Raw genomic sequence first — 72,089 nt, forward strand, 5'->3', positions numbered from 1 at the left:
TAACATTAAAAAAAAAAAAAAAAGTAGTGAGTTTTTCTGGAAAAAATCATTTTTTATATATTAATATGGATCTTTATGGAAAAAAACGAAAAAACATAAACAACAATGTATTCGTTTTTTTATTTCGATAAAAGCATGGCCTAAAAAAATTAAACAAAAAAATGGTTTTATTATAATCCGGTATATGTGCGTTTATTGTAAAAGTCTACAATCCTTCATTTTGTTGTTAATCGCTTTAAATTACGATGCTTTAGGTTGGTTCATTGATTAATAATGATGTCCGTGGTGCGGTTTAGAGTCAAAACCTCTAAACCGCACCGCAAAGGTACTAAACCGTGTTACACGATGCAGTTTGGTGCAGACGGTTTGTGCGGTTTCGTTGTGGTTTATACGGTTTACGAGTTGTTTAACTAAACAACTCTACGTCGACTTAAATCATAATAAAAGTGATTAACAACTTAACATACAAGGTAGATTTAATAAAAGTGATTAACAACTTAACATACAAGGTAACTAGATGTTGATTATTTTTCTTTAATTATTCCTATGAATTGTTTGATTAATAAAGAAAATACGTAAGCCTCTATGAAGCTTCATATTAAGTTGATCATGACTTGTAACTTCATGAAACAATTTTCATCGAGATAAGTTCCCAATACTTCATGAAATCAATTTTTAATGAGATAAGTTCGCTATATGTCATGTAACTTCATGAAACCAAATTTTTTTATATGGATGAGATTCAAAATATATACCTACAAAATAAAATTCATAAATATGTTTGTTGTAATCTTATTATATTTTAATTACATTTGGAATGTATATACAAATTCTATCAATCTTCATATAAACTTAATCAAAAAAATTAAACATACAATAAAATCACAACACGCTTGTCTATAGTGACAAGTTTTAAGTTGAGCCAAACCACCTTCCTATTAGTTGGCTGGTTTGGAGCCTGTTGTTGTCAATGTGGCTGGTCAATGTTTGTGGCAACTTAAGACGACATCGTCATTGAATTGAGTGATTCGTGTCCTTTATTGCCCTTCTCCAATTATTTGTTTCTTCATCAACACTTATCCACTGCCATCGATTTTATTATCTTCCTAAAATCTTTCTTCTCCTTATTTGTTTTCATTATTTATGCTATTCATCCCATTAACCTCTATATCATTGCGATTTCTATTTTGAAATTTGGGAAGAACCCTAAATCGATTGTACTGCTTCATCTCCAAATCAAAATACAGCAAGACGAGAGATACGAGAGGAATAGAGAGAAAATGGTAGTGAGGGTAGGTCTTTGACCAATTTTTGGTTTGTTAGTTTCTCCGGCAACGAGAAAAAAAACACAGACTCCATAAAGGATCCTTCAATTACTCTCCTCAGATCACGAATTTGCATCGTCTAAGGGACGCTTCACTCGAACTCTACACCCTAAAGAGGCCACCGCTCCTCGATTTACCATGTGCTCCACTTCTGTTAGCTGTCGCCAGCCACCATATTTCACTGAAGCAGTCGCCCGTCTCCATTCGCCTTCGTCGTCGCCACCGCCGCCCATGAAATTCCACTCCTGATAATTTTGAATTCATCATTTGACATAACCCCAACAAAACTCAATTTCGAATTCTTTGATCTCAATTTGATAAGATTTTCCTTTTGTCCATATAAATTAGATCTTATAATGTTGCATACAGAGCCCTCTTTCTCTATGTACACAGATGAAGGTGGGTTGTTTGCTAACAGGAAAGGGGAACTAAAGGTTAACATCGGCAGTGATGAGTTCAGTTTCACAAAAGATATGGGATTAAGCGTTGAGAATAATGAAGACGATCCATTGAGTCGATTTAAGAATTTAGGTATTTTGCAAAACAGAGCACAAGTTGTGTAATGTCCCGAAAATCATGAAATAAAAATTTTTGCTTTTAGATTAATAAATCGTTAATACGTATCTTTCTCATAAAACCAAAGTAACCAAAAATTATCAAAGCGTCAGCAAATCAGAGTAATTCACATAATGTGGAAACGTGTGGTGTTTGCGTTGCAATCATCCCGAGTTATTCCATTTGAAAATCGGAGTACCTGAAACATAAAATGAAAGTTGTAAGCACAACGTTTAGTGAGTTCTCCAATATACCACGTAACGTATAACCAAAAAATAGCATACGACATACATATAGTTGCCATGGGCTACCCCATAGTTTATACCTGGAATGCCATGGGCTTCCCCCATAGTCTGATATATAGGTGCCATGGGCTCCCCCCATGGTCTTAACCTGGAATTCCATTGTCTCCCCCATGGCCTGATATCCAAGTGTCATTGGCTACCCTCATGGTCTTCCATGCAAGCATCATAGAGATAACTAGCATTCTGCATAACAAGTAATGAGTCGGCATTGGTTCCTTTGACCCATGGATATAGTGAGAAGACTCACCTAGACAACGGAACCCACGAGTAAATCTCTGACTGTTGATCTGCTAAAATCCTCGCACTATCAAATAAATAACACCCAATTAACAATTAGGGTCCAAAACAAATCCAGTAATCCATATATAGGGTAAAAAGACCATTGTACCCCTCCCCTGGTTTGGACCAAGGCTAAGGCCCAAATTCCCAATCATAAAGGCCCACAAACCAAAAACTAAAAAACCATCCAAAGCCCACTTATGGCCTAATCTTCCAAATTGACCCCAAACCCTTACATGGTCCTTACCCTAAAGCCCATTAACTTTTCCCCAATCCAAACACTTGATTACAAATGGCCCAACAAGCCCCAAGAAATCCAAGACCAAAAGATAGCCTAAACACACCAAGCCCATTCTGACCGAGCACACGGGGCATACAGGAACGTACGCGGAGCGTACTCGCTTGAAGGGTTGTACGCTAAGCGTACATGCTTGTACGCCTAACGTACTCACCTTCATTCAGCCCAAACTCGATTTTCACTGAATCCATTAAGACAAAGCTTCCAACACACAAATCTGATCTCCTTGAGCTGAAATACCACGTAAAGTTGCTAACTGTACGTTCACACATGGCTAAAAGAAGCTCTTAAGCTTAAAAGCACATGCATGACTACGTAATACACATAAAGCTTGCACCTTTATGCTCAAAAATACCAAAACAAATTCAGATCTGAAAGGATAAACCCATAAGAAATCTAACTCATCTACAAACTCAAAAAGGAGACCACAATCATAATAAACTAGCCATGAAGAGATCTAGTCATACATAAGCCAAGATGAAAACCTGATACCTCGAAAAGCTTCCCCACAAGATGAAGATTCTAGATCCAAAGCTTTCCCACTAAGCAAAACAACTTTAAGCTTCTCTCTTTTCCCTCCCAAGGGCAAAGATGAGCACCAAATCCTTCCAAGAGCTCAAGAACACCACCAAGAGGCTACAAGGTTGATTTAGGGTTTTTAGGGTGTAGAGGCTAGCTTAGAAATGAACCAAAGGGACTAACATTAAGCTTATATAGGGTACAACCCTAAAAATTAGGGTTTCAAACCAACCCTCGTACACCCAGCGTACGAGGTCTCGTACCCTGATCCCACCCTCGCAGTAAGCTACGTGTACCCCTCCTTTCTCATGGCCTAATCCCTTTCGCCTAAGTGTGTGACGCGTACACCCTTGGTATGCCACGCGTACTAGGGTCTTCCCTAAAATTCTAATTCATTCCAAAGGCTATAACGTCCTCGATGCAACTCCGATTCAGACCATCCTTATATCCATGAAAAGGTATCGAGAAGCCCAACACTATTATCAACTCATACTTGACTTAAACTTCCCCGAACACGAAATCCAATTTCCAGAAATGCCCGCTTTCAATTTACCAAAATGCCCCTTAGCACCAAAACCAATTCTGAATGCCCAAACCATCTATATTTCATCACCCACGCCCAAATGGGTGCTAATTCAAAACATGGCGTTATAACTCTCCCCCAGTTAAATTATATTTCGTCCTCGAAGTTAGTCCTTAACCTTCCTAACACACCAAAAAACTTGGGAAACACGACTACAATCCCGAGAATACCACAGCCTTCCCAAGGCAACCGAAACAAACCCTAGTAGCACTCACCAAACCCGAAGAAGAACTAAGTTTAATCCCTTGCAAAAAAAACCACATCTACCTTCCCGAAATCTCAAATTGGTCCGACTCCCTGATAGACCGCCCACACTGAACCACTACCATGACAATTCATCATTGGATTCCAGACAAACCAAAACACTTCCAGCCTTAGAGGTTTCCATGGGGAAACTAAAATCATTGCCCATAAACTGCTTCAGAACACCTATACTTGACAGAAAGCTAAGATAATCCTTCGAGTAGAAGATCCATCCTTTATCTAACAACTATCTGAAACACCATACTCCTACCCGATTACTGAGTCAAAAGACACACACACAGAGTCGCCCCACGCATCTCCCGAAATAAAATCTCGACTGGTAATAAGTTCCTAAACCATCTTGCCACCAATTCCAATGATGAAAATGAATGCTAGACGACCAAATGAAGTCTTATATCATATACGGTCTCCTTCGACCTACCATTCCTGATTCCAAGCATGTTGTGACCCTACCACAGTCTTACGAATGGACCTAACCTGGTTCAAACCCTTTGACCAAACTGCGACCAATCATGGATTTGCCACGCCCTCACTATTACACAGGGATTAGTGAATGTTATGGGTCACCATACAGTTTTACAACACTCCCACACCAACTGATAGCTAGTGAATGCTACGGGCCAGCCTGCAGTCTTACAACATACTACTCTAACTGCCATCTAGTGAATGCTATAGATCACCCTGCAGTCTTACAACACTTCCACTAACTTACATCACCACCACCCAAAGCCTAACCACTCATCTAATAATTCAAATACATATCCAGATACGAATACACACTCATCCAAGCACCCAAACTAAAATCGATTCATGACTTGAATCCCCAACCTGGGTCCACCAAAATACTGCTATCCATCACCAAGAAGACACTAAAAATATGTTTGGAAGTTTTGCGAACTCCCAATTCAAACAATCCTCAACCCGGACGGCCACTCGAGTCGCCTTCTTCCCCGATAGGGACGTGAAACTCTTCCTAGTTTCAAACCTGATTCCGCTCCTGGATATCTGAATGGTTCTCCCCCACTTGATTAGATGAAGCTATTCAAAAACATAAGATTTGAAGGATTCCAAATCCATCTTACTGCTAACAACCTACACTCACCCATACTAATGCTCCAATACAAGCCAAAACCCAAAAACTACACAACCCTTGAAGACCAGATACTCAACTCATAACCCAAGATCCACGGATCTGCACTTGTATTTCATCCCAAACCTTCTGATTTATAACAACACCTCTCTAAATCGAGATATAAAGGTTCCCAACCATCGCTAAGATTACCTGTCTCGCACCTGGCCCAACCACCAGGTTCTTAAGAGTCCAAATAACAAGGATACTCAACCTACAAACCCCTCTGCATCACACACTTGATCCTGCAACTCAAGATCCAAAACCTTGACCTAAGGGTCTCTACCAAGTCCTACCTGTATTTCCGTAAACACACGTGCCTCGCTCATGGGTCCTACTCATCTAGAGCTACACACGCCCGACTCCATCTTAGACTCCAATGGTCCTTAACTTAAAAAGGAGAAATACTCCTCGACAATATTGAATGGCGTGCCCAAGGTACAAATTGATTCCCCTTTACGCTCATGACCACCTCCAATGATAGTCCACCTCAAACTGGTGAATGTCACGATCTCATCGGAGTCTTATAACACCTCTAACCAGCCATGGTTGCCACCCATGGCCTAATCACAACCTAACGATCACAACCTCATGCATCCTGATCTGAAACATGCATCTAAACGGATGTTCGGTTTACACTCCAAATCCCAAAGCTTTCAACCAGGACTCAACTGCAAGCCTGTTATGCACAATAAAGAAGACAATGCCCAACTCCTATGTAACACCCCCCTCTGGCACGTATCACAATATTGTCCGCTTTGGGCCACTCGGCACGAGGACTTCCCAGGGGGTCACCCATCCCGGTACTACTCCCGCCCGAGCACGCTTAACTGCAGAGTTCTTATGGGATCTGCTGCCCTCACGGCTTTAAAACGCGTTGTGATAGGGAAGGTATCCACACCCTTTATAAGGAATGCTTAGTTCTCCTTCCCAGCTGATGTGGGATCAGATCTAACCCACTTTCACCCCCCATTATAGGGTTCGACGTCCCTGTCGAACACATCGACCCGTGCCCTAGCTCTGATACCATTTGTAACATCCCCCTCTGGCACGTATCACAATATTGTCCGCTTTGGGCCACTCGGCACGAGGACTTCCCAGGGGGTCACCCATCCCGGTACTACTCCCGCCCGAGCACGCTTAACTGCAGAGTTCTTATGGGATCTGCTGCCCTCACGGCTTTAAAACGCGTTGTGATAGGGAAGGTATCCACACCCTTTATAAGGAATGCTTAGTTCTCCTTCCCAGCCGATGTGGGATCAGATCTAACCCACTTTCACCCCCCATTATAGGGTTCGATCTGATCCCACATCGGCTGGGAAGGAGAACTAAGCATTCCTTATAAAGGGTGTGGATACCTTCCCTATCACAACGCGTTTTAAAGCCGTGAGGGCAGCAGATCCCATAAGAACTCTGCAGTTAAGCGTGCTCGGGCGGGAGTAGTACCGGGATGGGTGACCCCCTGGGAAGTCCTCGTGCCGAGTGGCCCAAAGCGGACAATATTGTGATACGTGCCAGAGGGGGGTGTTACAAATGGTATCAGAGCTAGGGCACGGGTCGATGTGTTCGACAGGGACGTCGAACCCTATAATGGGGGGTGAAAGTGGGTTAGATCTGATCCCACATCGGCTGGGAATGAGAACTAAGCATTCCTTATAAAGGGTGTGGATACCTTCCCTATCACAACGCATTTTAAAGCCGTGAGGGCAGCAGATCCCATAAGAACTCTGCAGTTAAGCGTGCTCGGGCGGGAGTAGTACCGGGATGGGTGACACCCTGGGAAGTCCTCGTGCCGAGTGGCCCAAAGCGGACAATATTGTGATACGTGCCAGAGGGGGGTGTTACATCCTAAAATCCTGAAAAATGCTCTTGAGATCTTAACTAGTCTGATATTTCAAATCACCTCCCAAGATACCTTAATATTCCTACGTTCTTATGCTCTTGAGGACTCAACTGCAAGCCTGTATGTTATTTATTCTTGTGTGATTCTTTCATGTGTTTATGTGCTTATATGTATACCAAACGGGGCCCGATGCCAGGTAATGCCTGATGAATGTGATGAGGTGAGACCCATCTCATATTTCTGACAGATCTGTTCCGAGCGGGGTTCGATGTCCGGCGAGGCCCACTATATGTTTGATATATATGGTATGTGGTATTTTAGGGAACTCGTTAAGCTTCGTGCTTACGATTTTCAGTTATGTTTCAAGTACTATCGGATCCAAGGGGAAGAGCTCAGGGTGATCGCATCGCACACACCACATTGCTCTGTATTTTATTTGACTCTAATGTATTTGGATGCTTTGATTATACTTTGATTTTGTTATATTTTTATGAACTTGTTTTGAAAGATGGTTTTATTATTCTAAAAATTAAAAAAAATTAAAAAAAAATTGTCTTGATTTTTGGGATATTACAATATACAATAAATATGTTTATAATTTTGAACAATCTTTTAAAAACTATTCGAAACTCATAATAAAATACAAAAATTCAAATTTTACTATAAAAATTACTTTTTAAACTTTCTTTTTGTTTTTAGGGCCAACTGGGAGATTTTTAAGGCCTTGTGTAATTTAACCAGAAAAGACTCTAAAACTTAAAAATCTGAATTTTTAAGCAAAACAGTTTAGATATTTAATTTGTAATTGCAAAATACAAAAACAAGATTTTATTCAAAATAATAGAAAAGTATTGTTTTTAATTGAAAACAATCATCCTTCTAATATTGAAATAAAATTTTCTATAACTTCGTCATTAGTAATTTTATTCAAAATAATAGAAAAAGTATTGTTTTTAATTGAAAACAATTATCCTTCTAATATTGAAATAAAATTTTCTATAACATCGTCATTAGTAATTTTATTCAAAAGTTTCAAATCCAATCCATTAAGTCACTAATGAGTCATTGTCATCAGAGCATCTATTTTTTGAGTAATTTATCTGAATATGATTTTTTTAGTAGCTCCTTGGAATCTGATTTTCAAGAAGCTTATCAGAAAAACAAATAATAAACTTAATAGAAATTGAAATTATAAACCAAAAAAAGAAAACTCATAATCGAATGTGTTTTTACCTTCAAAAATGAGAAATGGATTTCCTCATAACTATGTTGAGTCTGATCCTTCTATTTTTCGAATTTGATTTGTGTGTCCTTTAAAAAAATAGAAACTGAAAACCAAAATGAACCAACAAAAAAATCAAAAAAACCTTTATCTTATAATTTCGAAACCTTTTGAGCTTCTAATATCAAAGAATTATTTAAAACAAAAAATGAACCAGAAATTAAATGTGATTTGGTTTTACCTTTAGCATTTGATTTTCAAGAAGCTTAGCAAAATTTGAATCAAATAATCAAAATTTTAAAACGAAAAGCTTACCAAAAATTGAATATGTTCATTATGATTTTCGAATTTGACTCTCTTCTTTAATCATTTTGATTTATCAAGTTTAATTTGTGTGTCTCTTCAAAAAAATTCGGAAAAATCATATATATATATATATAACAAAATAACGAACGATATTACAAAAAATAATAATAATAATAAATTAAAAAAAAGAAAAACTAGAAAATCCTTTACATTATGATTTCGAAACTTAGAGCTCTAAAATTTGATTTTCATCAAACAAAACGAAAGATTTTATGATTGTAAGAACTCAAATTTATTTTAAAGAAGGTTGTAAAATTGTGTTTGCTTCTTATTTTCAAGAAGAAATAAGAAATAAATCGAACGTAGAAACCTCAAACCTCTATAATTGACTGATTTTATTTAAAGATTAAGATTATTGTTATCTAGGATTGGAGATGATTCAGTAGCCATTACTAATATCCACATAATCAACAAAGAAACCGAAACATTTTTTTTTTAACTTCTTCAAGTGCTGATTTTACCGATTCTGAAGTAATGATGCGATGCATGCGTGCTTTTCTGCAAGCGTTTCTTGAGGATGTTAGTAAACAAAAAATTAACCTAAATTCATTTGGGTCTAAACTCGACCTAGGCTAATATATATGTTTAAAAAAAAATGGGTCTTAGTGGACCCTATTTATGGGTACACTTTACTGTTGTTTAAAAACTTAATTCATAAAATAGTTTAAAAATCATATTTTAACCGGTTATTTTGGTGAATGACGTCTATATTGCCAATACAAGTAACAAACGGCGATCGATATTTCGTATCCGTATATACGCGGCGAAAATATGTTCCTGACGCGTTATATTCTTTCCATTTAAACTCGAATTCTACACACCAACAGTCCAACACCATCGTCTCTACTCTCTATAATGGCTCAAACAAGCTATGCCTACCCTCCGACGCATATGCCGAATCCGGTCGCCGTCGTCGGCCCTCACTTCGTGGCTCCGTATCCGGTAGATCTAACCATCGTCAGGAAACTGCTGTCTCTCTCCGATGGAAACTTCGTCGTCACCGACGTAAACGGCAGCGTTATGTTCAAAGTTAAAAGCAAACATTTAAGTCTTCGTGATCGCCGTGTTTTGCTCGATGCTGCTGGTAATCCGATCCTATCGTTCCAGAAAAAGGTTCTGATCTGTCGTCTCTTTGTTTCCCCTCTATGAACTTTCATGCTCCTTTTATATTCCAGTATTTACTTCAACCCTAAAAGCCAAAATTGGACTTTAATTTCCAACAGGAGCAAGTATAAGTTCTGGAGTATAACTGTATAAGATAATCTAAATACCTTGATTGTTATGGGGTGATTGAACGTTGTGATGCCATCATTGGAAAAGCAGATTTGGGGAACAATTAACCCTATTTAACCCGATAATTTTCTATCTGATGCTTTTACCAATTTAAACTATTATAAATAAAAATAATCGAAATATACTCATCTTTACATGAATTGAGTTGAAAGTGCTACCTCTGTTATTTTTGCCGATGAATTATCATCATTTGTGTTCTTTGAAAATGTTACAAAGTGTAACTAACGAAATCGTTGTTACTTCTATTGTTGGTGTTATGAACAGCTGCTAACTGTTCACAATAGGTGGGTGGTGTTTAGAGGAGATAGCTCAGACGCAAAAGACATCATCTTTACTGCAAAACAATCTTCTTTGATCCAATTCAAGACTTCCATTGATGTGTTCTTGGGGTTTAACGAAAAGGAAAATGTCTGTGACTACAAAGTCAAAGGCAGCTGGTTTGACCGATCATGCACCATTTATGCTGGTGAAACCACCACCATTGTTGCTCAGGTAAACCCTATTTTTCGTCTTGACACAAAATGTTTATGATTCATGAAGATCCTTGAGGAGGATATTGGTAATTAAGTATAAGTATTGGGTTATAAATGTAATATTAAGACTTTAACACATGGTTACAAAAATGGTGAAATGCAGATGCACAAGAAGCACACTGTCCAAAGCATTGCACTTGGGAAAGATACGTTTTCTGTGACTGTGTATCCAAATGTCGACTACGCCTTCATTGTTGCACTTGTTGTTATCCTCCATGAAATCAACGAAGAGAAGAATGATACTGAGTAAATTTGTTCATAGTGTAAATTAATAAACAATCACTCTGTAATTTCATGTTTTTGTATCATATGTATACCTACTTTTGAAAACGGTTAATGATATCCCTAATTTGAATCTAAGAATTCGACTTTGATTCATGGTTTTTGGTTTAATCAAGTATGTTATAACTTATAATTTTATTCAAATGTTTTAGCCCCTAAAGTCTTCAATTTGTAAATTTCCCCACGATTTAAAAATTTAAACTTTGGGTTAATCACTAAAATGACTAAAATGGCGGGTTTTCTATCATCAAATTACCATCTTTTAACATTTATCATAAAATAACAACGCATTTTGTTAAAAGGATTTTGTTACTTGCTAATTATAGGAATTGAATGGGTGATATCAAAATATATAGTACTGCTAATGTGTCATTTTCTCTGGAAAAAAAAATTATCCAAACTTGATTTTTTTTTAAGGATGTTCAAAAATCAAATGATTCAAATATATTTTTTTAAAATGCTAATCATTTGGCTTTTTGCTTATCTTGCTAAACAAGTTACAAATGCGCTTTGTTTATAAATGGCACGAATATGTTCCTGAATAGAAAAAAATATGGATAATGTCATAAAAACCCTCAAGTTTTCATGATTTTATCGGTTTTGTCCAAAGTTGAATTTTATGTTCGTTTTTACCCTAACATTTTCCAAAAAAAATGTTCGGTTTTACCCTTTTACCGGTGATAACAGGTTACCATTATATTAGCTTCACAAAAAAACCCTTAAGTTTATAGTTTTTTACATTGTTACCCTTAAGTTTATATTTATTTTACACTTTTACCCTTTGTATTTTTTTTTCACATTATATGTATTCATGCAGAAAAATTATATTTATACACGAAAAAACTTTAATTAAGTATTGTATTTATATTTTTTTTAATGTTATTTCTTCATATATATATATATATATATATATATATATATATATATATATATATATATATATATATATATATGTGTGTGTGTGTGTGTATGAGTTTTTTCTTAGATAAACCATTTAAGATGTAAAAAAAATGCAAATTAATATGTTTTTAGAACTACAAGTACATATTTTTATGCATTTAAAAATATACATGTCAATAAAAAAAAACTTATTGAATCATAAACATGTTTATATAAGTATATAAATATATTCTTAGAAGTGTAAATATGTATTTTGATATATATGTTCTTTTAAGTATAAATATATTTTTAGAAGTATAGATACATATTTATATATAATAATGTAAAAATATGTATCTAAACTTCTAAAAACTATATCTATAAAATATGTATTCATAATTATAAAAATATTATTTATAATTTTAAATGGTATAACCTTGCAAACACACACAAACAAACATATACATATATATATATATATATATATATATATATATATATATATATATATATATATATATATAACATAAAAAAATTTAAATACAATATTTAACTAAACATTTTTTCGTATATAAATACGATTTTTCTACATGAATACGTATATTATAAAAAAAAATACTAAGGGTAAAAGTGTAAAAAAAAAATTATAAACTTAAGGGTAAAAACGCAAAAAAGGGTAAGCTTAAGGGTTTTTTGTGAATTTAATATAATGGTAACCTGAAAAACCTGTTATCACGGGTAAAACCGAACATTTTTCAAAAATGTTAGGGTAAAAATGGACATAAAATTCAACTTTGGGCAAAACCGACATAACCCTGAAAATTTGAGGGTTTTTATGACATTAACCCAAAAAAATAAAGACAAACTTCAAAAATGGTCCCTATGGTTTCCGAAAATATCAAGTTTAGTCCATAAGTTCAAAAAAACTCACAGATTGTCACACCCCCAAACCAAGGATGGCGGAAACATCCGGGGGTGGAGGACTTCATATATAGTATCATAACTACAATTTCAATAGTAGTTTAAGCAAACACAACCAACATATATATAATTGAAAAAGTTACATCACTTGTATGAATTACACGTTTCAAAATCAATTACAATATGTTGACAAAATATGAAAAGTTTGACGCCTTAACGTCCCATCCTCAAAAGCACTTGATAACCTGATTAGTGTTTTCCTGAGAATACAAGTTGTTTGAAAAGTGTCAACACAAAGGTTGGTGAGTTCATAAGCTTTTATTAATAAACTTAGTAGAAGTCTTTCACATGTAAATTCGCGTTTGTTTCAGAAAAATCCGATATTTTCCTTGAAATCCAAAAAAAAAAAAAAAATGTAGCCTTATAACCAAAGACTAAAATGTATGAGAAAATCATCGTTTCTTAGTAGAGATGTCGTGAGGTTAAAATGATATGGAAAGTAAATTTCTTTTATCAACCTAACACCTACTTCGGTTTTAAGAAACCCCGTAAACTTTATGAATTGTTATCTCCCTAAGTGAGTCACTATAATCATACTGTGACTATGTGAACCTGCCACAACGTTTCTCAGGCGTCGCGAAAATGAAATGACATTTGTCACCCGTAGACCTGCAGGTCCCACTGTAGCTAGCAGCAAGGTGTGGGGTGTCAAACCCAATATAGATCTATATACAAGTATCACGTTCTCCCTCAAGGAGATTCTGATTATAACTACCAGGAATTATATCCCGCACTCGGACGTACGGGGAGAGAGAGAGAGTCTCACAACATAGGTTAACAAGTTTACGTGAAATGTGTGTGAATATAAATCTTTCTTGTATGAATGTACCCTTTTTGTACGAGTGCGTTGAGTGATGTATCATAAACTATACCTATTATAGTTTATCTAAAATGTATGTAATATGTATGAACTCTTTTATGGAAATGTATTAGTGTTATGAATTCATCAAAACTATACTTTTGATTTTTTTATAGTTAGATAATACGTGTTCTAAAATGAATGAATAATATTTAATATGAATGTCTTAGTTTCAGTTCATAATGATAAACTAACATGGAAACACATTCAAATATTAGAACTTATGATTATACACTTTGCTCAACATAATACAAAGTGTTATGATATTTACATGCTGTTGGCTAACTTTAGCCATTCTGCCCTGTTTTTGGAAAAATCATAGAAAAATCATACGAAGTCGAAAACTAGATCCGTAAATTCTGAGAGTTCACAAAATGTGTCTAGTTTACTCATAATTTTTATCACGATTTTTAATGACCTCCAACTTGGGTGAAAAAGTCCAAAATCACAGACTGGTACGGATTGTTGTTTGAGATGATAGGCAGTTTTGTAAAAATCACCATAAATTGTAGAAAAATCGTATGGAGATGTGCAAGTAGCCATTTTAAAGCTAAAAACTTGAACTATTTGCACCGTGTACAGTTTTGAAAACAAAAATGTTTAAGATGCCCAAAACAGTCCGTGAATGGAGTTGAACTTTTCTGATGAAGGCTGTTAGAAAAATTTAGTTATGTTCTTAGTGTTTTAACTTGTATTTCCCCCCTGAAAACTTGAGAAAACATGAAAATGTAGGGGTATGAACTCACCTTAAGTGATTTCAGTAGATGATTGTTGAAGAATGGAAGTGTTTAATTCAAGAACACTTGGAGATGCCTTGAAGGTTTTTGAGAATCTAACATCATAGTTAGGGAGTTTGTGTAAGCAACCAAAGATTTGAGTAGAATGAAGTGAAATAATAATAGGGAGGATGAATTTTTACTTACTAAGTGTGGAAGAACACTTGAAATCAGCCTTGGATCTCGAAAATTTGTGTAGAAGAGTTTGAGAGAAAAAGTGGTGTTTGTTACTTAGTGGAATGAGAGAAATGAGAGTAAATGAGGAGTGTGGTTGTTTGTTCCAGCTCAAAAACGTGGGAGTGAGTGAAATTTGAGTGTAAGGGAACATTGAAGTGACATAGGTAAGGTGGGGAGGTATGGCTGGTCATAAGTTAAGGCAAAGTCAACACTCTACCTTAAATAAATCCCCCATTAGATCTTTATTATTTAAATAATGATTTTTATCAAAATATGTTTAAATTATGAATATTTAGAGTTTATTATGTTAAAATATAATTTCTGGAGAAAATCCCGCTTTAAAATCACGAAAAACGGGCTTAAAATGTTAAAAATATCAAAAATGGGCTAAAAGTGACAAAAATGCGAAATCTGGCCGAGGCTCGGCCTTCTGGTGATGAACCGAGAGGGAGAGAGGCAGAAACCGAGAGGGAAGGAGAAGGAGGGAAGAACCGAGAGGGGGAAGGAGAGAACAGAGGGGGCGCGAAGAGAGACAGAGCGAGAAGAAGGAACAGAAGGCGCGAATAGAGACCGAGCGAGAGAAGGAACAGAAGGCGCGAATAGAGACCGAGCGAGAGAAGGAACAGAAGGCGACAGAGCGACGGAGTAGCGAACAGAGACCGAGAGGAGCAGAGCGTGAGCGACAGAGGCAGAGGCTCGGTCTCTGGTCTCTTAGCCACCAGAGGCTCGGTCTCTGGTCTCTAAGCCACCAGAGGCTCGGTCTCTGGTCTCTTAGCCACCAGAGGCTCGGTCTCTGGTCTCTAAGCCACCAGAGGCTCGGTCTCTGGTCTCTTAGCCACCAGAGGCTCGGTCTCTGGTCTCTAAGCCACCAGAGGCTCGGTCTCTGGTCTCTTAGCCACCAGAGGCTCGGTCTCTGGTCCTAAGAGGCCTCTCACTCCGGTTTCGGTTCCTAAAGCCTATTTTTCTCGTTTTCGCCCCGTTTCAAGCCATTTTTGACCCGGTTAAGGGCCAGAATGACCCGAATGATTCCAAAAAGTTACGGGAAACTTTTGAGAGAGATTTGGGAGAGATTTCTCACACTTGGAGAGATTTGGGAGAGATTTGACATTCTTGGAGAGATTTCTCATACAAAGAGATATTTGAGAGAGGTTTCACATACTTGGAGAGATTTGAGAGAGATTTGACATTCTTGGAGAGATTTCTCATACGGAGAGATATTTGAGAGAGATTTCACATACTTGGAGAGATTTGAGAGAGATTTGACATTCTTGGAGAGATTCCTCATACAAAGAGATATTTGAGAGAGGTTTTACATACTTGGAGAGATTTGAGAGAGATTTGACATTCTTGGAGAGATTTCTCATACGGAGAGATATTTGAGAGAGATTTCACATACTTGGAGAGATTTGAGAGAGATTTGACATTCTTGGAGAGATTCCTCATACAAAGAGATATTTGAGAGAGGTTTTACATACTTGGAGAGATTTGAGAGAAATTTGACATTCTTGGAGAGATTTCTCATACAGAGAGATATTTGAGAGAGATTTCACATACTTGGAGAGATTTGAGAGAGATTTGACATTCTTGGAGAGATTCCTCATACAAAGAGATATTTGAGAGAGATTTCAAGTGTGGCATTTGTGAGTGTTTGGTTCCGTAATGCGAGTCTCTTGAGCCCGTTTAGTCATGATTAAGGATCCCACCCACTCCTAATGAGTATGCAACATGGTTTTCATCAGTTTAGTTCATTGATTAGTACTAAGGCTTAGGAAATTTTTAACACAAAACTTTTCTCAAGTGATGTTTTCCCATTAATATAGCAAGTTATACAGTACGAACATAACACAAACCCTAATACACAAGGTTTAATAGAGTTGACCGGCTTGACTTGATGACTTGACTTGACTCAAGATTGACGATTGTCACACAGATGGTCCCTGTGGTTTCCGAAAATATCAAGTTTAGTCCATAAGTTCAAAAAAACTCACAGATTGTCACACCCCCAAACCAAGGATGGCGGAAACATCCGGGGGTGGAGGACTTCATGTATAGTATCATAACTACAATTTCAATAGTAGTTTAAGCAAACACAACCAACATATATATAATTGAAAAAGTTACATCACTTGTATGAATTACACGTTTCAAAATCAATTACAATATGTTGACAAAATATGAAAAGTTTGACGCCTTAACGTCCCATCCTCAAAAGCACTTGATAACCTGATTAGTGTTTTCCTGAGAATACAAGTTGTTTGAAAAGTGTCAACACAAAGGTTGGTGAGTTCATAAGCTTTTATTAATAAACTTAGTAGAAGTCTTTCACATGTAAATTCGCGTTTGTTTCAGAAAAATCCGATATTTTCCTTGAAATCCAAAAAAAAAAAAAAAAATGTAGCCTTATAACCAAAGACTAAAATGTATGAGAAAATCATCGTTTCTTAGTAGAGATGTCGTGAGGTTAAAATGATATGGAAAGTAAATTTCTTTTATCAACCTAACACCTACTTCGGTTTTAAGAAACCCCGTAAACTTTATGAATTGTTATCTCCCTAAGTGAGTCACTATAATCATACTGTGACTATGTGAACCTGCCACAACGTTTCTCAGGCGTCGCGAAAATGAAATGACATTTGTCACCCGTAGACCTGCAGGTCCCACTGTAGCTAGCAGCAAGGTGTGGGGTGTCAAACCCAATATAGATCTATATACAAGTATCACGTTCTCCCTCAAGGAGATTCTGATTATAACTACCAGGAATTATATCCCGCACTCGGACGTACGGGGAGAGAGAGAGAGTCTCACAACATAGGTTAACAAGTTTACGTGAAATGTGTGTGAATATAAATCTTTCTTGTATGAATGTACCCTTTTTGTACGAGTGCGTTGAGTGATGTATCATAAACTATACCTATTATAGTTTATCTAAAATGTATGTAATATGTATGAACTCTTTTATGGAAATGTATTAGTGTTATGAATTCATCAAAACTATACTTTTGATTTTTTTATAGTTAGATAATACGTGTTCTAAAATGAATGAATAATATTTAATATGAATGTCTTAGTTTCAGTTCATAATGATAAACTAACATGGAAACACATTCAAATATTAGAACTTATGATTATACACTTTGCTCAACATAATACAAAGTGTTATGATATTTACATGCTGTTGGCTAACTTTAGCCATTCTGCCCTGTTTTTGGAAAAATCATAGAAAAATCATACGAAGTCGAAAACTAGATCCGTAAATTCTGAGAGTTCACAAAATGTGTCTAGTTTACTCATAATTTTTATCACGATTTTTAATGACCTCCAACTTGGGTGAAAAAGTCCAAAATCACAGACTGGTACGGATTGTTGTTTGAGATGATAGGCAGTTTTGTAAAAATCACCATAAATTGTAGAAAAATCGTATGGAGATGTGCAAGTAGCCATTTTAAAGCTAAAAACTTGAACTATTTGCACCGTGTACAGTTTTGAAAACAAAAATGTTTAAGATGCCCAAAACAGTCCGTGAATGGAGTTGAACTTTTCTGATGAAGGCTGTTAGAAAAATTTAGTTATGTTCTTAGTGTTTTAACTTGTATTTCCCCCCTGAAAACTTGAGAAAACATGAAAATGTAGGGGTATGAACTCACCTTAAGTGATTTCAGTAGATGATTGTTGAAGAATGGAAGTGTTTAATTCAAGAACACTTGGAGATGCCTTGAAGGTTTTTGAGAATCTAACATCATAGTTAGGGAGTTTGTGTAAGCAACCAAAGATTTGAGTAGAATGAAGTGAAATAATAATAGGGAGGATGAATTTTTACTTACTAAGTGTGGAAGAACACTTGAAATCAGCCTTGGATCTCGAAAATTTGTGTAGAAGAGTTTGAGAGAAAAAGTGGTGTTTGTTACTTAGTGGAATGAGAGAAATGAGAGTAAATGAGGAGTGTGGTTGTTTGTTCCAGCTCAAAAACGTGGGAGTGAGTGAAATTTGAGTGTAAGGGAACATTGAAGTGACATAGGTAAGGTGGGGAGGTATGGCTGGTCATAAGTTAAGGCAAAGTCAACACTCTACCTTAAATAAATCCCCCATTAGATCTTTATTATTTAAATAATGATTTTTATCAAAATATGTTTAAATTATGAATATTTAGAGTTTATTATGTTAAAATATAATTTCTGGAGAAAATCCCGCTTTAAAATCACGAAAAACGGGCTTAAAATGTTAAAAATATCAAAAATGGGCTAAAAGTGACAAAAATGCGAAATCTGGCCGAGGCTCGGCCTTCTGGTGATGAACCGAGAGGGAGAGAGGCAGAAACCGAGAGGGAAGGAGAAGGAGGGAAGAACCGAGAGGGGGAAGGAGAGAACAGAGGGGGCGCGAAGAGAGACAGAGCGAGAAGAAGGAACAGAAGGCGCGAATAGAGACCGAGCGAGAGAAGGAACAGAAGGCGCGAATAGAGACCGAGCGAGAGAAGGAACAGAAGGCGACAGAGCGACGGAGTAGCGAACAGAGACCGAGAGGAGCAGAGCGTGAGCGACAGAGGCAGAGGCTCGGTCTCTGGTCTCTTAGCCACCAGAGGCTCGGTCTCTGGTCTCTAAGCCACCAGAGGCTCGGTCTCTGGTCTCTTAGCCACCAGAGGCTCGGTCTCTGGTCTCTAAGCCACCAGAGGCTCGGTCTCTGGTCTCTTAGCCACCAGAGGCTCGGTCTCTGGTCTCTAAGCCACCAGAGGCTCGGTCTCTGGTCTCTTAGCCACCAGAGGCTCGGTCTCTGGTCCTAAGAGGCCTCTCACTCCGGTTTCGGTTCCTAAAGCCTATTTTTCTCGTTTTCGCCCCGTTTCAAGCCATTTTTGACCCGGTTAAGGGCCAGAATGACCCGAATGATTCCAAAAAGTTACGGGAAACTTTTGAGAGAGATTTGGGAGAGATTTCTCACACTTGGAGAGATTTGGGAGAGATTTGACATTCTTGGAGAGATTTCTCATACAAAGAGATATTTGAGAGAGGTTTCACATACTTGGAGAGATTTGAGAGAGATTTGACATTCTTGGAGAGATTTCTCATACGGAGAGATATTTGAGAGAGATTTCACATACTTGGAGAGATTTGAGAGAGATTTGACATTCTTGGAGAGATTCCTCATACAAAGAGATATTTGAGAGAGGTTTTACATACTTGGAGAGATTTGAGAGAGATTTGACATTCTTGGAGAGATTTCTCATACGGAGAGATATTTGAGAGAGATTTCACATACTTGGAGAGATTTGAGAGAGATTTGACATTCTTGGAGAGATTCCTCATACAAAGAGATATTTGAGAGAGGTTTTACATACTTGGAGAGATTTGAGAGAAATTTGACATTCTTGGAGAGATTTCTCATACAGAGAGATATTTGAGAGAGATTTCACATACTTGGAGAGATTTGAGAGAGATTTGACATTCTTGGAGAGATTCCTCATACAAAGAGATATTTGAGAGAGATTTCAAGTGTGGCATTTGTGAGTGTTTGGTTCCGTAATGCGAGTCTCTTGAGCCCGTTTAGTCATGATTAAGGATCCCACCCACTCCTAATGAGTATGCAACATGGTTTTCATCAGTTTAGTTCATTGATTAGTACTAAGGCTTAGGAAATTTTTAACACAAAACTTTTCTCAAGTGATGTTTTCCCATTAATATAGCAAGTTATACAGTACGAACATAACACAAACCCTAATACACAAGGTTTAATAGAGTTGACCGGCTTGACTTGATGACTTGACTTGACTCAAGATTGACGATTGTCACACAGATGGTCCCTGTGGTTTCAAAACTTTTAATATTTGGTCCTTTTTGCTCTTTCCGTTATTTTTTAGTCGTTAAGTGAAGGGTATTTATGTCTTTTCACTACCACAGGGACCATTTATGAAGATTTGCCTTATTTATAAAAAAATAATAATAAAAAAAAACATGGATATTTAATATTAAAGGGTCGCACCCCCCCCCCTCTCTTCCGTTTTCTTCTTCATCTCGCACCTCACAAACACCCCCAATACTTGCTATTGTTGTCCAGTGGCGTAGCCAGGATTCTGTTGAAAGGTAGGCCAAATAATCTACAAAATATGAATTAATAGCAAAATACTTCAAATGATAACAAAATATAACAATGTATGCATTCTATGTAAATTGTTCATTTAAGTTGCATACGATGATCTCTTACAACATTGAAATCATCCAAAATAGAGCCTAAACTGGAAATTTTAGCGATATCTAATCTCTTTTGCTTTGTACCTATTACTCAACGAAATTCATTAATCATAAAGAATTTCAATTACAAACATAATCTTATATTCTTATTAAAAAAAATGTATATGTAGTGCAATAATACATACAATACAATGATACAAATAATTAATTCATAGAAACAACTAATAACCAAATTTATTATGGATTGTTTTTATAACTTTGATGGTTTACGAATAAAAAGGAAAACTCAAAAAGTTCATTTCCAAACTCAAAAAGTTCATTTCCATAAATAAGATTCAAAGCATTTGAAAGATATTTAAGTATATGCTCAATATAGAGGAGCACAATAGTAAAACCCAAATATAAATATAAAAATAATAAGTATGAGCTCAAGATAGAAGATCCCAGTAGTGAAACTCAAATATAAAGTATAAACATAATCTCCGAACAAACAATATTGTATGTAGTAATAATTTCAAGGGGTAGTCCAAATGAAAACATAGTTACTTTTATTTAACAAAAATATATAGTATATATAAGACTTCAAATGTGTGTAGGGTGGGTCAAGGCCAACCCTTGTACTCACATAACTACGCCCCTGTTGTTGACCCCATTTCTTCTTCATTAGACTGCCAAGACTCACCCACCGGAGGGTGGTCTTCCGTTCACCATAAAACCCGAAGATGAGAGGGAGGAGGTTGTTACCTCCATCCCAACCTCCAAAAGATCCTTTCTTGTCGAAACTCAACCCCAAAAACCCCACTACTCACTGATGTAACCTACCGGTGACCAAAACAGTCCCATCAGGGACTTCTCTAGTCGAAGGTAACTGCCGGCGAGCCAAAGCATTACCTCCGCCATCTCAACCTCTATTTCCCCCTCTTGTTATGATAATCAATCACCACCTCTATTGTTATTGTTGTTGTGACCACTGAACACCACCGAACACTACCTTCTAGTCGTGACCCACCATCACCAAACTCCCCATCACCACCACTGCTGTGAAGTTCAATCACCACCAAATTCTCCCCTCCTCCACTTGAACAAGTCTTGATTTGAACAAGAGCAAGAACAATTCCTTCAGATGCAACTTTCTCATATGGGTGTTTGTTTTTTTTTCAACGATCTTTGCGGGTTTTTTCTGGGTTTTTACTTAATCCAAATGGGTTGCCGGAAAAATTGTTGAATTGTTTATGGGTGCCAATAATAGAGGTCAGTAAAACATTTTTAGGGAATAATCCATCATTGAAGAACCTTGGAGAACTAATAAAATATTAAATGGATCGGGCTACTTATGGTGTGTAGGGGTGAAAAAAGACGAAGTTAGTGATTGTTTTGTTACAGTTTTGGATTTGTTCCTTAGCATCACTATTATAATTTCATGTATAAACGTTTACTTGTTCTTTATTCATGTATACGCTTGACTAAATTACTAAAATCAAGGTTTACAAAAAAGAGGGTTTGATTTTCAGTTGTGCATATTTTGCATGATAATTTTTGTGAATCCGTTATTGGTGGTTTTTGGTTAGCTGTTATCCTTCATTAATGGCAATAGCAATAAGGGATTGAGGATGAAGATGGGTAGCAGCTTTATGGAAGGGGTACTATGAGAGAAAGAGAGAGATAGAGAGAGAGGGTGGGACCGTTTAATGTTAAATAATTATATTTTTTTTTCTTTATTTCTTTAAAATAAATCAAATCTTTATAAATGGTCTATGTGGCAATGAAAAGACATAAATATCCTTTACTTAACAGCTAAAAGCTAACAGAGTTAGTAAAAATGACCATTTGTTAAAAGTTTTGAAACCACACGGACCATCTGTGAGGTTTTTTGAACTTAGGGACTAAACTTGATATTTTCGAAAACCATAGGGACCATTTTTGAAGTTTTGTCAAAAATAAATAAAATTGAATTCACCCATCATCCTCCTCTTTTCTCCGACGTATATGGCACCGATCGCCGTCATTAGTCGTCGCTACCTAGCTCCGTGTCCAGTAAATCTAACTATAGCAGGAAAGTGATGTCTTTCGTTGACGGAAACTTCGCCGTCACCAACGGAAACGGCGACGTGGTATTCAAAGTCCAAGGAAAAGTAAGCCCTTTGTGTCGCCATGTTTTGGTCGATGCTTCTGGTAATCCAATCTCGTTCCAGAAAAAGGTTCTGATTTCTCTTCCCTTTGTTTTGCCTACTACAAACATTTGTGCTCCTTGTTTCTAATTCGAGTATCAATTACACCCTAAAAGCCAAAAAAAAAATCCAATTAACTAACAAAATATTTTTAATGGTGTTTATGAACAGTTGCTAAGTGATTACAAAAGATGGGTGGTGTTTAGAGGAGATAGTTCAAACCCAAAAGACATAATTCTTCAGTGCAAAACAGTCTTCTTTGATCCAATTTGGGAGTACTTCCCTTGATGTGTTCTTGGGATTTAATGAAAGGGAAAATGTTTGTGATTTCAAAGTCAGAGGCAGCTGGTTTACCCGCTCATGGACTATTTATGTTGGTGATACCACCACCATTGTTGCACAGGTAAACCCTATTTTCATCTTGACACAAATTGTTCATGATTTCATGAAGATCCTTGAAAGGGGTGTTGGTAATTAAGCATAAGTAGTCGGTTATAAATTAAATGGTGAATTGCAGATGCACAAGGAGTACACTATACAAAGCATTTCACTTGGGAAAGATACTTTTACTCATGTGACTATGTATCCAAATGTGGATTATGTTTTCATTATTGCACTTGTTGTCATCTTCCATGAAATTCGCAAGGAGAAACACCAGCTACATAAACAGAAACAAGAGACCCGGAATAAGAGGGAATCCCATTAGAATGGGGTAAGTGGTGGTAGATGTAGTTTGTTCTTTTTCACCTAGATACTCTTGTTGGTGATCAAGGCAATGAAACAACAAAAATGCAAAGCAGGGGAAAAACAGGAAGAATATGCAGCCGAATGATTCACCTTTTATTGAATGATTAATAGCAGCCTAATGATTGAGTTGTTGTACATGAATTTTTGACTAATTGTAACTATCTGAATCAATGAATTTCTGACTGATTGTAACTATCTGAATCAAAAACTAATAAATAAAGCTACTTAACAGAGAAAAAAAAAAAAAAAGTTAGCAACGTCCCTATTCCAACGTTCCAGTCACCCATGTGCTTTTACCCTCCTGAATACTGGTCAACCATTGACTAACATTTCTCCCCCTCAATGTTGACTTTCTTGAGCTTCAGGTCTTCCACACCAATAAGTGCTTTCATCTCAGCAAATTTTACTCGAGGCATTGCCTTGGTCAACACACCAGCCTTTTGTTGATCACCACTTACATGCTCCACATGGATCTGCTCTCTTTCAACACACATCCGAATGAAGTGATACTTAGTATCTATATTCTTACTCCTCCCATGGAAGACTTGGTTTTTTATGTGGGCAATAGTGGATTGATTATCGATGAACAACTTCACCTTTTGAGATTTCCTTCCAACCAGGTCACTGAACAAGTTTCTTAGCCAAATACCTTGACAAGCAGTTGCGATTGCAGCCATATACTCTGCCTCACACGAACTTAAGGCCATAGTTTTCTGTTTCTGTGAGGTCCATGTGATTAAATTCCCTGAGTAATAGTAGGCCACTCTTGTGGTTCCTCTTCCATCCTCGCGATCATTGCTATAGTTGTTGTCATTATAGCCAATGAGATTAACATCACCTCCCTTTCGATACATCAGCCCATGTTCAGTTGTCCCTTTCACATATTTGAGGATGTGTTTTACAGCTGCATAGTGGCTTTGCTTGGGATCTTGCATATACCTGCTCACAACCCCAATGTTGTAGCTTATGTCAGGTCTTGTGTGAACCAAGTACCTTAAGCTCCCAACTAGTCTCCTGTAATTTGATGCATTTACAGGTTCTCCCTTTTAATCTTTGGTCAATTGAAGTTTGGGCTCTATCGGGTACTGTGAGTTATTGCATTCTTCCATACCTATCACCTTTAATATTTTTTCTGCATAACCCTTTTGTGAGAGCATTATTCCTTCTTTACTCTGAGTCACTTTTATTCCCAGGTAATAAGATAACAATCCCAGATCACTCATGTCAAACATGTGTTTCATTCTCCTTTTGAACTCCAGAATTACTTCCTCACTTGATCCAATGACTATAAGATCATCTACATAGACACCCACGATGAGGGACAAGTTTGGTTTGTGTACCTTGTATACAGCTTGTTCTTGAGCACATCTGGTGAAACCAAGCCTTTTGAGTGATTGGTTTAATTTCACGTTCCAAGCTCTTGGTGCCTGTCATAGCCTGTACAGTGCCTTGTGGAGGCGATACACCAGGGTTTCTTTCCCTTTGACTAAGAATCCAGTTGGTTGAGATACATAGACTTCTTCTTTTAGGTCTCCATGTAGGAACGCAGACTTAACATCCAGGTGATGCACAAACCAATTTTCTCTCATTGCTAGCGCCAAAATCAGTCTTATGGTCTCCAAGCGGGCCACTGGTGCGAAAGCTTCTTCAAAGTCAATGCCCTTTTCTTGGACGTAACCTTTAGCGACCAGCCGCACCTTGTGTTTGACCACGTTACCGGTTGCGTCCCTCTTTAGCTTGAACACCCATTTTAGCCTTATTGCCTTACGATTTGGGGGCAATTTGGTCAAAGTCCATGTGTTATTTCTTTCAATTGATTGCAATTCTGATTCCATGGCTTGCTTCCAATTCCTTTCAGCTGATTCCTCTTCATACGATGTGGGTTCATCATCAACCAACAATAGTTCTTGATTTTCTTCATACAGTTCTTGTATCTCAGCTTCATCTAACCTTCTTGTGTTCTCATAGACATCATTTAGGGATCGAAATCCCCTTACTGGAGTGTTATCGAAGGAAGCCACTGACTGATCTCCATCTTGGTTTCTCGAGGATTGAGTTGGAGGAGTTAATCGAGAACTAACTCCAGGTGTTTGTGATCGCGATGGGTTTCCAGGTTGCGAGTTATCTGGTGTATAGTCACCGTGGGAGTTGTTTAACGGCGTCAAGGGTTCCTCACTCACTTCATCTGTTGACTCTTGGTCTTGGGCTGTTTGGGTTGTCACATTGACCACATAATTAGTCTAGTGGGGTGTAGTAAAGGGCTCCCCCATATTTTCTTCCTTCCGGGCCCATTTCCTTGCCTCGTCGAATACCACATCCCTTGCAACTGCAATACACCGATTAGTGGGGTCATACATACGATACCCTTCGTCCCTTCCTCCGATCCGAGATACACCATGGCTTGACTTCGATCACTCAATTTGCTTAAGCCTCGCAGCTTTTTCACATATCCTACACATCCGAAAATCTTCAAATGTGCGATTGAGGGCTTTGATTTCTTCCAAGCTTCGTATGGTGTTACTTCCTTAAGCGCTTTTGTGCTCGTCCTGTTCAAAAAGTATATGAAATGTCTCACCGCCTCTCCCCAAAATTGATCCGGTACATACATCGCCTTGAGTAACGCTCTTGTCATCTCTAGGGTCGTTCTGTTATGACGTTCCACAACCCCATTTTGTTGTGGGGTGTATGGTGTCGTCAATTGACGCCTGATGCCTGTCTACTCACAGAAAGCCTGCAATTTGTTCGAGTTGAACTCGCCTCCACGATTAGTTCTCAACATCTTGACTTTATGGCTACTTTCCTTCTCAACTTGTAATTTAAACTTCTGAAACATGCTAAGCGCTTCATCTTTATTCTTGATCAGGTACACCCACATATACCGTGAGTAATCATCCACAATTAAGAGGGTGTATTGATTTAGTTGTGGCAAGTCACGTAGTTTGTAAGGTATGACTTAAAATGGTAATTTTGTATATAATTAATAATTTTATATATTTTTTTCTACTATTATTCGGTTTTAATTACATATATGAATTAAGACATCATTTTGTTAAAGTTAAATACAAGTCTTTAAGTCATGACGCGTCATGGCGAGTTTTTAAGAACATTGACCAAATGTGATTGATTTGGAAACGGTTGGCATAAAATTCCCAAAATTTGACCAAAATTGAAGATAGGTGTATCCTGAGGGACCATTTCTGTAATTTACTCTTTTATTAACGAAACCACGACTCCTGTCGAAAACACAAATCATGTTTCACCATGTCCGTTTTCTCCGGAAATCTGTTGAGATACACCACTATTCGTTCTTTGCATTTTGGACCAAAAAAATGCTTCGGCAGCTTTTTCTCCCATCAAAAATCCATGGAAATCGCCCATTTTTTCTCCTTTCATTTCCCCCTTCCATATAAACAATCAAATCCCATAAGATTCCTGTTCCAACAAATAATCATCGAATGAAACAGCAATCTGGAAACAAGAAAACTAGAGCAAGATGATGCCCATGCTTCCATTTTCACCATCACCATCAGTGATATCAGCTTATGCTCGAGTCGATAAAGCCACCAGCGAATTCTTAAATTGTCCTGATTGGCGGATCAATATCGGAATATGTGATACGATCAATTCTAGACAATGGTAATGCATCTATCTATAATCTAGATCATCAATAGCTTTTTCATAATGAGATTTTCGGTTTTTTCGTTGTCATGTGTAATTTTTTTTTACATCGATAGAAAGAAATTATGCAACTAAGGTGAAATAATCCAAATTTCTCCATTATTATCGGTGATTTCAGGCTTGCAAAAGACTACATTAAAGCTCTTAGAACTAGATTACAACACAAGAATCCAAATGTTCAGCTACTCTCCTTAACGGTATCTCATTTCTTCTTAAGCTTTCAAATTTTAATCTCACAAATTTAAACAAAAACCATTGAATCGATGTGGATTATATGCATGCAGCTGTTGGAAACATTGGTGAAGAACTGTAGTGAAAACATTCATGGACAAATGGCTGAGAGGAAAATACTTCATGAGATGATCAAAATTGTTAAGAAAAAGGTTTCCATTTTCTCTTTTTTCTCACTAATTTCCTTCTCAATTTCCCTAAATGCTTTAGTTTTATAAATTTAATGGAAAATCCATTTTTCAGGCGCATATGCGTGTAAGGGAGAAAATCTTGGTGCTGATAGACACGTGGCAAGAAGCATTTACAGGTCGTGGAGGAAAAACCGCTCAATATCTCCATGCTTATGAGGAACTAAGGGTAAGTAACTATATAATATCCAATCCACATCAATCAAATAATCAAAAAGCGAGAAAGTTGTTGATTTTATGTTCATGGAAACAGCGTTATGGTGTTGATTTTCCCCGAAGATCATCAAATTCGGTTCCTATTATTACACCTCCGATTAGCCATGGACATTCTCAAGCTAGTTCCTCATCAAGACATGATCCCACAGCTTCCTCAAGCGAGACTTTGAGGTATACTTATACTTATAATATTATAATGATATTGAGACTGTTATTTATATTAATTTTTTGGTTGTTAGTTTCTCTACTTTGGATGCTATGAGGAGTGCGATGGATGTTTTATCAGAAATGTTGCAAGCAATTGACCCAAAAGATCGTATGGTATGAATACGATTGATGCATAAATAACGATATGAATTATAAGTTTCAAACTATATCGTGTTATTTATATATTCAGGCTGTAAAAGATGAAGTAATCGTTGATCTTATTGATCAATGTCGATCAAACCAGAAGAAACTTGGACAAATGTTAGCTTCTACAACCGATGAGGAGCTTCTCCGGCAAGGTCTTCAATTCAACGATATGTTGCAACAGACTGTTGAGAAACATGATGCTATTGCATCGGGTTCCCCGATTCCTGTAAATCATCCACCTGATTCAAACAATTCTCGTATGAAACAAGTGGAAGACACAGAAGTAAACTCGAATCCGTTAGTTCATGGTGAAATAGAGGAAGTTGGAAACGATTCTGCTTCGATGGCTACCAGGTCGGTTATTAACTTATGATTTATGAAATTGAACCCGTTTTACGTGTATAAACCCTAAAAAACTAAAATCGAACTTGTTTTTGACATATTTGCAGGCATAATGGAACTCAAAACGAAGAAAAACCTGTGGCGGATCCACCATTGACTATGGCTATGGTTCTCTCCGATCCTCCACCACCACCTCCGGCGCATAAAAAGAGTTCGGAAGACATGATTGATTTTTTGAGCATCACGTTGTCACCGGCGAGTACTTCTCCGTCAAACGTTGGCCAAATGCCTCCGGATTCACCCGTTCTGGAAAACCAAACACAAGTGCCGTCGAGCAGCTATGTCGTGCCATGGGCGTCGACTCAAGGTCAACCGGAATTCGACGCACAAGTGCCCACTTTTCAGGCGTCTCAACAGCAATCGGACTACATTCCTCCACCGTGGGCGCCGACTCCTGGTTATTATTGCAACCCATATTCTCCCACCACGTGTTCAGGTGTACGAACGGCGTCGTATTACAACACTAGTCCTACTGGTTCAAGTCCGGGTTCGGGTTTGAACCAGTATATTCCTTCGTATCGACTTTTTGAAGATCTTAATGTGCTTGGAAACGTGAGAACAACCGGCGCGCCGGGGACTTCTGGGCCGAGTATGGTCAGGAAGTGAAATGTCCGTAAAAAAACTCCGTTAACTTCTGGTTCAACTTCGATCTGTTATAGTAGTGAACAAAAATTATTTTGATTTTAATAATTTTGTATATGCTAATAAGTTTGACTAAATATGATTTAATAAAAAAGCTGTATTATGAAAATTAACATTCGAGTATTGCTTTTACGATTGGAATTTCTATTTCTATACCGTCACAACTTGAAAAAAATTTAAGAAACCTTCACATGAGAAAATTAAATAATTAACCTCACAACAAAATCTTTGTAAACATGTTTAAAACTTGTTAATCGAGATCATACATCTACATCAGTCTAAGTCGATTGGTTATATCCTATTTTTGTATGAATAACTAATGGGCTCAACACAACCAGCCAAATGACCAAAGATGAAGAGAAATAATAAGAATTTTAGAAAACAGAAAGCTTCATCAACATAATCACAAGGAATTTCAATTATATATAAATGCAAAGATTTAGAAAAGAGAGGGGAAGGGGAGGGGATTTTTTACAAATTAGAGAAACAAGACTGGCAAAAGAAAAGAAAAAAGAAAAAAACACACAAAACACTAAAAAGAAAAAGAAAAAGAAAAAAGAAATATGTACACAACTTTTATACCATACCATAACATGTTGACGTTACCATACTTACCAATACCAATACCAGCTATGTGTTTGTTGAGTTGTATGAAATGAGAAATTATTTCCTGAAGCCTCTCCACCAAATGCAATGCAAACATTACTTTTTTCACTTTTTTCCAACATCAGTAGCCTTGGAGGCTTAACGAATGTATATCTTAACAGATTCAGACTCAGCATCCGCATGAGTTTCTTTGACTTTTTTTTCTTTTAGTTTTTGTAGTTTTATCTTGGTGGTGAGATGTCATCAGCATAGATGGAAACACAAGCGTCTGCAGCACCAGCTGCAAGCAGTATTTGGTACGGGTGGAAAGCTAAACAGCTGACAGATCCGATTTTTTGAGCCATGAAAGTGGGAGAGTAACGAATTGTGCCCAACTGTTCGCCTTCAAGATTGAAGACTTTGATGAGCTGTTTGGCTGAACCGCTGGCTATGAGCGGTGCGTGCCGGTGAATGGCTAGAGCCGTTAATGAACCACGGTGCGCATCGATGGTCAAGTACGCGTCGCTTTGATTTCTTATGTCCAAGAACTGAATGTCTCCTGCTTGAGATGCACTCACAATCTGAAATCAAATCGAAGTTTCCAAAAAAAAAGAAAACGTTATACCTTTCCTAAAAAAAAAATTCTAAATTGAAGTTTTTTTGTTTTTATTTTACCTTTGCGGGATCGAGTCCGGGTTGGAAGCCGATTCCCACGACTCTTTCTATACCTCCAACAACTCTTTCTACTCTTCGAGTGTGTGGTCGTGTAACACAAACAAGACTGAAGAATGAAGATCAACCAAATCATTAAATTAAATTAAATAATCATATATGAGTAAAATTAGTAACAGGGTAAGAATTAAGATGAATACCCATCAGGTGTTCGGATGTCAAATAATCTCACACAACCATCGACAAAGCCAGCTGCAAATTGACCTCCATGAACTTGAGAAGCAGCCTAAAACAGACACACAAAGAATATTAGAAACAACATCAAATAATTAAAAAAATATAATAATGATAATAAAAGACAATGAACCTACCAAAGCTGAAATGCTGCAATCTGATGCTAGAGGAATAGAGCTCACAAGTTGCTCTTTATCCAGGTCCCAAACCATGGTTGATGAAATTTCACCAGAAGCAAACTGCACCCATAATAAATAAAACATAAAATATATGTTGTTTATATTATAAACAAATAAAGCCTATAAAAAAAAGCATCAAAGTGAATTTTATACCATAAAGCCAGATTGCTGCTGCCAATCTACTACAGCACCCACACTTCTGACACCAGGTCTGTGGCCATGAATGGAAGAGAATGCAGTTACAAGTTTCTGTTTACCCCTTAAAGTGTAATCTTTCCATATTCGCACATTTCCATCACCTGTATTTATTAAGGAAATATATATATATATATATATTAACAATAAAGAAGCTATATCGGTAAGAATGAGATAATTAAAAAATAATAATAATAAGGTGAAGTTTACTTGAGGCTACAAGCAGCAAGCTTTCATCAAGCTCGTTCACCAGGCATAGTTTTGATATCCCTTTGTCAGGACACTCATGGTTACTGAAGCTGTTCACCAATGTAGCTTCTTCGTAATTCCATATTCTATAAAACAGCAAAATTAAAAAGGGAATAATGTTAGGAATTTTTTAAACAGATATACAAATAGGATAATCAGTAATCACACTAACTTATGAGTTCAACTGTTGAATCTATTTACATAAAAGATGGAAATGGAATGCTAGAATTACGTACACTTGAAACATACGTAGGTTGGTTATATTGTCCAAAAACAAATATAATAAAATTGTGTCGTATTTGGAAAGTTCCAGACTACACAGTTTATAGATAGACATGTGAGAATAAAAATTTGCATGTTTTGTATTGATCCAAATAAGGAATATAATAATGTTTTAAAGCAACACGACGACATAAAGGGTTTCTACAAAAGAAAAAATTAAATACCTTTTAGGTGCATAGACAACACCAATATTTCCTATATACTAAATGATAATCTATGGAGTAAAACATGCCTATTTTTCTTACATATATGGTAAACCACATTTTTACCTTAAATGACTCCATAATACATTAACTTGCTCCAAATAAACCCATCTAATTCATTTCTTTCTCTTTCCCACCAAACAACTCCTCGTTGCATAAATACTATCATTGCCAACGATAAGACAAACTCATTCACTACGTGTGGTTTAGTTATTTCCATGCAGCTTTCATGAAGAGCTTGCAATTCTTGGTGGAAGTGTAGACATTGAACTTTTTAATCTTAGCTTGTTTTCATGATACGTTGAATCACAAGCATTAGTGAAACACAACTTCAAGACGAAACAATATACAAGACTTCCATTAATCAATTTCCAAGTAAGGTTACCACAACTAATGGTGTGGAGCACGAAAAAAAAGTGGGAAGATAGCGTGAGATCAGGGTTGAAGGATTTGGTTTTAATAGACAACATAACATGACCTCAGTTAGATAGACAGATAGATAGGAGGTTGGTGTTATCAGTACATCTTTTACCTTATTACTCTATTCCAATAGGACATAGGATTTGTTGTTGCAACTTGCAAGAGACATCACATTATTTCAATGAAGAAAGTGGGAATGTAACCAACTTGGATTTGATAACAATACCAAAGATTCGTAACACATGTATATTTAGTAGGTTGGTTGTGTTTTCAAGCATAACAGGTTGAGTAAGATACATAGTATATAATTCCATATATGGTTTTATTTTTATGTAATTATGAATGGCATAAATGTTGTTAATCAAGAAGATAGATAGCATTAATAGATCTCATTCTATATTTGTGATATCTAAAACCAAAGATATTCATTTATGGTACGCATCAGCTCCATTTTGTTTCACATGTAATCGGTTTTGTATTGGGTGTATCGGTTGTATTTTCATTCATCTTTTAGGGCTTCCAGTTGTTCTTTCCATATTGTAGATTTTGGTTTTTCTTATGGCAAAGGTCACCTATGAAAGCAGTCGCCCTAGCCCTACCCCCTACCCATTGATACAGGATTTTGAGTTCTAAATTTTCGAAATATAGAATACCAAAAAGCATTCCTACTTCAATGAATTTAGTTCCTAGATAAAGAAAGTTAATTAAATATGATCGAGTTACTAAGTTCCTTTAACGAGCAATTAGTCCTTTCTATAATTAGATATAAAAAGAAATCAAAAAATAGAAACACATAATACTTAACCAATAAGAGAAACTAGAAAGATGTTCGAGATAACCTACAAGTCATAAGTCTTTCGAGTCCTAGTCTTGTAGATCACCAAGGGTGCATATAAAAGCAAGCAAGAAAGTCTTTACCCTATCAGATAAAGTTCCTTGATTATTTCAAATGGAACATGAAGTAACATGTTGTGATATATGCATTTCTAGGTCATCATTCAACACAAGACTAACATTAGCATTCCATATTCTATAGGTCAAGAAACCACAAAAAGATGTCCAACAAATGGAACATTAACTCCCACTGTGTAGTCACTCGCATACTGGTAGAAAACATTCCACCAAATTATTTGGTATCCATACTCCACCCAGTTGACAACAAGCTTTTGTACCATATCTTAAAAACACTCTAAAACTTCTGCATGATATTCATAAAGTCGAGACACATTTTCCAACCTAGACCTAAAAATTGGAACTTCAATCACCCAAATCTGCATATATTTGGTCTTCCCCCTCTGAAATGCAACTTGGACTGAGAGTTCACATACGCAATTTCCCAAATCTGTAACTGAAATCTTTTAGAAAAACAAGAAAAAAACCCAGGCATACATACTACTCTACCACCACTCAATGATCCTGGTATATTTATCATAACACAAGAATTTCCATATATGAAGAATATGACATATATATCAATCAAATGGAAGATAAAGCATACATTGACATAACATAACTAGTTCCAATTTCCAAACATGACAAAGGGAAAACAAAGGTGGCATACCTGATGCATTCACCCTCATCTGCAGCAACCACTATTGGAGAGAAAGGCTGCAGCAAAGCTGTTTTAGCACCAGTCTCAAACTTTGTATCCCATCGAGCAATTGGATTATGAAGATTGCTACCAGCTGAAAACGAAGAAAAAAATATTTAATACATATATCAAAATCACCATTGCTAAAGTTATATCACGATTGATATCTGGAGTTGTGGACCCACAAGAATGTTGACACTTTGTGATATGATCAAGAGCAAACTTCTCCCTTTCTTCACGTCTAACCATAATCTCTTCAGATCCATCAGTTGCTGTAAGAAGAGGCTTTGAGAAATGACTGCAGCTCCAGTTGTAAATAGTTGATTGAGGTAAAAAGCTTCTCTCTGAAGCTCCTGAAACTCCAGGTGAACCTAAAAGAGGATCTGCAAGGCCTGAATCCATTAAGTGTGGTCTGAACTCCAGTGAACACACTCTCCTCATTCCAATTCCTGTTAAGTAACTTGGTCTAGGCGGACTAACAGGAGGAGTTCTAAAAGTCAAAGGCAGATGACCTCCATTCATATCAAACCAAGAAGATGATCGAGCTAATCCAGCTAGACTATTAGCAGTTGATGATGACTGTTCCCCTGACCTTACACTTCCACTTGCTTTTACAGACTTTGTGGGAACTTGTTCAATCCCTATAATGGAAAGAACTCGTTTCCCTAAACTTGCAATTCGTGGTGATGGATCTTTTGCTAATGTACACATGGCAGACACACATTGGGAGTAGAGGGCATTGTCCAGCTGGCGTGGTTTTGTATTTGTTGTATGGTTGGTGACACCATTTGTTATCATGTCATTCAGGAGCCCAGGATCAGAGTGTTGTGATGAGTCATCTGAGAGTGGAGATCCATGCATGATTCCAGATGTGGCAAGAGGGCTTCCGGAAGATACCCTTCCATCTCTTGAATTTGATTGGTTGTCACCACCTCCTACTCTTGATAAAGGACCAATTTGGGAATACTGGTTGGGAGTATTGTAGCCAGAAACTGAACCCCTGATTGTAAATGAAGGTAGAGAGCTTAATACAGCATTAGACTGTGGTTTCCAGTATGCAGCTGCAATTGATTTCAAATGCCTGTTGTGTCCAAATGCAAAGCGCGATAGAGCTGTAAATGGAGTTTAAAAAGTTAATTTAAGATTTTATATAATCTTGAGAAAATAGATATAAAAGTGAAAACATGCCTACTGCAAGCTCTGCTCTAACCAAAGGGCTTCCATCTGAAACAACATTTAAAAGGCTTTTAACAATACTTATTTCAGCCCCAACTTTTTCATCATCATCACGTTCATCATCTCCACCATCTCTAGATGAGTCGAATCCAACATCAAGTAAAGTCCCCAATGCAAAAACAGCAGAAGCTCTAACCTGAAAAGAAAATGTTATCCAATTATTGAGAAGAATTCCACCCGAGTTATCATATAATAAAGAGTTAAAGACCATTTTAAGTTTTTAACTAACCTCAGGCTGAGGCTCGGATAATAAAAGGGAGAATACAGTAGGAGCATTGGCTTGTAGGCCTATGATTTGAGCTTCTGTGAAATCTTCCCAAAGCTTTCCAAGACACAGACATAGCCACTGTAGAAACAGTGGCTCAGTTTGTGTGTCATTTGGGGATGAACCACCTTGAAGATGTTTTAAGCAGACATTTACTAAATTAGCCTCGATACATGCTTCTTGCCCCTTTCTATGTCCATCAACAATGACAGTTAAAACAAATGCAGCCATTGCACGTTGTTCTGGATACGCTTCCACACTATCTAAAAACCTGATAAAATACGTGTGTCCACCATCTTTCACCAAATCAACTTGACATGACTGTAGAATAGATTCAAAAGGTCAACATCAGTCAAGACTACAAAAAGAAAGAGAGGGAAGACATAGTCATATTATCATATACTCATACCTTGTCAAGTGCAAGGATCTTTGTCCATATGAACACAAGAATTTGTCGAAGTTCAGGTGTTGTTGTTTGCAATAGCTTCAAAACATATGGGAATATTCCCACTGACAAGGCCTAATTCAATATGGGATGCATTTAGAAACATGTAATAAGTGATGCAGATTGAGTAAAACTGTAAAAGGTAAAAACTTAAAATACCCTACCAAATCAACAGCCCATGGACCCATATCAAGAAACCTTCCAAGAAGCACAAGTGCACGAAACCTATGACATTGACTGAGTAAAACCTGAAGAACAATAGGCAACTGCTCAGGTGGTTTCTTGTGTTCAGAACCATGATCCAGCCACACCTCAAATGCTGTCAATTGCTCAGTGAAAAAGGGACTTGGCTGAAAAACATTAATGCCACATCAACAATTAATCAGTAACTTTATCAAGAAAGCATCCGAAAAACTAACTAGAAAAAAAAAATCAATTTAATCTCAGACCTGGAATTCTGCATTGGGATCCTCGAGCAATGTTGGAAGTTGAGAAAGACAGATTTCAGCAGCCATATCCCATGCATCCCTGTAATGACACGTGGTCAAACCATAACCAAAATAATCAAAGATTCATGAATTATAACATCATAAGCAAGTTCATGTGTTTATTATTACCACATATGGTGTTGATGAGTTGGAGGCAACATTGGATAAGATACAGGAGAACAATTTGCAGAACGCATGATTCTCTCTGCAAGTAAAAAGTTCCTAAACAAACTCGCAACCAAAAGATCTTGCCTGAATAATCTCTGAAACAAATCTGCAAAAGATATAACCATGTAATGATTTCAATCACCAAAACAAAGAACCATAGTCAAAAAAAAAAAAGGAAAAATTGTATATCAATAATACCATGTGGAAGCACATTCCAGGCTATTGTATCTGTAACTGCAGTAAAAATCCAGTTCAGCTCACCAAGAAGTGTCTTACGATCAGTTTGTCTCCCAGGTATTCTGTCTATAAGTGAATTATCAAGTGATTCATGTAGTAATGATCGAGTGCAAAACCATCTTAAGGCAATCTTTATGGGAGTTGTAAGACAAGAAGTGAAGACATCAGCAGGAAACTCATGACTTTGTGGTAGGGTTTCATGTGCTTCACATGCTGCAAGAAGAATACAGTCTCTTGGTGAAGTTCCTGAAGAAGAAGAACTTGAGGGAGTCCAATCCTGGAGCTATTATATACATATATAAATGATATTCAAGCATTTAGTCAAACAATAATAACAATGTTGTCAAGAAATAAATAGTTAATTAATAATACCTCTATGAAGGCATTGACAATCATCCCTGCAGCAGAACAATCAAAAACATATATGGAGGGAGTCTTGAGCCATGAGTCAAGGTCGCTGATTGGCAATGGAATATACTGTGTATAACTCTACAACATTTGAGAAGAATAGAGGAAATTAGTCTAGGGAAAGTATTGTATACAAGGTATGAAGATAGATAGATAGTGGAAAATAAAAACATATTATTACCCTGTTAAAAAACCAGATTTCACCATTGGCAGTTGGTTTAGGTACACCATGACCATTATAATGGAAAAGAACCCTTTCAGATTTGGCATATTTGCGACATGTAGTACAAAGTTTCTTCACTTCTTCCACTGTAGGATCTAACTGAATCTTGTATTTGGCCTTGGGTTGCCACCTTTCATATTGGAAACTCAATGTTTTTCCGATTGTTTCGAGAGCTTTTTGTGGGGCCATAGAAAATGGATCTGAAATCAAATACATTGAATATAAACATCTGAAGTGATATATAATTTTAAAAAAAAAAAAAAAACTGACAGTCTTGAAGAAGAGAAGTTAAGAGCAAGAAGAAGAATGTGAATGTCATAACTATACCTATCCAGCACTCCATTCTGGCACAAGGTGAAATCTTTATAACATCGGGTGGGTCCACACTGATATTCAAACATAAAACAAGAGCAACACATCCTGTTTTCATCTGCAGTTTAAAAAACATCATTTTAGAGCTAACTATAAAGAAATACACTACCAATAACAACCCAATAAGCATAGCCTCTGTTTTCAAATGCATAGCTGTGTTAGCAACGAATTATCACAATTACAAGAACAGCAACACTAATAGCCTGTTGGGTTTAGCAAATCTCTAAAGCAAACTACTTTGATAATTCATGTGAACTCCAACTAACAAAACTAAACCACCCACTACAAGCTTTTTGCTTAATAACTGTTGGTGCAAGTAAGCCAGGTATGGCAAAATACAGGTTTATGTGGCAAGTGTACATGATTCCAGGTCACCCTACTCATCTAATCAGTATTAGTTGGAAAGTGGAAACTAATAGGTCTAACAGAAACAGGCATAAATCTTGTCTGATAGCAGATTATCTCATAAGCATATAAAATGCAAAAGGAAATCGAAAATGATGAAAGGGTAAACGCAGGAAACAACAGATTACCCGGTCCTTAGGCCGCCATTTGGAAACCAACCCACTTTCAGCAGGACCAGATGGGGTGCAAGCCTCGAATGCATCATGCCGAAGCTCAGACAAAACAATATTCTGAGGCAAATAAGCCATACTGGTAGCCGTTATCCCAGTGGCCACCACATTTCCATTTCCAACTCCATAGCTAGTAGTACTAGCAACAGTCTCAGAATCTTCCCTTTCCCTATCACTATTTTCCCTGTTGATGTGATTCTCCCTCCTCTGCACTGCAACTACTGAATCAGAAGAAGAATCTCTATCTCTATTACCAGCCACTACTCCGTCTTGAAGGACAACAGTTGGATTCAAATTAGAATGTTGCAAATTCGAATACCCGTCGAGGTGATTAGAAACCATCGCCACCATTGACGACTGCGATTGCGAAAATCTAGACTCCATCAAATCTCCCAATGCCATTCAATTGAAAACAAACAAACCCTTAGCCCTAGATAGGACAACGGTGTGTTGCCCCGCTTCAAATTGAGAACAGATTTGTACCTTTTGAAAAAGAGACAAGTGAATCCCTAATCAACGAAGCCGCTAAACCAGCGGCGCATGGAGATTCTTCTGAGAAAAGTGAGGGGATTATCCAGCTTCTTCCAAAACCCCTGGGATGGAGGATGATTAGATGGAAAACGATGAGAAAGATTGAGTATCTGAAAACCCTAAAAGTGTAGAAGAAACCCTAGAGCAGAAGCAGGTGATTGATGATGGTGGGATATGGAGGCGCATGTACAGTAGTGCGGCTGAACCGAAGAGAGAGAGAGAGAGAGAGGTCCGAAATGGTGGATTTTCTGGGGTTAAAATATTGAAGAAAAAAAAAAAGGCTTTATAGGAAATGACACCGAACACTCCCCACATTTCATAAAATCACATGGTGAATTTTATTTATTTTACATGTGTTTTAAATATGTTTATGGTCTTAAATAGTTTATTTACAAGATTGATTAATAAAAATGCATAGGAGTGATGTTTATCTTTTTTTTTTTTTAGTAATTTTGATTTTGATTTGTTAAAGTTAAAATAATCAAATTTTAAAAAGGATATCTCCAGAAAAGTTTCGATATTTTGGATAAATTTTTAATGAAGTTCTAAATTTTATTTTTTGAATAAAAAAATTCTGATTTTTTCACATTTTGAATAGAAAAAAGCCCAAGAAACCGGCTAATTTATTCATTTTAGCTCTTTTTCACCTATTCAGCAGGTCATAGGACCAAATTGTTAATTTTTTGAAAATAATAGGACTTTTTTGCAGATTTCGTCAAAATTTTTATATAATGTATAAACATACTTTTTTACATATCTATATCAATTTTTACGTATTTGTGTATTTTTTATGTTTTATATGTATATATTTACGTATTTTTATGTATTTTAAATGTAAAATCGTATTTTTTTTACTTATTTATATGTATTTTAAACCATTTTACATATTTTTTAATGTATTTTTATGTGTAGTTTTTTATGTATTATGTATTTTTACACATTTGTGTATTTTTTTAAGCTTTTTATATAGATGTTTATATATTTTAAATGTATAAACGTATTTTTTACGTATTTACATCTATTTTTAAGTATTTTACATATTTTTATGTATTACGTATTTATGTATTCTTTTAAGTGTTTTATATAGATGTTTTTGTATATTTATGTATTTTAAATGTATAGATGTGTTGTTTTACGTATTTATATGTAATTTTTAAACTATTTTACATATTTTTTATGTTTTTTTATGTATTATGTATTTGTATTATTTTTGCGTATTTATGTATTCTTTTAGTTTTCTTATATAGAGGTTTATGTATTTTTATGTATATTAAATGTTTAATTGTATTATTTTTACGTGTTTATATATTTTTTACGTAAAAATAATACACTTTAACATTTAATGTACATAAAAATATATAAACATCTATATAAGAAAACTAAAAAAATACATAAATACGTAAAAAAAATATATAAATACATAATACATAAAAACACACAAAAAAAATATGTAAAGTACTTAAAACATATATATAAATACGTAAAACAATATGTTTATACATTTAAAATACATAAATATACAAAAACATGTATATAAAAAACTTTAAAAAAATATATAAATACATAATACATAAAAGATATGTAAAATACTTAAAATAGATATAAATACGTAAAAAAATACGTTTTTACACTTAAAATACATAAACATCTATATAAAATGCTTTAAAAAATACATAAATACGTAAAAATATATAGAAATACATATAAATACATAATATATAAAAAATAACACATAAAAATTCATAAAAAAAATATGTAAAATAGATAAAAATACATATAAATAAGTAAAAAAATACGTTTATACATTTAAAATACATAAAAATACGTAAATATATACTTATAAAAATATAAAAAATACAAAAATACGTAAAAAATAGATATAGATATGTAAAAAATATATTTATACATTATATAAAAAATTTGACGAAATCTGCAAAAAAATTCTTTTATTTTCAAAAAATTAACAATTTTGTCTCATTACCCGCTCAACAGATAAAAAATGACTAAAGTGAATTAATTAATCGGTTTTTTGGATTTTTATATTCAAAATGTGGAAAAATCAAGACTTTTTTATTCAAAAAATAAAATTTAGGACTTTATTAAAAGTTTACCCAAATATCGGGACTTTTTTGGAGATATCCCATTTTAAAATAACCATTTTCTTTGATAATTTATTAAAAAAAAAAAAGCCAAAAAGTATATTTTCTCTCCAAAAAAAAAAAAAGATACGCATTTTATAGGAGGCTACAGGATTTGTGATTTATGGTCAAAGTGAGCATTCACCAATGACATAATGATGTGATACTAAATAAATAAGGTTTGTTGCAATGGTGTATCAACCAATTACACAACATAAACACTATATTAGGAGGTTGGAATCAAAACTTCAAAATTAAACTATATAAACAAGTTTTATTTGGTTCAAAATCATGGCATATCAAAAATGTAAACAAGAAAACTAATATAAAGATTGTTATATCCTTTATCAAAGTGAACGTGATGATCTTTTGCATTTTTAAAGTCTGCTACAAATGTCTCTAAACTAATATTTTCAGCAAGTTCCATTTCGAAATGCAAAACAAATGAGTCGTTCAAAAACTCGTATTCCATTTTATTATATAACCTTGTTTTAATGATGTCCATTGCTGAGAATAATTTTTTTTGTAGTAGTAGAAATTAAAAGACTAAGTATGAGACTAGCTATTCAATAAATAATATGGAAGTTTGTTATCATTATAGTCTTTATCAATCATTGACACAATTCTAACATAGATGATAATAGTTTAATTTGCATGATGAATGACGTCAATCTAATAATGTTGAATTTGTATCTTCAAAACTATTTTCTCTTATTCATTGAAATCTAAAAAATATATATGTCTAGTAGTTATTATAAAATTATATTTGTTAATGACATGTAATCCTATAGGGTCACACCTTATAGCAGATTACTACTTATTGATTATTTAATAGAATTTGATTACTAATAAAAAAATTATCAACATTTTTATTTAATTGGAAATTATTTCTTTATAGATATAATATTTTCTAAAAAGAATAACAATTAGAAACTTATATATTATGATTTATATGTTGTGTATAATTTTTTTACATATAGAAGTCCATTTATATAAAGGTAGCTTATATAATTAAAATATACACATGCTAGTTAGTACCATACCCCTGCTCGAAGCGGAGGAACACGTCAGGTTGTGTGACTAAGTTCATTAATCATAGGTAAACTGAATATATAGCATAAGTACAATAATGAACAAAATAGCATTTGTATTCCATCTTGATATTTGAATACAAGGTTTTTACAAATAATACTAGTATGTGAATTGCCTTAACAGATAGGCAGATATTACAACAACTAGTAAACTAGGTCACTTGTAATCCAATTCGTCTTGAATGTTTGTTTATGATTTACTGAGAATACATGTAATTTTACGGTTCAACACAAGGTTAGTGATAGTTACATATTTTCTGCTAGCAGTAGTAATACATTTTAAAAAGTCTAAAAAATATTTTCTTTGTATATATAACAATAGTTAAAATTGTGTTTGTAAATCCTTAAAATTATCTTTGTATAAGAAAAATATTTTTATTCATTTTAAAACATTTGGGATGTCATTATCAATACAAAAACATAAGCATAAACAGAACTTACATTCATCATCACTAGTGGTTTATATCTCCTTAATCTCTCAGTGTAATGTGACTTCATATCAACACATGTGATATAAATAAACTGAGTGGGTCAGGTTGGGAAACCTGGTGAATACATAGGGTTTTCAACCCACAATAAATAAGTTTATTAACTCTATCAAACCAAACAAACCCGATTACTCGTTCCTGTTATCCTCACTTTACGTTCCTAAAACATCTAACACAAGCGACCTAGTCTAAGGACTTCTATCAGGGTAACAACACATGCTTCGGGGGTTCCTCAGCAATTCATGTCAAATAAGACAACCATGTGGGGGATAGAGTACTGCTGGTGAGCACACAGTTCAAATAAACACCTACAGGTTGCGAGTCAGCTAGCGTTCCACTGGACTGTCTAGAATAGTCTGTGGTCGTCATCTATACTCCGCTAGATGACTGGATCATCAATAACATCTATATCGAGGCGTCTCATTATTTTATTTGGTCACACAACAACTATTACATGTACCCATGTTTTACCCAACATATTTTTTAAATATAAAATACATATACAATTTAAATCATTTAAAACGTGTATAAAAATATTTCACCAAACATAGACAACAAGTATTCAGACAATATGCACACATAGCACGTAATTTATATTAAATACTTCATATCTATGTGTAAGATGAAATGGACCATGCACTCATTTGAAAAGGTGGTGATTCCGAACTCAGACAACGCTTCGCATCGTAAAAATAATTTCCTTCGACGAAACCTAGTATTACTTCCACTAGAGTTTAGTCTATTATTCTTCGAGACTAATTAATAGTCTAGCTATTATTACTATTATATAAGCGTTAAATAATACTTATATAACCCATAATAATAGCCCAAGTACTTATTATAAGTTCCTAATAACGTTAATATAATTAAATAAAAGTTATATTAAAAATAGCGTAGGCATAGCTCACTTACAGCAGGTTTATGGGCGTTACATGTGTTATGTGTTCCGGGCTTCGGTTCGATGCCGGGGCAAGCCTGATGTATGTTATGTGTTTATGATATATGTTATGTAGTGTGTATGCTGGGGTAATCCCGATGCCGGGTGGGGCCCGATGTCAGACGTGGTCTGATGCCGGGGTAACCCTAATGCCGGACAGGAGTCCGATGTCGGGTAAGCCGATGTCGGGTTCGTCCCGATGCATTTGGGCATACTCCCAAAGTCATGTTATATGTTATATGTTATGTGTATGGTATGTGGTAGTTTGGGGGAGCTCACTAAGCTTCGTGCTTACAGTTTTTCAGTTTTGGTTTCAGGTACTTCTGCTAGTAAAGAGAAGGGATCGAGATGATCGCATGGCACACGCCACAATCTTCAGCCTGTGATACTTTACTCCGATATTGGAGATGATATTTTGATATTTTGACATTTGATGTGATGTTTTGGAGACATATGTTTCATGATGATAGTATTTATGGTTTATTTAAAAAATAAAAAAACAAAACTTTTGGACCGTATTTTTGGGATGTTTCATTTTGCTTTAATCTTGCATGGGTATCGCCAAACTTTTATTTGGCCTGAGAACGTGCCAACCCGTTCACATGGAAGAGGTTGCTTTCTGTTTTGATAAAGGATTACGTGGGACGATTGAAGACATTGTGGTTTGTAGGGGTCCATTCTTTGGGGACCTTCAATGGCGATTAGCTTTGTTACCAATTAAGTTTGGTGGTTTGGGGTTGTACTCAGCAATAGAGGCTTCCTCGTATGCTTTTGTGGCCTCACGAGCTCAATCGTGGGTATTATAAAACTACATCTTACAACGGCATATGTGGTATGGATTCAGATTATGTTTGTGCTTTGGCCTGTCTTCGTGATACGATTCCTGGCTTTGACTTCAGCAGTTTCACTAATAAGGGAGGAGGGAGTCGTTCCCTCCCAACCCACCGAACCCACTACCACATCAATTTTTGTCTCTTTTTTTCTTCATCTTTCCCAACCCATAACACATGAAAATCCTATCTATTTGGACTTACTCAACCCACTCACTTAAAAAAAAAAAATACAAAACAACAAATGTACAAGTTTTAAAATACATGGTACAAGAGAAAATAAAAAAGAGAAAACGGAGAGAGATGATCAAGTGGGTTAGTGAAACCAATCAACCCACTCGTTGAAGCGTGAATGATACCGCCGATAACTCTATTGCAAATTAAGATTTTACATTTGATTGTTTTGTATTTTTTTAATTGAGTGGGTTCAAAAAGATAGGGTTTCCGTGTGTTGTGGGTTCGGAAAGATGAAGAAAAATAAAAGAGGAAAAGTGATGTGACAGTGTGTTCAGTGGGTTGGGAGGGAATGACTCCCTCCTCCCTAAGGACACCGCCCCTCCAAAAGCCCAACATTCATTAGCGAGTGCCTTTTTTAGTAAAATTGTCCAAGATATGGAAGTTCACTTCGACATGACGATTACGCAAAAAACAATTTTTTAGTGTCTAAGGGCCCCACATGCTCAGGATTTTCTTATGACTATTCATATTGACGATCTTGGCCAACATATGCCACCAATGGAGTATCATGCCATCCTCAAGTATCGCCTTATGACCCCTTTATTTTCGGCTGACGAAACTTGTTGTGTTTGTCGCAAGGCATGCTTGGACTCCTTTGGGGAGCATGCAGTTTATTGTAAAGAGCTTCCGGGTTTCAAGTACCGACACGATTTGGCTAGGGATGTTCTTCTCGACATATTTAGGCGTGTAGGGGTTTCTGCCTTGTGAACATTTTGACTGGTTCATTGGAAGGAAGATCAACACTTAGATCAGCTAATGTTTTAGTATTTGGATGGGTTGAAGGAAAACATGCATGCATGGATCTAACAGGGGTTTCCCTTCTTGTGGGCTTTGGGAGTGGAGATTTTACTACGGGGCAAGATGCTTTAAAAGCTGCATCAAACAAAGTGGCAAAACATAAGAAAGCGTGCATGGAAAATCAACACGTTTATACCCTTTGCATTTGATATTTTCGGTTTCCTTGCGCCAAAAGCTGTGGAGCTACTCAATAGAGTCCAACGGGTTATGCATAGTAATGTTATGACTCCAAGATCTATACATGTTGTTTTTAAAAGAATTAGTTTTGCCATCCAATAAGGGGTTGCGGCACAACTTATTGCTCATTTACCCGCTTCGTCTATGTACATATTTCTTATGAATCTTGTAATGAATATCTATAAAATTATTGTAAAAAAAGGATATATGTTAGAGTATGTAAAAAACTAAATATAAAAATTGATTTTATAAAATTATAAAGGTTCGATAAAAAAGAATATATACAATAAAATATTTTTTGTATGAAATATAACGTAATTGGTTGAAAATTATTTAATTTTTATACTATACTTTACGGTTTACACTAATTTTATCAGTTTAATGTAAAATATGATGTTACGGGTTGGGATGATCTTAATACATATTTAATTTTATATCATCTAACTCTAAAAGAAGACAAAAATAACTGGTTGGAACCGTAACGTTGAACATGATCGTGATTTATAAATAATGCAGAAAAATAGGTATTTTATTTCCTCTAAAAACATGGCTATTTTGTAGGGTAGGTATTTATAACCGAGATGAAAGAAAACATGTTGTAAACCAAGATTGTACTTATTCAAATATGCAATAAAAATAAATACAACATCATGTTATAGTAATGTAGTTAGACTAAAACATGTGAAACTTGAGATCATTTGACATGATACACTTCAGAGTTTAGATATATGTGAGGCATATAGTATATACGCATAGCAAATTATTTTACTGGCCCACTAGGCCCTGGAAATGAGTCATATTCAAGTTTACAAAATATATTTACACTTTATAGTGGCATATTCAATATACTATTGTATTTCATGAACATAAATAGAGTTTTTGCTTTCCAACAACAAATACAAAACATTCAATATCATATTCAAATCCAAACTATATTTAAATTATTTTCACTAGTTTTAAAAGATACAACTAAGTTTGTTTCATTTTATCTTCTTTTTCGTAACATATAAAAACACAATCCTCCCAAACATATAAAAAGGATTAATCCATCACTAACAACAATCAAAATCAATGCCCATCTCTTCAATCCATTACTACCTTTCTTCAATACCTTCACCATGAAAGTACTCACCTTTTCATCATCATCAACCTCCTTCACACCCCTAACCTCTTCATATAAATAACACTCGTTATTCCCACTTGTAAACAATGCACCAACACACGTACAATCATCCATACAAGAACCAACACATGTCTCCCTCGTCATGTTAACCATCTTCTTGTTTTCATCTTTCAGGATGCTTATTGCGCTACGTATCTCTTGCATATCAACCCTCCTATTCCCACAAAAGTTACCCGAAAACCCCTCGATTTCCAACCTTGAACATTCCTTCGAAAGGGTACAAATGTCATTGGCTTTACAAAGATTCGGTTGATCACATTTGTTTCTTAGGGATTGGAATGAAGTTTCGAATTTTGTTGTGGTGCTTGAGTAGTAGTAGAACCCTAGGTTTCCTGTTGTGTTATCAATGGCTAAAAACCTTAAACGTTGGAGTCTTTTCGAGGGGATTTGACCAATCTTGTGGTTGTCATCGTTGAATAATTGTAACCCATTTAATGCCAAACGAATGAACGAGATTTTTTGGGGTTTAGTAGGGTTGAATTCCCAGTATGAGTACTTGAAGTTGCCCGAGTTTAGGTAAAGTGCAAGTTTTTCACGATGAATTTCGAATGAATAAAATGAATTTGAATTCGTAGGGAAGGAAGTTAGCTTTGTCCCAACGTCTAATGTTTGTCCCCAAAGCATTACATCTGTGGGGAAATGAAAGCTTTGCCATTTGATCGTGTTAAATTCGTCCAAAAGAACAAGATTCCCAGTGTTTGATAATTGCAACCTCTAAAACATGGAAAAAAAAAACTTTGTAACTGAAATTGAAGCAATTTTTATTTCCAATTTTGTGAAAAATGAATATAGTTGGGGTTCTATATATCAAGTGAGTGCATCAATGACTTATATGGTACAAGTAAGCAATGCATGTATGAGACCATGTATTATACTCGAATTTCATATGTGATGATTGTGGCATATGGTGTATTGTTATTCTAGATATGCATAGAAGAATATAGTACTCTTCGTGAACTACATTTATAACTTGAAACCCATTAATAACTTCTAGCATGCAAAGAGTATTTCTAAGATAGAAACTCGATGCATGCATTAGCAACTTGTACGATATAAGTCACCAATGCATGTTTAAAAGTAACAAATTAACAAATATTCATTATTTCATTTTATGGGTTTTTTAACGGTGTATACCAAATGAATTTTACTTCAGAGTTCAAGACAAAAATAAGTTACCTACATTGAGAAGCTCAATGCATGCGTCTGTAGATTTAAAAGTAAGATCAGAGATGTGTGTATTAACGGTTCTACCGTTCTAACAAAAACTTTCACGACACAAAAAAAGTATACCATGAGACGTATGCCATATGCATTGGCGACTTGTACAATACAAGTCCCTAATGCATGTTCCATAATAATCACTTAACAAATGAAACCATTTTTATGGGTCTTAATTAACAAAATACACCGGAATATACCAGAATTACCTCTATACCTTGCCCATACGTTGCGGTTCTCCATCCTATCTCACCATTTTGGCCTGTTAATTGTAGGTCACCATCCCTACTGAGAGTGAACATACATTTCCCAGAGGTGAAAAACCGTGATAAATGAGACGAACTCCAAACCTTAACGTTCCCAAGAAAAAGTACAAACGAACAAACATACTTGTCTTCAGTTGCTTCAACAATAAGCGCTGCCTGAAAGTTAGGTGTAGGTTGACTGGTCTCGAGAATAAATGCTTTTTCGACAAGTCCTGTAATGTACAACATGGGTACATCAAGGGTAGTTTCCGAACCAAGATGAATGTTATTGGTGATACAATGGCCATAAAAATGAGATGAGAAATGAATGAGTAATGCAAGTAATGAAAGTAGGTTCATGAGAGAAAATATTCGGGGTGTAGTTTCACATAGTTATTGTGTTTAGTGTGCAAATGGTGATAAGTCAACCAATGGGAACAAAGTGGATATGATTGTGTTGTATCCCACTCCATAAAAGGTGGCATGATCTATTCTTTTACATTATAAATAGTATTTTAGTGACACTTATGGCTAATGGTGTTGGTTGGGCATGATACATTACATTCAAAAGCGGAATTTTAGTCTTAGTTATTGGTACATTAATTTCGGTCCACATAATATTTTTATCATTGTTTTTTTTTCTTATCATTACATTACTGAATCACGATACTTGCATATATTGTGTTTAAAATTATCATTCTTAGCATCTAGAACTATTGACGTTTTAATGACTTTAATTTGACAAATCAGTTTATATAAATTTTATTTAAAAATACTATTATCAAAAATCTTTTACAACCATCAACTAATTTCATCTAATCTTTGTTAGATGTTTAATAAAGTCTATTATATAATATTTTAGTTTTAGACACGTCATATTCAAAAAATATATCCAAAAATAATATTTAATAAAATAAATTCATTTTAATATGTGAAATTAAATAGAGTAATTGAGTAAATGCAATATTATTGATCGATCTTTCAAGAAACTTCTCATAAGAGATAGAGATACTTTACTTTATTTGTGTTATAATATCTACATGCATACACTACACAGAGGCAATATGTAATGAGCTAAACATATTTAATTTTGTTATACATTGTTGTAAATAGATGCAACATTTTTATGATAAAATTTATGTAATTTTAATAAGCGACATCGATATAGAGAATGTGAGTGTCTTTATAGTTGGGGAAGAGTCATGATGGTGTTGTTGTCACCCCACTCACTAAAAGGTTGAGATCTCAATTCACTCAAATTAGTTGTCTTTTTAAGTAATAAGGATGCATAAAGGCCCCAAAGTTTTGTCACTTCATATTACTATTGTTTTAGAGTCTTATGAATGATCTTGTATACTAAATGTGTGAAAAGCATTATTTTCGATAATAATTTAAAATATTTAGAACTTATTTTGACAATTAAAAATCTTTAGGGTCTATTTTGTAAGATGAAATAAATTCTTGAAAAAAGAATTAAACAACGTAAAAAATGATTTATTAAAATATATTGTCATATTTAGTTAGTTCGAAGAAATAAATAAATTATTCAAATATTTTGTCTACTTTATATAAATAAAAAGCTAAAGAAGATTAATTTGCCAGATAAAGAAAAAATGTTATCATATAATAATAAACTTAAATAAAATAAATGTATAGTATTAGCTAAATTACACCATTTCACTAAGGACACATGATTAAATAAACTACAATATAATCATATTTCATTTCATTAAAAAATATATGTCATGATTAAAAAGTATTTTTGATTGAAGCTTTGATTTTTTTTTTTTTTTAAAGATTGGTATTATGAAAGATTATGTGAATAGAAAGTAATTTATTATTATAATATATCATTGCATTTCTTGAAGAAAAAAACACACCTCTCTTATGCAATGTTTTTGAGTTTTAAAATGAAAGGAAGATAAAAAAAAATGTGTTTTTTATAACTTTTTTCAGAAAGAAATGAAATGTAGTGTGTTATTATTTTTTTTTTAAAAGAGAAATAAAGTTATAAACATTTTTTCTTTGGAAAATATCTGTCAATATATAAGCCGGTCGGGAGGGATTCCCTCCGCTTTTCTTTCACCCCTTTTTTTTTCGGGATAATGACTTGAAAGGGTAACGAACTTTCGACTTTGTTCACATTTAGTCACTAAATTTTTTTTCGTTATCTATTTGCCATTGAACTATTGAAACTGTTCACATTTTACCCTTATGACCGACTGTTACCGATTATAAAGGTAAAATGTGAACAATTTCAATAGTTTAGTGGCACATAGGTAACAAAAAAAAGTTTAATGACTAAATGTGAACAAAATCGAAAGTTCGTTTCTCTCTAAAAAGTTCAATGGCTAAATGTGAACAAACTTTATATTGTATTATGTTTTAGCAAATTATTTATTTTTATTTAATTGTAGCAACATTTGTTGATGAAGAAATCTATGAAATGAAAAAACAAAATGTAACATCTGGATTTCCAGGTATCATAATTTAAGTATTTTTCTTTTGAGTTAAGAAGAGAGACTTGACGAGTTGACGCCTCAACTTGTTGAGTAAGGTCGCGACTGATGACTCGGATTAATGAATGGACTCGACGAGTCGGTGAGACGACTCGACGAGTCCGCACTGTTGGCAAAAACCCTAAATATTTGGGCTCGAGCCATATTTAAAGGCACTTATGGCCTTCAATTGCGACTACCTTTCCCATAAGTGAGAACCCTAGCGAGCTTGAGTGTGTAGAGTGAGAGAAAGAGCTATCTTGAGCTTTTTGGTGTGATTTTGCAAGAAAGGAGAAGAGTTCCAGCAAGAGGGACCAAGGAAGGTTATTGTTCTAAGTTATTCAAGCAAGGAGCTTCATTCTGAGGTACAAAAATGAACCCTTATCCTTCCCTATTGTGTAGATTCCATTTTGGGGTTAGGGCTTGAATCACTTCATCTTTGGGGTTTTGAATGCCTCAAACCCCTCTTGCAAGTTTATGTTATAGATCTGGACCCTTCTAGGTCCAGAGAGCCAAGAATATGAAGCTTTAGTAGAGTAATCCTTGGGGGTTTGAAGTTAGGAATCTGGACCCTTCTAGGTCCAGAGAGCCAAGAATATGAAGCTTTAGTAGAGTAAACCTTGGGGTTTGAAGTTACGAAGCATTTATGGGATTTTTATGGTATATATAGTTACTTTCATCTTACACATAGATATGAAGTATTTTATATAAATTACGTGCTATGTGTGCATATTATTTGAACATTTGTTGTCTATGTTGGATGAACGATTTTATACATGTTTTAAAAGATTTAAACGATATATTTATTTTATATCTACAAATATGTTGCGGATGAAACATGGGTAGATGAAATAGTTGGTGTGTGATGAAATAAAATGATGAGAGATATGTGATGATAGAAAGGTGATGATAATTAGATAAATAGATGATGATGAATAGGTGATGTAGGATGAAAGGAAATACCATAACCTTAACCGACAATGTTGAAACGACCCAAAAATACAACCCAAAAATTTCTTTAAAAACCTTACTAAAATCATATTTATAAAAACTGTACCATAAGTCATAACATAAATTCTCGAGTATTAATTCAAAACATAATATCATTATCAGAGTCAAACATTCCCAGGCTAACTGACTATGGTGTGTGCACTGCAATCTTCCCGAGCTACTCTTTTGAAAACTGAGTACCTGAAACCAAAACTAAAAACTGTAAGCACGAAGCTTAGTGAGCTCCCCCAATCAAACACATACCATGCAATAACATATAAAGCACATACTGGGCCTTGCCCACTGCATCGTACCAATGTCCGGACTAACTGGGGCCTTGCCCCCTACATCGGACCGAAGTCCGGAAACTGACTGGGACCTTGTCCCCTGCATCGGACCGAGGTCCGGACTAACTGGGGCCTTGCCCCCTACATCGGACCGAAGTCCGGAAACTGACTGGGACCTTGTTCCCTGCATCGGACCGAAGTCCGGACTAACTGGGGCCTTGCCCCCTACATCGGACCGAAGTTCGGAAACTGACTGAACATAGCATAGCATAACATATCAACTAGCATGAACACATATATTGCATACTACATCGGGCCGTAGCCCGGAACACATAACACATAGCACATAACACATAAATCCCGTCTGAGCCACGAAGGCATCAAACATACTAACTACTGCATCAGATCGAATTCCGGAAACTACTGCTAACTGAACGGGCCGGCATTGTGGCCTTAGACCCGTCTCTACTGGAAGGAAACTCACTTGATGCTGCTGAACTGCTGCTGCTAATCCTTTTGACTGCTACCTGACCTCTGACTTCGACTGCTGCTCCACTAGCTCCTCGAGCTACCAATATCAATATAACACTTAGTCGAACTGACCTCCAAAGGTCACTAGGTCAATTCTGGTCAAAGTCAAAATCCTGGTCAAAGTCAACCTTCCGGGTCAACCCTACTCGCCGAGTCTACCTACTGACTCACCGAGTTCATATGCTCTGGGTCTTTCTTATTCACGACTCGACTCGCCGAGTCAGTCCATGACTCGCCGAGTCCAACTAGTTCCAAGTCCTGTCCTGTCCAACTCGCTGAGTCACCATCCGACTCACTGATTCGAGCCCTAACTCGAAGGGTTTAGGGTTTCGCGATCTGACTTGCCGAGTCCAAGAACAGACTTGTCGAGTCCTAGACAATCTTCAACCAACTCGTCGAGTTGCTCATCCAACTCGTCGAGTCCATGCCTAACTTCATCCGACTCGACGAGTTGTTCATCCTACTCGTCGAGTTCCTCCTCATCTTCAAGCTACTCGCCGAGTCTATCCAGTCCTCAATCCATGCAATGGCTTTTCGAGCCAAACAGAGTTTCCAACTCATAGATCCATACTTCTAGGGACTATTCCCCACGTAAAGTGGCAAACTTTACGTGTAGATTAAGAGATCTAGGCTCAAAACACTCTAAACTCGGGTTTATGGCAAACATACTTCTTCAACATACCAAGGGCTGATACTTTAGGGGATTCAAGACCAAAACAAACATGGATCTGAGGTAGCAACCTCAGATCTGAACCTCCAACTCGGATTGGTTACATATCATACTAAAAATGACCAAAACTCACATATAAGAATAGATCTAGGTGCAAAGGGAGTCCAAGCAACAACTTATTACCTCCAACTGGTCTGAAGTGTCTTCTCAATCTCGGATCTACAGTCCCTTCTTGCACCTCCAAGGCTTTTCTTCCTTCTCCAAGCTTTAGTGCACTCTACAAGGCAAGATCTAGCTCAAAAACGGATATGGCGGCTAGGGTTTGGTGTTCTGGGGTAGAGAGGCAGTAAATGAACCCTAGGAAGGAGAATGAGACGCTTATATAGGCTCCAAGTCCCGAATTTAGGGTTTTCCTCGATCAGACCCAACTCGTCGAGTCTCCTTGGCCGACTCGCCGAGTCGGTCGCTTACACCACGACCCGGATCCCGCTCGGACTCGCCGAGTCCCTCCATGGACTCGTCGAGTCTCTCCTTAAAATTGAGGTATTCTTTCTTTTCTTGACTTTCCAAACTTTGGGGTGTTACAACTCTCCCCCACTTAAATTAAACTTCGTCCTCGAAGTTTGCTATGATCAACTGCCTGCGAACTGCCTCCAACTCTCTATCTGGGAAATCTAACACCCTTTTGTCCAAAACTCCAGCCACTCACCATGCCGATCATTACCGTTGGTACATACTGAATCCTTCTCCTTTCCATAATTTTCTTAGCGTTACTTCCTCTGACTGGCAATTCTGTACCCCTCATCCGCCTACTAGATGCACTGAGACCACTTTGGTCCAACTAATCTACCGATATCCGAGTTACCGGACTCCCACCGGTCACTATACTCCATCGCAATCTCCTAGTCGCTTCCAGCGACTCCTGAAAATACTTCGACTATCTATAACTGTTCTATCCATTCTTCCGCTCATACTGAAACGATGTTGCTGGAAATAGCTTGCTTATATCCCATCTGATTACTCAACTCCTACTAACTCGAGCCTTCCATCCTGAAAGAAAAGCTACCTGCCTAGCTATCTTTACATATCACTATAATCGGCCGAAGGCTCAGCTGATCCTACTGAGAGAGACTTGCCATTTCCAAATCAACCAACTATAGCGTCAACACTTGCATTCCAACGCAAATACAATACTGACCCAAAACCCTGAAACCTTCTAAACACTGAATTTCCTGCAATACTGAACCTGCCTGAAACACTAAACTGCCTAAAACGCTGATCTGGCTGAAACACTGAGCTGCCTGAAACACTGAACTGGCTGAAGCACTGAGCTGCCTGAAACACTAAATTGGCTGAAACACTGAGCTACCTGAAACACTAAACTCAAACCCAACTGTGGAGTCAAGGGACCCGCACTTAGTCGCTTCCACGACTTCTGAATGAAATCTTCTTCTAGGACTAGTTTCCACTAGTTATCCTGTCACTGTGGCTCTAACAACCTTCCGATCCAACCGATCGGGTCCATACGTCACATCCTGACATCATCCATTCCATGTCTACCAACATGATGGTTCCCAGACTAACGGTAGCCCTTAACATATCCGAACCCCAACGGTCCACTGCTACTCTGATCTCATAACTGATGTGACGATCTATAGCCCAAATTGCTGACTTAGCCATAACTGAACCATTTGGGAAATCCGAAATCTAACCCGTGGATTCCCATATTCCCACTGCTGCACCCGAACGGGTGGGAATTACTACGTTCCCGCGTTCAACAACGCGCTCATGCTGCTACCAATCTGATAAAAGGCTGCGACTACACTCGCGGACTTACAACTCTCTAGTACTATCTGGCTACTAGTGAATGCTACGGCTATCCCCCGCAGACTTACAACACCACTTACTACTATCTGACTGCTAGTGAATGCTACGGCTACCCCCGCAGACTTACAACACTACTACTACTACCTATCCCGAGGACATCCTGACTATCCCTAGTCCCGCTAGAGATTCCTCATCCCGATTTCTCAAACCAGCCCTCAGTCTTTGAATTCTGCATCATCCTCGACATTTTATATCCTTGATATACTTAGCGCTTCGTCGAGGAATTCTCCGGCTTGGTTCCCAAACCAACCGTCTACTAATCCGGATACAAGAAGCTATTGTTGGGAAGTTTCCAACCTCCCAACTCCTGAATCCACATAATTCTGCATGCTGGCTCTGCCACTGGCTACTATTACGAAGACATCTCCTGCTAACCGTTTTCTCCGGATCCTCATTCCGACTCACTTGAGCCTTTACAGGTGGTCCTCAAATCCTGGATTCCCAACCAGCTTCTAACCATCTCCATTACATGAACCCACTGCTGGGAAAAGTTCTCGAACTCCCAATTCTGAACTTCTCAATCCATCCATCACTGTGCTACTACCACTTCTTCTCAGAGGCCGCGCACTCATTCTGAGTGACTCTTATCCATGTATACCCGGAGGGTTCTCCCTCACTTCGATCCTGCTTACCCCTTGCTGCTTCACATTCAAAAGAGATCCCGACCTTTACTACCATTCCAAAACTTCTACTAGGGAACCCAAGCCCGCCAGGTAGGAATTTGACCATTCCATCCAAACCACTATCCACTCCGAACTAGCGAAACGAACCAGATCTCTCCCTACCATGCTACAGTTACTGCATCCTCCGAAACTTCTCCATATGAGCACATCCCCTAACTACCAACCAATTATCCGAGGTATGCAAATGGCATATGACATAATCACAAGCAAGCCACTCCATAACACAACACTTATACCACAATTGATGCAGAAACCATAACAATATAATCATAACATAAGCTGACAAAAACAAAGTTACATACCTCCATTACTCAGTGCTGCTTGAATCCCTGCTGAAATCTACCGAAGAAACTCGGCTCCGAGCCGTAGGCACCCTTGCCCGGCCTTGACAACCACTGACGGTACTTGAAGTTCCAAGGGCAGGAGCTGGCGCCTGCCCTGCTGAATACAAACTCGGACAGTGGGCCTTCTTGTGGCCCCTCTGACTGCAATGGAAACACAACGGATCAAGTCCCTGGGCGATGGTAACAACACAGTCTCTGCTAAAATGACCAATCTGGCCGCACTTGAAACACCCAGCATCGCCACCACTTCTATGCCTACACACACCCATGTGCGTCCTTCCACACTTCCCGCATCATCTGCGGCTCTGATAGTTCCTCGTCCTCAAATCTGAACTCTTGGGCCTCTTACTCGAACCTGTGGCAACCTGAGTCTCATCCATTTTCCTCTTCCCTTCCGACTCGCTGCCCGACTCTCGCTCCTGCGTTACCCCAACGACAACGTCTGCTAACTGATCAACAGATGTCTGATCCTGAAGCCTCGCTATCAATCTATCAGTGATCCTCACGACCATGTCTGGCAGACCCTCGCGAATGGCTCGCGAAACTTCCTCAACTATCCAATCATGCAATGGTTTCTCTTGGAGACAGAATGCCCCACACACCCCTGCCCCTGATAGCAGAAACTAGAAATGGGATCTCCCTCCCTGATGGATCCCTGAACTCCATAAGATTCGGGAACTAGACGAGCCCCAATCTGTCCTGAAACTAACCCGGCCCTAAAGGCCTCAAGATGACTGTCCATGAGCTCCACAATAGCCTCTCTAACTTAACCGAAAATCACTGGAGTCTGATCGATGATGTTGCGCATAATTTCTGCGGAAATGAAATCCCTCATCTGATCATCAAGCTGCCCGGCTCTAAAGCCCGAGCCAGACCCCTCCCCTGCACCTGAACTGCCAACTGATATCTCTCGCAACGTCACCATGCTGAAAATATAACAATCCCTGATCAATTACATACTACTGCTGAGGGATCTCTCACATACTCTACTAGTTCCTTGGTTTCGCCTCGACCCCTCTTGAATCGAGTACGGATCCTCTGCTTTCAGTAGTATGGGCCCCTACTACCTTCCACATCTATTCGTACTTTCCTCAAGAGTTACCTCAACTCCACCAAGTCCCCTTTACTCTTCTACTGATCTCTGCTACTCTCATCCTAGGCTTGCCCTAGGGAACCTCTGACTCTACCCAAACAGTCCTCAGCTGCTGAAGGCCTCCTTGTAATGCCAATTAGCCACCACCTGAATACCATCACATGTGATGAGGCTCGGATAATCCTTCGAGTAAAAGTCTCGTCCCTACAACGGTTGGACTCAGACAAGAGCTGCGCAGTAGGGCCAAATCTAGCACTCTTAGATTATCCAACCCTAATCACATGTGATGTGACGTATTCACCTAATGGCTAACTCCCATCACTCAGAGTCCCACAAAGCACAAAGCAAGCAACATTCGGATAAAGGAAACATACTTAGGCAAAACAATTCTCATAACAAGAAACTGCACTAGCATACAATGCTAAGCTCATGCTATCAGGCATAACCTACACAGGCTATCCTACTACTGTCTACTCAATACTAGCATGCAATTCTTATCAGCTGAAACACATTAAACAGGCACATAAGGCATCATCCTAGATCCTTAGTCTTATTCTAGCATGCTGTTCTACTGAAGCTGAAACTGAAACTGAAACTGATAATGATGATCATAACATAACTTGTATGGGTAAATTGGGAGTACTTACTTGAGCTCGGCTGATTGCATGCACCACACCCTTTTCTCGTTTTCAAAACTCTTTTCTTTCTAAGTTCTTTTTCCAAAACCCCTTTTCAAAAATGTTTTCCTGTAACAACGCAAATTTTCAAATAAATTTTTCATTTAAAACAAAGTGATTTCATTCAACTAGTAGTATTCATTTCATGTTTCATATCAAATACATATATAAAATCCCCAAGATCTCAATTAGCAGCAGTGTGTATGCATCATGCCGGCGCCTTCCCACGGTCCTCGCTAGTACCTGAAACACATACATAACAACTTGTAAGCATAAATGCTTAGTGAGTTCCCCAGTATACCACTACACATATACGCCTTTCCATGCCCGAACCTTACGGTCCACAGTACAACGCCTTCCGGCCCATGAGATAATCGCCTTCCGGCCCATAATATTTTGCCTTCCGGCCCATAACATATTGCCTTCCGGCCTGTAACATATTGCCTTCCGGCCCGTAACATATTGCCTTCCCGCCCGTAACATATTGCCTTCCGGCCCGTAACATATTGCCTTCCGGCCCGTAACATATTGCCTTCCGGCCCATAAACATATGCAACACATAGTACAATTACTTAAACACATATAGCACATATATCATATATCATACCTGACCTTTCTGTCACATAATACTTTGCCTTCCGGTCCATAGAACATACATAGCATGCATAGCAACTACCTTTTCAATTATAGCATATATATAACACATAACATATTCGACCTTCCGGTCACACATAGATACCCTTCCGGGTACAGTATAGTGAGAAGACTCACCTCGTAGTATGTAAACTATAAACTCTTGAAACCACTCGCACTCGGTCCGCCGATCTGCAGTCTCCCTATAATACCATATACCCTTATTAATAATCTTATCAAACAAGACAACTGACCCTACGAAATTACATGCAGGTCAACTCTGGTCAACGATCAACTTGACCGGACTCGTCGAGTGCAAAGGCGACTCGACGAGTCTAGACGTCCTCCCCAACTTCCCTGTTGTTCCCCTTTCTACTCGTCGAGTATCCCTCCTGACTCGACGAGATCCTCGTGGAAGAATCGTGGGGCCACCCCGACTCCACTCGCCGAGTCTGAAGAACAACTCGATGAGTTCCAATGAATCCTCAAGCTACTCGCCGAGTCTGAAGAACAACTCGGCGAGTCCCAGTAAATCTTCAAGCTACTCGCCGAGTCTGATCATTGGGCTCGGCGAGTCCATGCCATGCAGTCGATCTTCTGCCTCCTGAAATACGCATGGTCCCGAGACATGCAATCATGGGACTTTCTGGACCTCTAAGCATCCTATTACTGGGGTATAAACGATTGGGTAACAACATAATAATCTATCTAATCCCCAAATGGGTCTCATAAACCCTAGATTCGTGTACACCACCAAAACAACAGAAATGGTCCGAGTATTACCTGAAAAACGTGTTCTCTGCGTCCCCAACCTTCAGAACTCAATCCTCTTGATCTTCCTTTGACCAAAACCTTGCCTCTTCTTGCCTAACAATCTCCTCAAGGTCCCAATAGCCTTCCCTTCTCCTCTAGTCGTCCACAGATGCTTAGGTTCTTCACAATCGGCCAAAAAAACGTACAATGACGACCTAAGAGGCATTATATACGTTCCAAACTAAACGGCTAGGGTTTCTGCTGAACAGCGTCGACTCGCCGAGTCCATATCTGGACTCGTCGAGTCCAGTCGCGCATCCGCGACCAAGCCTGTGGTCCTACTCGGCGAGTCAGGCACCAACTCGCCGAGTCCCTTCCTAAAATGTCCCAAAAATAGTTTTAAAACAATACCTGAAATTCCGGGCTGTTACATTTCCTTTTGAAAATCCTTTATCGTGTCCTTAGTTTGAGTTCAAATACACTCGAATGCATATCTGAATCCCTCAAACCAAGGCTCTGATACCAACTTGAAACGACCCAAAAATACAACCCAAAAATTTCTTTAAAAACCTTACTAAAATCATATTTATAAAAACTGTACCATAAGTCATAACATAAATTCTCGAGTATTAATTCAAAACATAATATCATTATCAGAGTCAAACATTCCCAAGCTAACTGACTATGGTGTGTGCACTGCAATCTTCCCGAGCTCCTCTTTTAAAAACTGAGTACCTGAAACCAAAACTGAAAACTGTAAGCACGAAGCTTAGTGAGCTCCCCCAATCAAACACATACCATGCAATAACATATAAAGCACATATTGGGCCTTGCCCACTGCATCGGACCAATGTCCGGACTAACTGGGGCCTTGCCCCCTACATCGGACCGAAGTCCGGAAACCGACTGGGACCTTGTCCCTTGCATCGGACCGAGGTCCGGACTAACTGGGGCCTTGCCCCCTACATCAGACCGAATTCCGGAAACTGACTCGGACCTTGTCCCCTGCATCGGACCGAAGTCCGGACTAACTGGGGCCTTGCCCCCTACATCGGACCGAAGTCCGAAAACTGACTGAACATAGCATAGCATAACATATCAACTAGCATGAACACATATATTGCATACTACATCGGGCCATAGCCCGGAACACATAACACATAGCACATAACACATAAATCCCGTCTGAGCCACGAAGGCATCAAACATACTAACTACTGCATCGGATCGAATTCCGGAAACTACTGCTAACTGAACGGGCCGGCATTGTGGCCTTAGACCCGTCTCTACTGGAAGGAAACTCACCTGATGCTGCTGAACTGCTGCTGCTAATCCTTTTGACTGCTACCTGACCTTTGACTTCGACTGCTGCTCCACTAGCTCCTCGAGCTACCAATATCAATATAACACTTAGTCGAACTGACCTCCAAAGGTCACTAGGTCAATTCTGGTCAAAGTCAAAATCCTGGTCAAAGTCAAAATCCTAGTCAAAGTCAACCTTCCGGGTCAACCCTACTCGCCGAGTCTACCTACTGACTCGCCGAGTTCATATGCTCCGGGTCAACCCTACTCGCCGAGTCGAACTGACCTCATAAACATGTTTCTTGAATGGAATTACTTATTCTATTATCTTGCTTTTACGATTATATATTCATTCCATTTCTTTGTTGTTCCATTCTTTGCAACCTCACATATCTTAAAAAAGTAATTCAAAAATCCATCATATAATATAAAATGTTTTATAAACTCCTATAAGGGAAGAAGAAAGATAAGACTAAATGGGTGTATGGTGTTAATGTAATTATGATGTTCTTTCGACTGTGTTTGCATGTTTCTAGCTTATTTGTAGTATTGTTTATAAAACATTGTTGTTATATTTGAAAGTTCATTTTACCCTTTTCATCTTTTTGTGTGTATATTTTAATCTTTCAGGTTTTTTAGAGAATTTGAGGGACCGTTTCTACTTGGGAGTGGGGTGAAGTCAAGGGCCCTAAAACCGAAGGGTAATTGTATTTAGAGCCACTTAAATATTGAAGTTTTTGTTGGCATTAATTTTAATAATCATATGTACCTTAGAAGATATATCGTAAGTATAGTTTATTTTTTACAACGTTTTTTGTATTTTTATTAAATGTTGTACAAGTGATGTTTACAAGGTGTTGGTATTTTTTTTTGTTGGCAAGTTATTACGCTATCTAACACCCCATTAATCTATAATATTTGTATAAGATGGTGACAATTATTATTTTTTATTGCAGCTTCTATTCATATTGATTATCTAATGTGGTCTAAGTTCTGGAATGTTACCAATAAGAGGATTCTACATTGTGGGGCATGGAGGCATGATTTATATGCCTTATTGGGTATTGATGGAAATATTTAAATCTTGCTCATGTAGATCGATAAGTATTTTACAATATGCTCTTTTAACCTTATATAAGGACATTTTCTGAAAAAAATTGCTTTTAGTATTGAACTTTGAAAAAAAAAAAGTTCGTATATAGCATCGTATTCTTAAAAAAATATTTTTTTTGGATTATTTTTAGTTGATATGGAAAGTTACATTTTTTTATATTGAAGATCATTTAAAGGATTGTTTTATGGAAAAAAAAAATATTCATTAATAGCATTAAACTTTGCAAAAATTTTCATTAATAGCATCGTAGTTTCAAAAAAGGATTTTTTCGTATTCTTTTTGGCTAATCTAGAAAAGTTTTATTTTTATGTATATTAGAGCTTATTAATAGATTTTTTTTGAAATATTTTGTTAATAGAAAGTGCATTTTCATTTTCTTTCGCATATAGGCCATTTATGTAAAAAAAACATTTTCAAATATGGACCATTTATGTACTTTTGTTCACAAGTGAACTATTTATGAAGTATATAAATTTAAATGTTAATTATTATGTCATTAATATAACAATTTTCTAGGGAAAATTTGTTTTTAGTATTATAATTTGCAAAAAAAAATCATTAACAACATTGTACTTTAAAAAATATATTATTTTGGATTATTTTTAGATGATATTGAAATATTTCATGTTTTCCTACATTGAAGCTCATTTGTAGGACAGTGTTCTGGAAGAGAATTTCATCAATAACGTTGAACTTTGCAAAAAAAAAAATCATTAATAGCATCGTACTTTTAAAAAATAACTTTTCTTGGAATTCTTTAACTGTAGGTAAATTCCTTGAATGTCTACCTTGATGAACATATGTGGAGAAATATTTTTGGAAAAGGATAAAATCCTAATATGACAATCGAACAAGAAAAAGAAAAACCCAGTTTTGACTAACCTAATTTATTAAAAATCTTTATTCATTTTAGTAGCTTACACACCATTTAGATGCTCTCAAAATAACATATGAAATAACTTATGTAATGATGTTAAAATGTTATTTGACATGTTTTGTGCTTTCTAATGATCATTACCAGGAAACCTTTGAAGGATTTTTTTTACTAGAAAGAATGTGATCAATATACAAAACAATGTTACATATTTAGAACCTAATGTTCTCAATTTACTATGATAAGCTCTTCTTATAATAGTTGATTGGCCCTACCCAACTATCCCATGCAAGGTAATGGATTTATGTTGTTCTAAATGTGTTAAAATGCTTCACTTAGGTGTTACTCATCACATGGTCTGTGAACTATCCACATTGATTTCATGATTGAGAAGAATACATCACATTGACCAGTATCAGACCATCAACCATATTAGTGACCCCCACTGAGATTAGCAATGTAACTTGAGTAATCATTCAAAACAAGCAATGAACTTTGAACTGTAGTAAATCTAAGTTCAATTCCTAAATTGTACATCAAACTTCTAACATTAAACCTTGAACATTTTCAATTAATGTTATCGAGTTGATATGCATTTGATTATTTAAGTATATCGTAAATTGTTTAGCTTCCCCTGTTGAATTATGAAGTGAATGTAAAGTTTTATGTTTAACCGTAAACATAAGGCTTTAGTTTGGTTGTCTAACTAATGATTTGGATGAGACGAAAGAATTTGATGAGTGGATTCTTAAAATTAGTGATGGCAATATTGGTGGCCCTAATGATGGTGAAGTTGAAGTTGAATTTCCAGAAGACGTTGTTGTTCGCTCTACATGTGACTATATTCATTCAATTGTATCCACCATTTATCGATCATTTGAAAACCATCTTAATGATACATCAATTTTTCAAGATAAAGCTATTTTGGTACCTACAAATGAAGAATTCGGTGCTACCAATGACTACATTTTAGGATTGATGATAGATGAAGGGAGAACATTTATGAGTTCAAATTCTTTATATGAGATAAAGTTACCAGATCTTTTTGAGGAATCAATCTACTCTCTAGTTGTGTTGAATGGTTTTAAGGCATCTAGAATTTCCAACAAAAAACTTACACTAAAAATAGGTGTTCCAGTCATGTTACTTCGTAATATCGAGCAAACCAAAGGACTATGCAATGGTACTAGATTACGTATTGTTAGGATTGGAAGACACGTCATTGAAGCCTGAATCATATATGTTAGATTCTTCAACGAGACTACTTATATACCTTGCAGGAAGTTAACTATGTCTAATAAAAGAATCTTATTACGTTTTTTGCGGAGGCAATTCCCCATGGTTGTTTATTTTGTTATGGTCATTACAAAAGTCAATAACAATAATTATCAGATGTTGGATTATACTTGTGTAGGCTCATCTTCACTCATTGTCGGTTATATGTTTTTGTTTCTCGCATCAAAAGTGAAAAAAGATTGAAGTTACTCATATATGACGAGGAAGGTCATCCAACTAATGCAAAATCTGATCTGTTACTTTATTTTTTTATAGTGCCAATTTTTTTATATCTTTATATATACATTTTATATGTTTCATGCGTTTTACGCGGATCATAATCTAATTATTTACTAAATATCAACCATTACCTAATGTGGTGGTAGGGGTTTTCATTGGATTGAAAAGACTTTTAGAGGTTTGTCGGTCATACTTACGCATGACAAAGTGAGAATACATGATGTTTCCAAATGTTAAAGAGAAAGGAAATTCTAATATCCTTAACCTCTTCATCGCAAAAAAATAATAATAATAAAAAAGACATTATATGATCTTTTTATATAAAAGAGTTATAATTTTCACAGATACATCTAAATTTCAAAATTAGAAAGCAACAAAGTCGATTGGTAATTATTTCTTAAAGTATCATGTGACCAACTAATTTAATATGGTTTATTATACAAAAAAAGTAGTTTATAAAACCAAAAATCTTAATAAATATAAATAAGATACGAAATTTGAAGACACAAATGAAGAGATTTGGGACTGACGGTCGAGCCAAACCCATGCGCCAAGACCTTTACGTGCTTTGCTCATGCCTTATGTACTTCCTTGTAGATTGGGAGTTATGCCTTTTTGCATTTTTGTTGTTTCCCTTGCACTTTGCATGCTTACATTTATTTTTAAGTGTTAAACAATCAGGTCAAATCAATAAAGATGATATAAAAATTAAGACAGTTCGATCGATATGACCTACATTCAAATATAAAACCAAAGAACTCTTCTATTACCCTTGATTGTTTTCAAAAGTGATTATATTGGAATCCCTAATTGTAAATACTTATAATCATAAAATCTAACAACTGTTGGGTCGAGCACATATACAACTATACAAGATTACAAGTAGTTTACTCTAAACATTTATCCCTTTGAAATCATCATTCGTGTTTCTTCACTCCGTTTCGAATTAGATTACTTATTCGAGTCACCAAAATCCAAATCACACTATAACCTTTTGGACTTATTACTCTGACTTCTTTTACGGTTTTACCTCAATTATATACAATGTCTAAAGATATTGGATAAAGGTTGCTCTTGAAGTATCCATCTCAAATGTTCATATGTAAAATGAGTTAAAGATCGACTCTTGAATTATGGATAAGTTGCTTTTGTGTGTTGGAAAATTGAGATGGTAATTGGTTGACTAGATGGGGGCCAGTTTTCTTTATTTTGTTGCCATTGTTGAAAGCTTATTTTAGAAGAATTGATATTTATTGTTGGAGAATTGAGATGATATTTATTGTTGGAGAATTGAGATGTTAACGCTTTTTTTAGAAGATCTTACTTCAAATCTTTGTATTTGTTTGTTAACTATTGTAACAAGTCATTAATAAAATTGGTTGTGCTTCATAAATATCTATTTCTATTATGATTAATGAAAATATTTCACATTATATAAATTATATTTTTTTCTTGAAATATTTGTCAAATCAATCTTAATATTTTTCTTAACACAAAAATTATGTTATTTTTTAACATCAAATGCATTATAAACTAGCAAGACTCTAGCACAAAAAAGAGTTACAACTTACAAGCATATAAAAGAGAAATACACCAATTAAACCTTACGATAAGATTACACTTCAATCTATTATTTACCCAATTGAACAAAAGGATTTAAATATCATCACCCGTCTTGAAAGGGGAGTATCAAATGTAATATAATGATATTGATTTTCATCAAATGTATTTTTATTAAAATAAGAACTTTAAATATTTAATTTATGACTTCGTTATTATTATAGTTAAACATTTAATTTATGTTAAATTTACGTTTTACATTCATATTAAGTTGTAAGTATAATGATATTGATTTTTATCAAATGTATTTTTATTGATACAAGAACTTTAAATATTTAATCTACGAGTTAGTTATTACTTATTATTATATACTTATAATTATTATTACATACTTATACTTATAATATGATTGGTAAAATTGTGAGTGGGAGCTGATGTAAAGCCTTGGTGTGGAAATCGCAAGGATCCACTCTCTAGTCTCTACTGGTAGGTGATGACGCACTTTTGATGTGCGGATGACATAGGCGATTTTACAACCAAGAGTTACATAATTTTCACCTGTAGCTTAAACGTAATGCAATAATTTTTTGGGATAATAACTTAAAAGGGTAATTTATTTTTTGATTTATATATATTTGATCATTAAATTTTTTTTTTTTCGTTCATATTTACCCTTCAACTTGTTAAACTGTACACATTCAGTTCTTATGACCGGTTATTCCAGGTTACTCGAGAAAAATGACTTAATAGGGTAATATATTTCTCATTTTGTACATATTTAGTCCTTAATATTTTTGTACATATTTAGTCCTTAATTTTATTTTTATTTTTGTTTCAAAAAAAGTTATTTTTGCTTTTGTACTCATTCAGCACTTATGAATGATTTCCTTAGGTTTTTTCTCAACACATCTTACGTGAGACAATCATTGATAAAGTGTGTGGGGCTGTTGATGTTTATGTGTAACGTCTCATTTTCACAACAAAAATTTTTATTTTTAAATAAGGCAAAAGTCCCTGATTATAAATCAATTGTTAAGAAAAAAAATGTTTATTCCAAAATATATTTATGGAAAATCAGAGTAATATAACAAACGCGAAATCCTTAATACTGTTGATGAGTGTGCACACTCGTGCCTTCGAACAACTGAGTAAGCACAAAGTTTAGTCAGTTTCCCCCAAAGTACTCGATACAACAAACGTATTATCATGCATAACGAGCTCACACTCATCAGACTGAAATATCTTTGCCCAATTAGTCATCAGACTGGAATGCCAACATACAACAGATCCATTCAGTCATCAGACTAGAATACCTAGGGTTTGTCGGCATGTTGTCTTAACCCAACCACTCTTCTCGAGCCTCCGGTCCTACGGCTTACAACCGACCCGCACCAGGTATCTTGGCCTACAACATATAACAATACCACCTCAACCTATCCTACCACCATATGGCTATCCCACGTAAGATGACGTGAGAAAACCTAAAGAAATCATTCATAAGTACTGAATGAGTACAAAAAGAAAAATGACTTATTTTGCAATAAAAAAAATATTAAGAACTAAATGTGTACAAAAATATTAAGGACTAAATGTATACAAAGTGAGAAATATATTATCCTATTAAGTCATTTTTACCGGCTAATCTGGAGTAGCCGGTCATAAGGACTAAATGTGTATAGTTTAACAAGTTGAAGGGGGTAAATATGGACGAAAAAAAAGTCAGTGACTTAATGTGTACAAATCAAAAAATATATTCCCCTTTTAAGTCATTATCCCTAATTTTCAAGACAAATGGAGAGAGGAGAGTCTCTTTTGTTGGTCACATCAAGGTTATCTCAATTTTATCATGCTTTTATTTTTTCTTACCACACTACGGATGGTAACCAATGACATGTATTGATTATTTTTTTTATAACTTTTAAAAAAATCAATTAAAACAAAAATCTTAAATTTTAGCATTAATTTAAATTAAAAGGGAAACACACAAAAAAATACAACCGATTCTACATATAAATAAAAAACATTTATATTATTTTTATATTCAGAAAAACTTTTATATTATTATTAACATTTCAAATAAAAGTAAAATACTGATGAGAAATGACAGAATAAAAATATAATATGACATACATATTAAATTTTCGCAAACATATGTGAAAACATGTCGAACTGACATTTATTTCGATTAATTTTGCTTGACTGTGTTTTATGTATGGAGCTATACATTTGATTTTCTCCCTTTCCTCAACTAATCATTTTTATAACAATTAACATCAATGTCATATTAGAAAAAAAATGCAACATCAGATTTTTAGCCGGTGTTTTCTCTTAAAAACTCATACTTTGGTTTTATTTGAATGGTAAACATTAACATAAGAGTTTTTTAAAACATAAAGATATATAAAGGTTTTTTACATATACATATATATATATATATATATATATATATATATATATATATATATATCATTAAAAATACATAACATGAAACTAAAAACTTAAAAAAAAAAACATACAATGAAAAAAAACCTAAAAACTTGAAAAAAAACACACAACATGCATTTAAAAACGAAAAAAAATGTTATATCTTTTCCTGATTTTGACTTTTACCGTCAAAGCCAATTCATATTCCTCCCAGTATAATGAGTTGTGTCTTGCATTAATAGTTTCAAGTCACTACCTTTTTATTTCCTATTTTTTTTTTTCTGTAAATAAATCTAAAAATTTATTTAATCTTGCATTTACACCCATGATCTCCGCACCCATTAGTTTTAAATCATTCGAATCTTTGGATTTATCTTTATCTTTGTGTTTCTCTTCGTCTCTTCTCATTGGACATGAAGGCGGTGTAATTTGAACGGTACTATCACCATGTAGGTTGATTCCAAAACAAGAATCTGATGTAGTGTAGCTATGTAGTTAGGTTCGGATGTTTTTTTTACCATTTTGATCCATTGTCGACATGTTGTTCAGATGTGTTTACTACTTTCCATTTTTCGTTATCTTTCACAAAAATTCAATACTAAACAAATGTGAAAGGATTATTGTTTTCTTTTTGGTACACTTTTTAACCCAAAGTCAAAGTTATATCCAATTTGTTATTAGGTTTTGTTTTATAACCATTGTAGTGTGTTTGATGAGGTTCCAAGCTCAAAACCTCAATCTCATGTGTGAATTTGAGTTTGGCTCAAATCTAGCCCTAAACCCTAGAACTCAAATTGCAATCATGAGGTTGATACAATACGAATAAGATGGATTCAATGATCTTATATGGATTTTTTTTTTTAATTTTCCAATAAATTCATTTGGATGCATAAATTATTGAATGAGAGAATCTAAAGCATGATAATTATAATTAGGGATTCCATTATTGGATTATGACCTTCTAAGGGTTTAAAGATCTATTACGAGTAAATGATATTCAATGATCATGATTGACACTTTGGTTATGATTTGGATCCAAAACAAGAATAATTACTTGAACTAAAAGTGATTCCAATGATTATTTAGCCATAAGGGCTATTTTGGGAAACTATGGAATTAAATTGGTAATTCCATGGTTGTTTTAAGAGCATATAGTCCTTTAGAATGTATTTAAGCATCATATTATGCCCATGGTGACATTCATATGAATATCAAATGGTGTTGGATGAATCACTTTGGTCATTGATGAGCATGTGCTTCATGATAGTTAGTAATAGAAGATGAAATAGAGCACATACCCTTGGCATTTCATAAGAGGTAATGCTTTTCCTACAAAAATAAACTTATTCTTATATAGTTGTATGTATTTCTTTTGTACCTTTACTTCGTCTTTAGTTTTCTAGAATAAAGAAATTCATTTTAGTTTTTAGAGTGAAGAACTTTATTTATGGCCTATGTTGGTGGCTTTGAAAATCAAAATAGTTCATGACTTTCATTTGTTACATTATAAGGTGAACGGTAAAACGAATTTTAATATGTCGGTGCCAAGAACTAGAGAAAATGACTTGTGGAAGTTCCTGGGTTTATCTTCAATGTTGTTGAAATTGACAAATGATGTAATCGTCTTTGTTTTTGTAGAATTATTATTTGTTTTTTTAAAGTCTTATGTTTGAAGAACATGCAAAAGGAATAAGGCTATGTTTCATTTTGTTTTCGTTGTCTAGAAAAAATATTGTCAGTATAAATTATATATTTTATGTTATTTGTTTATGGTGAATTTGTTTTCTAGAACTATCTTGATTTTATGTTTACTGAAAGAGACAAAGAAGACAATGACAAAATGATCATTTTGTTTGGATTTAATAGTTGTTACGTCTAATGACCGTGGGTCGAAAAAAATCATTTATTTGAATTTTTTTTTTATAGTAATTTTCATGTTATTAATTTAATTATCTTTCGTTATTATGTTTGATTTTTAGTTTTTTGAAAGAAATGTATAAGATAATGACAAAATGGTTAATTTGCCCTCAATTAATGACCCAGTTGCTAAGTCTAATAATATATAGCCGAAACCCCCTAAATTTACGATTAAGTCAATGTTCTTTGAAATATTTGGCTAATTATGACAATATATTTTGTAATATCTAATTGAACATTCGATTTGCTTCAGGTTGTAGTTGTATAAAACAACTTATGATTAAGAGGTTATTTTTCATTGCACAAACGCAATAAATAACAATGTATTTTCATGGTCTTGTCTTTTTAAAATATGAATCGTAAAGTATTATGCTAAAATGCACAATAAAATGAAATTACATTGATACTTTTTGCTTTTAAAATATCATAAATAATCCATATTATAAGTATAATGTTGTTAATATAAATTGAAGTACAATGCTATTAAACAAAATTATGGTTAAGTTGTCAACGGTGTAATACACAATTTTTATAACCTAATAACTTATTATACAAGCATAACAATATGTTTCATTACTCATAATTTTTGATACAAATGTGATTTTCATTGGAAAAAATAATGAAAATTCTAGGAAATTAATCATAATTTAATATCAACTAGAGAAGTACCCCCGCTTTGCGGGGGTCAAATTTCAATTAAATCGTTTGCGAAAGGAGTTTACGTTAGATATTTTATTAATTTATTTATTGAAATTCACATATTATCAATCAATTGCATAATCCATGAACTAGAAAAAGTTGAAGCTGGTGCTCCTTACACCCGAATGCAATGTATCAATTCATATCCATATTGTAATAATCACAAAATACTCAACCTAATTAAAAAGTTTTCCTATCTATACTGAAAAATAAAAACACGACTAAGGGAGTGATGATAACATCACCTTACCATGACCTTCATTAACCATAAGGGCAAACAGTTAAGTGGATTCGCATTATATTTTGTTCCTTCAAGCGGATCTTTTGCGCCTGCCATTTCCATAACACAAAGAAAAATTTAAATCAATAATTCACATTAGCATTTGGAAACTTGATCTTGTAATGTTATAGCTAATTCTAATACCCACTTTTGAAGTGGAAGTAACCCTTTTACTCTAAATGTGAATTCATTATGTTTCATCAACTTCCTATTAGTAATTATGTCCCTATTCTTATGTTATTTGGACAAATTAAAATAATGTTATCTATGATCAAGGCATACCTAGTATGGTTGTTATTTCCGCAACATTATCAATAACTCAACACTTCAAGTAACATGAATGGAAAAAAAGCATGATTAGAATATTGGGAATAACAATTACTAAAACATAAATAAAAACAAAGGGGTAAATCAAGAATTTAAGAAAGATAGGAGACTTGGATTGGAACTCACCATTCCAATTGTTAATTGACATACAATGAGAATCCAAAAAAAATAAAACCCTAAAGCAAGAGATATGGAACTAGCGTTGAGCAGATTCTGATAGCAAAGTAGATGGCATCACCAAAACAATAGTTGTAACAATTCCTTTCCTAGAAAAATCTCTTATACTGAAACCACATCTATTTCATACCACGAACAGAAAATGGTCTATTAAAAATACCAAATAGAGTCAATGCAGTGTAAAATATCAGTAGAGAATGAGCTGAAATTAGATCTAAAACTCACTATAAGGATGAACTTTGAGAAGAGTGGGACCCACTAAAGCACCTAAAGAAGGCATTAAAAACATGTTCATAAACTTTGCATTCACTTCTACCAAATTTAGCAGCCTCTTTATCATTGTTTTCTCCAAGAATTTGTGTATCCTAATCCGATACATACGAAAAGCAATAAAGAACCGAAAACATTAAGAAAGGGTATGTATAGTAACTGAAAGAAAATTTTGTTCATCATCAAAAACCATGTCCCTGATAGCCTTTCATAATCTGATAAGAACTAAGATATTTAAATGGAACAATGACTCAAGAAGAACAACAATAACCATCTAATTAGATTGAAAAACTACTGATAATCAAAGGGTGTCCCATAAACTAAAGCAACAATGTAACACCGTGAATTTTTAAGGCAAAATTTTCATTTAATTAATCAAATTAATATTAAATCACTTGTTTAAAATCTCATACA

General features: G+C 35.7%; 4 protein-coding genes and 1 pseudogene across 6 annotated transcripts; 3 read left to right on the forward strand and 2 right to left on the reverse strand.

Moving 5' to 3' along the window:
• The first annotated feature begins 9,468 nt into the window (after positions 1-9,468).
• LOC145017651 (protein LURP-one-related 15-like) lies at positions 9,469-10,907 on the forward strand. The gene is made up of 3 exons (XM_078975641.1): positions 9,469-9,801; positions 10,246-10,473; positions 10,618-10,907. The coding sequence occupies exons 1-3, from the start codon at positions 9,544-9,546 to the stop codon at positions 10,762-10,764; spliced, it is 633 nt and encodes a 210-aa protein (XP_078831767.1). The 5' UTR covers positions 9,469-9,543; the 3' UTR covers positions 10,765-10,907.
• Positions 10,908-22,630: 11,723 nt separating this feature from the next.
• Positions 22,631-23,518, forward strand: LOC145016163 (protein LURP-one-related 10 pseudogene; annotated as a pseudogene).
• Positions 23,519-26,866: 3,348 nt separating this feature from the next.
• Positions 26,867-29,364, forward strand: LOC145014980 (TOM1-like protein 6). The gene is made up of 8 exons (XM_078973427.1): positions 26,867-27,195; positions 27,356-27,434; positions 27,522-27,620; positions 27,712-27,825; positions 27,910-28,043; positions 28,112-28,193; positions 28,270-28,580; positions 28,676-29,364. Exons 1-8 carry the CDS (start codon positions 27,053-27,055, stop codon positions 29,232-29,234), a joined length of 1,521 nt encoding a protein of 506 aa, XP_078829553.1. The 5' UTR covers positions 26,867-27,052; the 3' UTR covers positions 29,235-29,364.
• Positions 29,365-29,660: 296 nt separating this feature from the next.
• On the reverse strand, positions 29,661-39,072 carry LOC145014979 (regulatory-associated protein of TOR 1-like). Of its 2 annotated transcripts, XM_078973426.1 has the most exons (20): positions 38,781-39,072; positions 38,256-38,654; positions 37,678-37,780; positions 37,309-37,550; positions 37,092-37,208; positions 36,681-37,002; positions 36,444-36,588; positions 36,276-36,354; positions 35,991-36,176; positions 35,791-35,901; positions 35,346-35,702; positions 35,069-35,252; positions 34,066-34,992; positions 33,851-33,974; positions 31,346-31,470; positions 31,094-31,239; positions 30,899-31,000; positions 30,728-30,813; positions 30,531-30,636; positions 29,661-30,436 (listed from the first exon to the last, which is right to left on the reverse strand). In XM_078973426.1, the coding sequence occupies exons 2-20, from the start codon at positions 38,646-38,648 to the stop codon at positions 30,098-30,100; spliced, it is 4,194 nt and encodes a 1,397-aa protein (XP_078829552.1). In that variant the 5' UTR covers positions 38,649-38,654; positions 38,781-39,072; the 3' UTR covers positions 29,661-30,097. The 2 variants fall into 2 exon arrangements, with proteins under 2 accessions (XP_078829552.1, XP_078829551.1); XM_078973425.1 differs by having other exon boundaries at positions 38,256-39,072.
• Positions 39,073-46,404: 7,332 nt separating this feature from the next.
• On the reverse strand, positions 46,405-48,618 carry LOC145013884 (D-mannose binding lectin protein with Apple-like carbohydrate-binding domain-containing protein). 2 transcript variants are annotated; one of them, XM_078972234.1, is made up of 2 exons: positions 48,143-48,618; positions 46,405-47,421 (listed from the first exon to the last, which is right to left on the reverse strand). In XM_078972234.1, the coding sequence occupies exons 1-2, from the start codon at positions 48,149-48,151 to the stop codon at positions 46,510-46,512; spliced, it is 921 nt and encodes a 306-aa protein (XP_078828360.1). In that variant the 5' UTR covers positions 48,152-48,618; the 3' UTR covers positions 46,405-46,509. The 2 variants fall into 2 exon arrangements, with proteins under 2 accessions (XP_078828360.1, XP_078828359.1); XM_078972233.1 differs by having other exon boundaries at positions 46,406-47,421; positions 48,135-48,617.
• Between the last annotated feature and the right edge of the window lie 23,471 nt (positions 48,619-72,089).

This window comes from Lactuca saligna, chromosome 9 (assembly GCF_052625555.1).
Source record: "Lactuca saligna cultivar CGN05327 chromosome 9, ASM5262555v1, whole genome shotgun sequence".
Taxonomy (NCBI): domain Eukaryota; kingdom Viridiplantae; phylum Streptophyta; class Magnoliopsida; order Asterales; family Asteraceae; genus Lactuca; species Lactuca saligna.

Excerpts from the sequence above, each read along its gene's own strand:
- LOC145013884 (XM_078972233.1), bottom strand. The coding sequence starts at position 48,530 with ATGAACCTACTTTCATTACTTGCATTACTCATTCATTTCTCATCTCAT. Across the intron at positions 47,422-48,134 it reads CGTATGGGCAAGGTATAGAG|AGGTTGCAATTATCAAACAC; the intron begins GTAATTCTGGTA and ends TCCATGTTTTAG.
- LOC145014979 (XM_078973425.1), bottom strand. The coding sequence starts at position 38,699 with ATGGCATTGGGAGATTTGATGGAGTCTAGATTTTCGCAATCGCAGTCG. Across the intron at positions 37,551-37,677 it reads CAGAATGGAGTGCTGGATAG|ATCCATTTTCTATGGCCCCA; the intron begins GTATAGTTATGA and ends ATTTGATTTCAG. Across the intron at positions 33,975-34,065 it reads CACAAAGTGTCAACATTCTT|CTGGTAGCAATCTTCATAAT; the intron begins GTGGGTCCACAA and ends CTTCGTTTTCAG.
- LOC145014980 (XM_078973427.1), top strand. The coding sequence starts at position 27,053 with ATGATGCCCATGCTTCCATTTTCACCATCACCATCAGTGATATCAGCT. Across the intron at positions 27,196-27,355 it reads ACGATCAATTCTAGACAATG|GCTTGCAAAAGACTACATTA; the intron begins GTAATGCATCTA and ends CGGTGATTTCAG. Across the intron at positions 27,826-27,909 it reads ATGCTTATGAGGAACTAAGG|CGTTATGGTGTTGATTTTCC; the intron begins GTAAGTAACTAT and ends TCATGGAAACAG.
- LOC145017651 (XM_078975641.1), top strand. The coding sequence starts at position 9,544 with ATGGCTCAAACAAGCTATGCCTACCCTCCGACGCATATGCCGAATCCG. Across the intron at positions 9,802-10,245 it reads TCCTATCGTTCCAGAAAAAG|CTGCTAACTGTTCACAATAG; the intron begins GTTCTGATCTGT and ends TGTTATGAACAG. Across the intron at positions 10,474-10,617 it reads CCACCACCATTGTTGCTCAG|ATGCACAAGAAGCACACTGT; the intron begins GTAAACCCTATT and ends GGTGAAATGCAG.